The sequence below is a fragment of the Mus caroli genome, unplaced genomic scaffold (genome assembly GCF_978045245.1).
Source record: "Mus caroli unplaced genomic scaffold, Mus_caroli_1 scaffold_18, whole genome shotgun sequence".
NCBI lineage: Eukaryota > Metazoa > Chordata > Mammalia > Rodentia > Muridae > Mus > Mus caroli.
The window spans coordinates 80,855,927-80,928,015 of NW_028227273.1; the positions used below are offsets into that span (position 1 = coordinate 80,855,927).

Below are 72,089 nucleotides of genomic sequence, written 5' to 3' on the forward strand. Positions count from 1 at the left end.
TGACTCTGAAATGCTGCACAAGAGCTGCTCTGGGCAGAAAAACACCAGCACTGTGATATATCACCGTGAGGACTGACTCAAACTCTCCATAATTTGAATCCTAAAATTATACTGCTAATGTCTATACTGTAGAAACCCTTTATAATAAAGAGATTCTTGTGAGATGCAGTTAAAGTTCCACAAAATCACCAGTTTGCCTACACAGTGCTTATAGAAAAAGTATTTAAAATTCTGAACTTAGATTATATGTGTATGCTTTTAAAAAAATCATACACACAAAATCTAAAATTTTATTCCTTATTTTCAATGAAATAAAACACTAGCTCAGCAATTAAGAGCCCTGGTTGCTCTTCTAAAGGGTCCAAAGTTGATTCTCACAGAAATCGAGATCATCTATAACTCCAGTCTAAGGGGATCTGATGCCCTCTTCCAGCTGCAGAGGGCACCAGGAACAGTCATATATGTTGGCAATATGTTCAAACACATCAAATAAAACATTAGAAACTCTACTATATACAGTAGGAAAGAATAAATTAGCCTGTGATGTTTGGGTTATTGGTGTCAGCAAATAATAAAACATCCCAGAAAAAAATAGTCTTCTCAAAAAGACAAATGAATTTAACTTTTTTTTTTAACAAAGTAGATGCAAGTCTAAGGAGAAGTTGGGATTTAGAGTGGATTTTATAGCAGGCATATACACTGGTTATGAAAAACCAAGGTTCAAAGAGACAGGAAAACCAAGGTCTTCACTGAGAACTTCAATGAGGGGGCTACAGCAAATTTTGCACACCCCAGAGGAGCCAATGTCAAAACATAAGAATTTGGTGGTTAGGAAAAACTGGGGGAAACAGAACCACACAAGAGCAACAAAATCCAACAGCCCAGAGACCATCAAATGCTCAGAGAAGACAACTGTACTGGCTGCTTTTGTCAACATGACACAGGCTGGAGTTATGACAGAGAAAGGAGCTTCATGTGAGAAAATGCCTCCATGAGATCCAGCTGTAAGGCATTTGCTCAATTGGTGATCAAGCAGGGAGGGCCCATTGTGGGTGGTGCCATCCCTGGGCTGGTAGTCTTGGATTCTATAAGAGAGCAAGCTAAGCGAGGCAGGGAAAGCAAGCCAGTAAGGAACACCCTTCCATGGATTCTGCATCAGCTCCTGCTTCCTGACCTGCTTGAGTTCCAGTCCTGACTTCCATTGGTGATGAACAGCAACATGGAAGTGTAAGTGGAATAAACCCTTTTCTTGCAAACTTGCTTCTTGGTCATGATGTTTGTGCAGGAAGAGAAACACTGACCAAGGCAGCAATTTAGGAGCAAAACCAAATCTACATTTGCCCTTCTCCACAACTGAGCTCCTCCTGTTACCCAGCTGGAGAAGCACTGCACAATGGTTTAGCTAACAAGTTCAGTCACAGAGCTCAAATTCTAAGTGCAGGCTCACAAATATGGCAAGAGACATATTCTCTAAAACACATGGTTCTACATTCTCCTAGCTGGTGAAGTGGTTGTCAACCTTGACATCAGTCTCACTGTCCTGTAGTGCAGTGACAAGCTGCCTAATGCAGTGAAACTGAGTATCTGACAGCTGTCATCTAATCAAGGCCAGCAGAAAAGTTTGGCAGACTATGCACCAGACTGTATTTCTAAAAGGTGCTTTCAGGTCAAACAAGTACTGCAGGTTGAGATTTGTGTGTATGTAGCTTCACAAAGGCATACTAAGGATGCTATTGTTAGTAAATTGTCAGCCATGCAAAACAAAATCACGACAGCCTTTACTTTTTGACATCTGACTCTGCTAGAGACTATAGGATTTTTCAAAATAGTTTTCCAATATAGGTATTTCTTTCTACAATTCAATCCCAATTTTAAGATAAAGGTATAAAAGCCTTGAAAGCATTAGATTCTTAAGAAAGATGTTTTGAACTGTTTGCAGTCAGTCTTCTAGTACTCTAAGACCTGGGTTTAGAGCCTAGATCTGCACAGGACCAGCTATTCCTGTCTAAGGAAAAAGCTCTATGTGTAGCATCAGAGCTCATTAGAAAACAATGATCCCTCTAACAGTGCCAAAGGACATGTTAAATAAAGGAACAACAGCACACAGTAATTCCTCTTAACAGTTTTTTAAAAATTTGAATTCTAAGCTCAATTCCTAAAACAAGGGCCCCAAGAAGGGCAGAAAGACTAAGAGGTCCAACATACATCTGAATGCTTTCTCTGAGGACTAATACTCTAATTAGGCTGGAGGTACTTAAGACAGCTCTTGATTCAACCCTTCCTCACCTTGGAGAACCAAAGTGTTATGCCTGAGCAGGCACTTCCTGTATAAAGGTCAAGACAGCAGTGTAGCCTTGAGGGAGGCTTAACAGTGTTCTAAGTACAAGACAGAAGTGTAGCTGTGAGGGAGGCCTAACAGTGTTCTGACAATGTACAAAAGCCCCTGGAGTCTTTGGAAACATCTTTCCATGTTTATCACCCCATGGAGAAGCTCATTCCTGTGAAAATATATGTTTCCCAGGGAACACTGTGGCCCATTCATATGTGGTGAGAGGACACAGCTCAGACAAGCTTTTGAGGGACAAACAGGCCAAGGGAGTATCTATCTATCTGATGGCCCAGAATGTCATTAATACACAGGAAGTGCTTTTGATGAAACAGATAATGTGACAGGAAATGCAGTCCAGAAAGCAAACTCATGTTGGCTCACACATTGGGTCTGGATTTTTCCTTGATAATGGAAGATTTGTTATGAAGAAATATAAACAAGAGGCCTAAATATTTTATTTAATTTTAAGAGTTATATATTGAGCTTAATATCTTAGTCTCCAAATAAACACTATGGAAAACTTTGGTATTTTTGATATTAAGAAAACTCAAAATATTAGTGCCAAGTGGACATTTCTATATTTAAGAATGCTGTGTATACTTATGAAGTTACTGTGGCTGCACTAGCAGTTGTCCTCAGGATATTGTTAGGGCACTGGGACCACATCCCACATAGGAACAGCAAGCTTACTCACCTGGCCCAGGATTGCATCAGTTTGTCTCTCTAGGAGACCCCAAACAGAGGGGACAGAGAACCAGACTTTAGGGTGCTATCACAACCATGTTTGTCCTCTTGCCCAGACCATACAGATTTGGCAAAGTTAGAGCTCTGCCAGGCCCCTGCCATGTTTTGTCCACAGGGTCAGTGTGTGTCAGTGCAGCTTACACTATGTATTAACTGTGCTGCAGGTTGGTGCATATGGTGGGCTTTCCTTTAGCCTTTCCACCCAAACTATGATGTTCTTTTGGGGAGACTGTCATGGCTGTCTTCATTCTGGCAGGCACAGTCTGTGGATGAGTCTCTAAGCTATTGGAGAGGGGACCCCACTGAGGAATTAGTGACTTGGAGTCATTTGTAGACCCAGGGCCTATGCCACTTGTTTGGTAGCATGTAGTATCTGCTCAAAGTGTAAGCAGACACTCTCCATCCCTGTAGTCCCATCTTGGAGTGTGGGCAGACTCTCTCCATGCCAACAACTGTCTGGCTCTCACAAATGTCATTTTCATGCTTTACACCTGACATTTTTAATTTTACTTTTAAAAGCCAGTGATGCAAAGTTACTAATTACTCTGTATGCATCCCCTGGGCTCACACATGGCTGAGACTCTATGAGGCCTAAAATTTGAGCTAGAGCTCTGCAACTTGAGAGAAGACCATCTAAAAAGAGACCTCAGCTCTCAGATGGGGAAGCCAGGGATGGGCCTTGCATGGGAATTGGATCTTCAGTGAAATATGCTTATTGTCATTGCTTTAATGTGTGTGCGTGTGCATGTGCACGTGCGCGTGCACGTCTGTGTGTGTGTGTGTGTGTGTGTTTGTGTGTGTGTGCTCAGCAACACTTCAGACATAACCAGGTTTCTTTTCTACCTGAGTAGGCTGTTTGTTCTCCAAGTTTGGTGGTGGGCCTGGATGGGGCCTTAGCACAGCTTTTCCCCAGATCCCGTGAATCTAAGCTGATAGGGGAGGCAGTTGTCTGGTGGGGATACTCCTCCTGGATCAGGAGCTTGCCTGGGCCCACTCCTGAAAGAGTAGCTGAATTGTTGGTCACAGGACAGGGAGGACAAGGTTGAACTTGTCACCTCAGGAGACATGGTGAGGTCCAGGATCTGCACATATATTGCAGAGCCATACATAAGCCCTGTCTATGTCCCAGCTCTATGTCCCAGTCAGGTTAAGGCTCCATTCCCATTCTTCCAACTGTGTAGGGATGGAGGCCATAGGGTTAACACAGGTCATGAGTGGCTTGCAAAAATAAGCATGGTGCCAGGCCCACAGGACAAAAGATGTGTTTATAGTACTAATCCTCTTTAGGAAGCAGGTGTTCCAAGCTGGGCATAAGTGACAAGAAGTCTCATATCCCAGAGAAACGGTGGCTACCCCCAGACTCCTCTCTGTAGAACTATGAGTAGCTGGTACAGCTAAATGAGCCTAGACAATAAAGAGGGCAATCTATTTCACCTGTCTCAGAGTCCAGCCTGTGTGCATTTCCAACAAGTATGCCAGGGCCATTTAGGCCAGCTTCATTGTGACAGGCCAGAAAGAGGTCCAGTAGATCTATCTGCAGTGGGTATTGTGTATAGCTGAAGAGACCACAATGACAGGAAACAGTTTTGGCATCATAACTCCAATTCTGGTTCTCAGATGGTCTGGGTTGTACCTTAGCTTTACCAAGATGACACAGAACCCCGGATACACATCCTCCAAACCTGTGGAGAAAGCAGTGACCTGGCTGCCTATCATTAGCTGAGGGTTTGAATTTCCCTGTATCCTATCACTCAGGATGATTTCAATAGGATGCGAACCAGCAGCATTGAGCCTGAGACAAAAGGGGAATCTGGAGTGGGACGACCTGAATGAGAGATGGTAGGACAACCAGAACTTTCAGGAAGTCTCCCACATGATCATGAATACCTTCCCTGGCAGGGACAATAGGAGCTAGTAAAGGATCAGGACCAGGGATTCAGCTTAGGACCCCAAGTACCCTCATGGATGGAACCAGGATACAGCTTGACATCACCAGATGCTGACACCTGTGTCTGACCAGTGGTACTGGCTTAACAACACATCAGTGGGATGCAGGAGAAGGGGTAAGAGGAAGGTAAGACTAGAGACAGGGTGGATCCCTGCTCCTTAATTGTCTCTTTCCCTGATGGGCCCTGACCATGGTCAAGATGAAGCCCCCAGGGACTGGATCTGTGAAAAGATTCATGTGTTAATTTAGCCTTCCTTCATCAGACACTGAACACAGGGCAGGTAAGGTAGAGCTTGGGTCTCTGCCATTGTGCCTTATGTCCAGAGCATAGTCAGAGTGCCCAGAGCAACAAAGCACGCTAGATTATGACTGTGTCTCCCAGCTCTGCTCCCAATGTGTGGCACAGCTGTGTTCCTCCACATCACCAGGAAAGCAAGCAGCATTCAAGTGGTGATCTGTGAACAGAGTGGTGCATGTTCCTGTGACTGGAGGATGATCCTTGGCTAGGTGGCAGAAGCTTAGATAGCTAGCAACCGGCCCCAATGGGCTCTAAATCAGACAGGGCCTAACCCCTAAATAGCAAGCCTATCAATGAGTCTGCATGCATGGATGTGCAGGGTAATGGCACTTTACAATGCACCCTGGCTAGAGCCAGGCCAGCCTGCTCCTTGCTTTCATTGCTGTGTCTTTCCTAAACTTCAGAGTTAGGTCATAGGAAAAGGAATTGAGGTATTGAGAAAAGGAGACAGTTTGGGAAATTGAGAGGAGCAGTTTTCTGAGAGGAGTCCCAGCTGCTGGCTTTGGGGAACATTTGGTATGAATCTCTGGAAAATGCTTCTGGCACCCTAACCTGTTCCAGAGAGAGGAGGTATGTGTTCTAGGAATTAATGCAAGTCTGTGTCCTGTGTGTGGATGAAGGGATGTATGTGACATGGGATCTCTACCCCTTCCTGGTGTCTGCAGGAGGCAGAGTCAAAATAGCAGATGGTAGATATGGAGAGATAAACAACCAATAAGTCAGTCGGTAAGTGATAATAAGCAGCTGGATCATAGACAGATAACAGATGAGAGCCCCATTGGTTCTGTAGTTTCTACATTATTGTTCTTACACAGCTAATAGGCTGATCAATAAGTGGATCTGATCCAACCTCACACATCAAAACATTATAGTTTCAATAGGCAATCAACAGATAAAAAATATAGAAATGTTAGACACTTTGTGCTCTCTCACTGAGGTCTTCTGCATCAGTGTGCCATCACACCCACAACACTCACACACAGCACTCATACCCACCACACCTACCACACCCACACACACATTCCTCACACCCACAACACTCACACACAGCCCTCACACCACAGCCCTCACACCCACAGGATAGGTGCTTAATAGACAAATTTCACTGAGAGGAGAGGTGGATTGTAGGTATGTCACTCTGGAACTGTCCACACCTCCCTGACCAGGATGACCAGTATGCCCTAGGCCCTAAACTTCCAATCCCAAGCTGAGTGGCCTTAAATTTGCACACCTCTCCTGCCCTCCCAGCCCCTTCCCATAACTCTCCATGGCCTTTCCCAAGACACAGCTGTATCAGAGGAGTCATGTTGCCTTCAGTGGCCCCTAGGCTTGATCCTCTTGGAAAAGATGTAGAGGTTTAGCTGGTGAGCAGCTGGCCCCCTGCCCACTGACATTCACATGCTACAAAAGGGGTGTCTTCTTTCTCCTATCTTAGTGTTACTGCCTTAGGCCCTGTTCACAGCCCCCCACCCTGCCCACAGGCTGGGACTTGAAGCCCAGATGCCTAAAGGACAAAGGTCCCTGCCTCAGGGAATTACATTGGAACAAAGTCTGTTTAGCAGGCCTTCAGTACTCTGAAACCTTGACTTCTGGGTACCGCTTAGAGGCCTGAACCATTGGCCAACCCTACCCTGAGTGTCTGCTGATGACTCCAGAAGAAAACAATGGGATGCAACTAGATCCAGCTGCATAGGACACTAGTTCCATAGGTATAGACAAACTAGTAGGTCAGGACAGAGACTTTGAGCCAAGGCCAAGAATGTTGCAGAGAGCCACATGGAGGGTGAGCAGGTGAGGATCAAAGAAGAGCCAATAGCCCACAGCCTTGTACCTGGTAGCTAGAATCTGCTTCTGTATGCTGGTTGGGGCTTTGTGCAGACAAATGATTCAGGGGACTTGGTCACATGTCCCTGAAAGTCAGCTTCTCCACATAGCACTTGAGGCTCCAAGATTAGTGCTCATCTTCAACCTGATTTTGAGCCTTGAACCCTTCATAGATGGTCCCAGGGTAGTGCTCTTTTTGCAAGAAAGAATTAATAGGACAAATGCTATCTTTCAGAAGATAAATGAAGGCAAGATTAAACACCACCAAGCCCCAGCCTCTAAAATGTGGGTAAATAGGAACCAGACTCAGAGTGACCATGTCTTCTGTTTCATGTTTCTGGCGATCAAATGCTGGACCATACCTGTGCTGAGCAAGTAGTGTCACTGAGCTACTTGCCAAGCCTGACAGCACCCTTATGATGGTCAGCAGCTCATAATCAATGGCTTAATTTATTGCTCATTTCTGTGCTGCCTTTTGACCCTAGTTTCCTCCTGGTGTGGCCAATATAGTTTCTTTCTAGAAAGTTTTAAAGTTTCCTTTTCCCTAAATCTTGTTGATTTGGAGGCTGGTACTTTTGTGTCCTGACCCTATATGGCCCCAATACCATATGTTCTGGCTTAGGGGCAGTTGACACATTGCCATCATGACTTGAGGTCTACACTCGTCTATCCATTCCAGAGTGGACTGATCCAAGGTGCCAAGTTCCAGCAAGCTTGCTGCCCTCAGTGAGCCAGAACACATCCAGCTGATGACCATCTCTCATATCCCTGAACTAAAGACATCTCCATCACAGGTCCAGAGATGGATCCTATCTGTGGCGGTCCCATAGAGCCACTGATCTCCAGACATGTGATGCTATAAAGTGAAAGCGAAGATCTTAATGACACCTGGCAAAAGTCTTAGTCAGCATGTTTTCAAAAGTACAACCATGACAATGTACTATTGGAACCCCAAAGCTTCATCTCCATTGGTGCTCTGTTGTCCTGACTGTTCCCAGCCTCATGGCTTTGGTGTGGACAGCTCTATGAAACCTCAGGTCAGAGACATTCATAAGGCAAAGGAACTCCCATCAGAAGTGTAAAGTGGAGCAGTGTTCTGGCTTCCACTGACTAATGGGAGCGGGGGAGTCATCGCTTCTCTGTAGTCACTCTTCTCCGATGTCCATGTCACAAAAACAGCCACCATTGCCTGCATACCCCATCCAGAGTTCCACATCCCCCTTACCCAGTGGGTACCAGGACCTAACAGTAGGCTTTGGGGCTCCAGTCCCTGTGAATTCTGCAGAAATACTCCATGGCTGTAGCTGGACAATTGTGCTCCCAGGTGGTGTCTCTTTACTGGACACCTAACTGTACCTTCAGCCTGATTCTATCATAGGACCAGCAGGCCAGTCTGTATGAGAGACCTATTAACAGAGTTCAAGCCTCTGTTCAGGGAACAGAGAGACTGTGAGTGGTGGCTTTCTCTCACCTGTCTCATCGACAAATATAGTAAGGAGACTCTGGGATTCTGCCTGTGCCCATCTTATGCCCACACCGTGCCCCCATTGCACCCTCTTGAGAAGAGGCTTGAGGGGAGCCTGATCTCTAATATTCCTCTCCATTCCCTAAGGATCATGACCACAGTCTGCAGCTCTCCAAAGTCTCACGGCCAGAGAAACTTGGCATAGTTCCCATGCCTCTCCACAGGCCCAGAGGAAGGACAGAAATAGGAATTTTTGGAGGACCCACATGACTTCTCAGGGTCAGCCAGTGGTCTTGGTTCCTTCTTGTCTGTGAAGACACAGGACACAGGTCCTGACCTCCATGCAGCCTTAGCTGATGCACACACACTAAACTTGAGCTGAGCTGGCGTCTGCTGCTCTGGAAAGTATTGAAAACCACAATTCTAGGCAATTCCTGGATCTAGTGGGGGACAACTGAGCACAAGACCCCTGCCTGCTCCCTGAAGACCAGAGGCACCAGGTGGGTTCTTACTGCTCTATTCCCAAAGAAAATGAAGAGCAGCTGTAACAGCCAGCCATGCTCTGGTGGGAAGGGCAGAAAGGCATATCCAGGCCAAGAGAAGAATGTACAATGGCTTCTTGGGCCTATCTGTTCCTCACAGGCATACTTAGCTATGCTACACAGCACTTACCCAGCTCTGTCTGGAGTACTTTGGTCCCACAGGAGCTCTGTGGTGGTGAAGACACTGACAAAGCCAAGGACCTAGATTCTTGCCAAACACCTGTCCACACTTGACACCTGCTGCGTGTCAGCACTATGTGCAGCCATGGAAAACTGGGGACATGGATGACTTTATTCCTTGGGATCACCTGTGAAACCCAGGGCCAGGTGACATGCTTGAGGTCAGACAAGGATAAGGAGGAGCAGAGTGACCTTACCTGAGATTGTGGGATAGGGGTCCCAGTGAAGGGAGGGACTAGCCCTGGCTCACACTCTTCAGGAACATATGTGGTAAGGGTAGGCATGCTGGACACATGGTAACCTTCCAACATACTAATCAGTGTATGTCTACATTTGTGTACGATTGTGGTGTGTATGTGTGTGTGTGTGTGTGTGTGTGATTGTGTGTGTGTGTGTGTACATGGTGTCTGTATATGCAACTGCATGTTTTCCTGTGTGGGTAGGACATATCCTGACTCCAGTGCTGACACATGCAGGGCCACCACAATTGGTACAGACCATATTTAACACCAGGGTTTTTTTTTTCAAAGGTTTTCTAATGGAATATATTATGCCTCTCAGTCAGGTCAGGTTCACATCATGTTGTACCAATGAGGAACACTGATCTTTTGGGATTACAGGTGGAGCCAGGCATGAGGGGTATGGTGCCTTTCCCTTCCTACAGTTCCCAGTCTCTTCTGTATCACACTGTCCAGGGAACAGAACCCTCAACTCAACCAGCGCCCCCGTGTGTTTCCTTGCACTAGCTGAAATCCTGACTGACTATCCCAAATTCACCAGTTCTGACTGAGTTGAGTATAACACAGAAGGCCGAGATGTGCTTCCACACACAGCCAGCCAGTCTTGAGCTCCACTCTGACAAATGTTAAAGGGTGTCCAGATGTGGCCATCCTACCAATGGGTGCAAGTTTGTCACAACTACCAAGAAACTGTGACAAGCAGTGGCATACAAGCCTCCTCTTGTCCAAGTAAACTGACATCAAGTACTTCTTTGTATCTTAGGCAGTAAGGAATCCTGAGGGCTCCCTGGAAAGATAACCGATCCTATACCTTCCCAGAGCTCATGATCTGTTCTTGCTTAATGGACCCTGGACCTTATTGACTAAGGTGAGGAGAGGAGACCCCCAAACAGCCCTATCCTCTGTACCAGCAACACTGTCCTGCCAGGTGGAGGCAAACTCCACAGACAGAGGAGTGGGGTAAGTTCTTTCGCATTGCATACAATGGGGTCTTGTTTGCATAGCCAGTGGCAGTGTCTCCTGTGGAACTGAGCAATGCTGCTAGGGAGACCGCTGTGTTGTTTACAGGACTTATAAGCTAGACATGGGAAGAGGAACTAGAGACTTGTGATTTGGAGATCCTGCAGTAGCCTGCTCTGGGTCTGTGGAGCCTAGGCTAGCTTTGCAATCATAGGGCTCCCTATAATGCCCAAGACCCACTGTGACACATTCTCTTGAAAATAAGACAGGAGTCCAAGTGGCTTCAGGGCTAACATTAACTCTTGTTTCTCTCAGATACTTTTGCTCCTGAGAATCCCAGGAGCTGGGAGCCCGGAACAGGAAGAATTGCACCTTCCCCATGCCCAGACTAGTGTCAGAGCTGGTTCTTCATCTCCTACCAGTGGGCAGACAAAACAGAATGATATGGTGGGAAGATGGGTTGAGGGCCAAGAACTGCCTTGCCCAGACATGGGCAAAGGCTGGTGGTGCTGGAATGCTAGCAAGCCATCTTCAAGGCTAGATGGCACAGACTGGACGGTTGTACAGATCTTCCCTACACCACAATGACCTGCAGGGGTGGGTCTTCACCTGGCCAGTACAGGAGAGGAAGATTAGGAACTTCATTCCATTGAGAGGAGTTAACTTCTTGAAAACCAGCAGCTCCACCAGTGTGCAGCCTCAGGGGTTGCTGTGTGAGCTAGTCATGAGCTGTCTGGATGACTAGGCAGACATACTGGTCACCTATATGGTTATCCTCTGCCTCCCCAACATGCAGAGGGATATAAGAGTGTGCTGGTAGTCCTCCTGCATATGTGCTTTCAGTGCTCCTACAGCCACAGAAGCCAGCTCTACCCAGACAGTTCAAATTCTTGCATAGGCTATCTATGCTGGGTCTGATAGTCCATCCTGTTGGTTTGCCCTGTCTTAGCTCTCACAACACACTTTCCTGAAGGTGACCTCATGCTGTTTCCTGAGACCATCCCAGCATTCATCAGCTCTATATCCCACCCTACCTTAAAATCCCTAATAATCCCTGATACTTTAGGGTTTTTTCCAGGCTGGTCCGTGGGCCCTCCTGTAGCTCTGAAACATCCTAGATGTTCTAGGCAGCCTCCATGCCTTGGTATATGACCTCTTTGGGTCCCCACTGGAACCAAGGGATGCTGGCCAGATAAGAATTCTCTCCCCATTGTCATCTATTTGCACTTATATCTTTCAAAAATGGCTCTGGATGTGATCACCATACACTACCCTGGAAACATCTGAGAATTTAAGGAGGGCCACCTTTCACTTAAACATCTCCACTGACTGTCCGGGTTCCATCAGCTGACAGTTGTTCCACATTGATGGGCAAACTTATGCTTTTCAGCCATAAGAGAATTAGCCATGACAGGCTTTAGGTTCTGCTCTGAAGACCCTACACATACCACAGATAGTAGAGTCACCCACATTGTACTCTACCTGGGTTTCACAGGGCCTCTTGTGTAGTCTCTCTGGTGCCCTATGGTGGTAGTAACACAAGTTTCATAGGTCCTGAGGTGTCTGGTAGCAGCCCTTTATAATAAGAGTTAAAGAAAGGTGGAAATAATATTCTGCCGATTTGTATGTCCACCACTGGAGGGTGCAACACTGCTATGCACCTGGTGAGCCACTCAACAAGTCCACTCACTAAGTTCTGAGCCTGAAGCAGAGAAGCACTGCTAAACCCAGTGTTCCCAAGAACCTGGCTGTCCCTGCAGGACTGCCCGTAAAGGATTCTCCAGGACCCTGAGGACCCAATTTGGAAATCTTAGGAGGGCAGGGTGGGAGCCAAAAGGACTGAATGGAAACCTTACCTGGGATGTGACCTCTGGCCCGTCATTCTGATTAGCATGACCCACAGTTCTGTGAAGGTCTCTGTGTGGCTGCTAAAAAAGGGGGAGGACAATATAGAGGATGAAGAAGAGATGAGTAAGCAGGGCCAAGATAGCATCACTGCCCATACACACTGCTGTGGGCCCATCCTGTCCTGGGCCCTCTCCTCCATAACTCTGAATTAGAAACAAATACCCCTCCTCATAGGACTGTCTGAGATGAGACAAGCTGGAGATCTAAACTGTCAGCCAGAAAGACAGGAGCTGTCTGTGACATACACCAGTTTGCAGGGTCCCAGATGAGCCTATCTTCCTAGTGAGGCCATTTCCTCCCCAGAGACAAGGTGAGGAAAGGCAGAGTTTGCCTGCTCTTGAAAGCTGAGCTCTCCCTTCTTCTGCAGACACAGAAATGGTGCCTTCTCTGTGCCCATCTGTAGTGAGTCCTGGGAGCAACCAGTGGCCACACTCATGTGATTTCATACTCTGGCAGATATTCTATACTGTGCACCATAGAGTCTGGATTCAACTTCAGTGGCCAAGGCCAGCTGATTTTGTCTGGACAAGACCCTGAGAAGGAGGCCACCCACAGTGTTAGTGACACACTTCTTACCCCTGAGTGGCCTTCAGTGTAGCCCTGAGTTGTGGTTCCAGACTGAGCCTAGGGATTCAGATTAGCACTGGCCAGGTCAGGCGATTTGCTACCTAGTCCTATAGCTCACCTACACTGCAGTTCCATGTGTCCTGGCTGGTGCAGCTGCTCCAGGAATCACTAGATGTCCTCCCACAGAACCTTGAGGTCCCTGTGGGCTCAATCACAGACATCTCACATTATCCCTGCTGGGAGTTAGTCTTGATGCCTGCTTGTATGGGAGTTGCCATGGCTTTTGGACAGAATGGGAGGCAGTGGAGGAGATTCTATGTGCTCCTCTTATTGTCCTCATTACCCAGGGAGTTCTTGCTGCTTGCCTCCAAGTCCAGGTTTAGCTCTAGCAGGTCACTGTATAGGATTCCTGATAGCTCTTCTTCTCTTTGTGAAAAGCCACACAAGATCTAGTGTTGGAGGAACATGAAGTACCCCTGCATCCCGGGAGCCAGTGGTGATCAGTGTCCTGCCACCCTTGAGATACACAGGAGTCTAGGCGCATAGAGGAAAGCTGCATCCTTGGAGAATGAGCTCTGCATTCCCATGACAGCTAGGTAACCATGAATAGACTCACTCCCCAACAGGCTCCTAGCATCCCCTTGTGATGATTCATTTGGCTCTGAACTTTGTTTCTTAGCTACAGAGCCATCCTCAGCAGCCCTGGTGGTCTGTCATGCAGGACAGGAGCAGGTAAAAACAGAGCCTATCATTTGCTTCTGAAGTTGTATGGTCCTGGAATATGCATCTGGCATCCTTGAGGGCCTGCCATGTAACATAGACAGAGAGTTCTTCTTGCTCATGGCTCACTCCCACCCCCTTTCTCTCTCCCTCTCTTTCCCTCTCTGTCCATCTGTCCTTTTGTCTCTCTGTCTCTATGTCTTTCACACACACACACAAACACATTCATGAACACACAATGCACACTGGTAGTGCACCCACACATACAAGTACTATGTGCACAAAGACACATGCACACACATGCATGCATAGCCACGGGCATGCACACATGTGCCCACACCCACATATGCACACACACACACACACACACACATGTATGTACAAACATACATGCACAGAGGCACACTCTCCTGCCAGTGCACTGTGGCTTCAATGTTCACCAAGTCAAGTCCTCTCTCAGTGGAGACTTTGAAAATTGGAGAGAGCTGGGCATAGTGGCACAGACCTGTATCCCAGGACTCAGGAGGCAGAGGAATGCAGATTTCTGAGTTTGAGGCCAGCCTGGTCTACAAAGTGAGGTCCAGAACAGCCAGGGCTAAAAAGAGAAACCTTGTCTTGAACCCCCCCCCCAAAAAAAAGGAAAGAAAGAAAAGAAAAGAAAAGAAAAGAAAAGAAAAGAAAAGAAGCCCTTGCATCCTCACAATCTCTGGGGTAGCTTGGGCATGGAGTCTGCTGACACCCACAAGCTACCCACAAGACCCACCATGGGATCTTTAGAACTCTGGTGAGTGGAACACAGCTGCTGCTCCAATCCAACCGCACGGGACCTGAGACTGCATTAATTAGGGAAGCAGAAAACCCGGTCTGATCAGAGGCACAAGCCCCTTCCGGTCCCTGTCAGCACCGGGTATCTTGGGCATGGAGTCTGTGGACACCTGCAAGGTATACACGTTATCTTAAGACCTCTGTGAGTGGATCACAACTTCTACCAGGAGGCATTTTCGAACACCAGATATCTAGGCACATTCCCTGCAGGAGGAGAGCTTACCTGCAGAGAGTACTATGAACACTGAAATTCAGGAGAGAGCTAGTCTCCCATATCTGCTGATAGAGGCTAACATAAACACCTGAGGAACAAGATCTAACCAGAGACAACTACAACAACAAACTCCAGAGATTACCAGATGGCGAAAGGCAAACGTAAGTATCTTACTAACAGAAACCAAGACCACTCACCATCATCAGAATGCAGTACTCCCACCCAAACCAGTCCTGAGCACCCCAACACACCCGAAAAGCTAGACCCGGATTTAAAAGCATATCTCATGATGATGGTAGAGGACATCAAGAAGGACTTTAATAACACACTTAAAGAAATGCAGGACAATGCTGCTAAACAGGTAGAAGACCTTAAAGAGGAAGCACAAAAATCCCTTAAGGAATTGCAAGAAAATGCGACCAAACAGGTCATGGAATTGAATAAAACCATCCAAGACCTAAAAAGGGAAGTAGATACAATAAAGAAAACCCAAAGTGAGGCAATGCTGGAGATAGAAAACCTAGGAAAGAAATCTGGAACCATAGATGCAAGCTTCAGCAACAGAATACAAGAGATGGAAGAGAGAATCTCAGGTGCAGAAGATTCCATAGAAAACATCGGCACAACAATCAAAGAAAATAAAAAATGCAAAAAGATCCTAACTCAAAACATCCAGGAAACCCAGGACAAAATGAGAAGACCAAACCTATAGATAATAGGAGTAGATGAGAATGAAGATTTTCAACTTAAAGGGCCAGCAAATATCTTCAACAAAATTATAGAAGAAAACTTCCCAAACCTAAAGAAAGAGATGCCCATGATCATACAAGAAGCCTACAGAACTCCAAATAGACTGGACCAGAAAAGAAATTCCTCACGACACATAATAATCAGAACAACAAATGCACTAAATACAAATAGAATATTAAAAGCAGTAAGGGAAAAATGTCAAGTAACATATAAATGCAGGCCTATCGGAATTACACCAGACTTTTCACCAGAGACTATGAAATCCAGAAGATCCTGGACAGATGTTATACAGACCCAAAGAGAACACAAATGCAAGCCCAGGTTACTATACCCAGCCAAACTCTCAATTACCATAGATGGAGAAACCAAAGTTTTCCACGACAAAAACAAATTCACACATTATCTTTCCATGAATCCAGCCCTTCAAAGGATAATAACAGAAAAAAACCAATACAAGGACGGAAACCACGCCCTAGAAAAAGTAAGAAAGTAATCCTTCCATATTTATAAGGAAACACTTTTTTAGCGTTTCTAAACAGAATCTACTTGGTTTGAGATCCAGTGGTTGGAACACTGTCTAGACTCTTTCTACAAGGTGCTGATTGAAGGATTCTCTGTGGAAGCTTTCGGTCAGCTTAATCTGTCCAATTCTGTAATGAGCACAGCACCTATTTTGAATTGCTATTTGGAGGGCCAGTGCTTATTTAACTGGATTTCGTAACCCAGTAGATTTTGGCTTGAGGTCTGATTTCCTTATTTGAAATTAAGAATCCTAATGTTGAGAATTGCATAGGTTTGTGTGGAACAAAGCCTAGAACAACTGTAGGTAAACTAGTGATCTAGTCTAATTACAGGTGGGGAAGTTTGGTGCCATAATTTCTCTTTGTTGGTGTTGGACTTTTAATCAGCTGAAATGTATTTCTGTACCACAATGTAAGCTTCATAAAAGTTTGCTTAATTGACTAGTAAAATAATAATAATAATAATAATAATAATAATAATAATAATAATAATTAGTAAGAATAACAATAATATTGGTAAACCAATACCTAGGAGTTAAAAAGTGCTAATTGCTAAACATATTTAGTTCATTATGAAAATCTCTGTCATATTTTGATGAAATTTTCTTAATTTCTAGGTTTTAAACAATAATACCAGTTGTAGTTATAAGTTTAGGATGTGTTTTGTCAAATCACAAAATAATTTTTATCCTTTTTGAAAGATGGTGGTCTACCTGGGATTTCCCCCCTAATTTTACCTTTGTTTATTGCTAGGATACAGAAAGGCTTTATTTCTGCTGACAGAGCTTGTATTCATTGGTCTTGTTTCACTCACTATTTGTTGCAAAGGTTTTAGCATATTCTTTAGGGTCCTTTCTACTTATAATATGGTTCCAACTTCAAGTAGACTACATTGTTCAATTTTCTTCCCAAAAAACTGGGCTATACCACTAGAACAATGCTGTACAGCAGCGCAGGAAAGACCTGGGTTGCAAGCATGTCCAAAGTCTGGTACAATTAGAATGGGGCTCTGTGAGAAAGTTCTGTCTGTCCTCTTTGCTCTGACTCTAGAAGTCTCTTTCCAGTGCCTTTTTTGGTTACGGTGTAACCTGATTCATATGGTGAAGTATTAAGTTCAGGTCTCTCAGCAGGTGACACTTGAAGACAGTGACCTCAAGGTGATCAATTCAAGGAAGACTTAAGTGTGGGTTCTCTTTTAATGTCATTGGTATCCTTCTGAAGGGAACCCTGGAGACATAAGACACGTAAAGATGTACTACAGAGCAGGTAGATCAATGGAATAGAATTGAAGATCCAGAAATGAATCCACAGACCTAAGGTCACTTGATCTTTGACAAAGGAGCTAAAATCATCCAGTGGAACAAAAGACTGCATTTTTAACAAATGGTGCTCATTCAACTGTTGGTCAGCATGTAGAAAAATGCAAATCGACCCATTCTTATTTCCTTCTAAAGTCCAAGTGGACCTCCACATAAAACCAGATACACTGAAACTTATAGAGGACAAAGTGGGGAAGAACCTGGAACACATGGACACAGGGGAGAAATTCCTGATGAGAACACCGACGGCTTATGCTATAGAATCAAGAATCGACAAATGGGACCTCATAAAATTGCAGAGTGTCTGCAAATGACACTCTCAATAGGATAAAAAGGCAACCAATATATTGGGAAAAGATCTTTACCAACCCTACATCTGATAGAGGGCTAATATCCAATATATACAGAGAACTCAAGAAGTTAGACTGCAGAGAACCAAATAGCCCTATTAAAATTGGGTACATAGCTAAACAAAGACTTTTCAACTGATGAAAATTGAATGGCTAAGAAGCATCTAAAGAAATGTTCAATGCCACAGCAGCTGCCAGCTCTGAGGCAGGGAGGTGGCAGCAGCTGCAGCCACTGCCTGGGAATTCTGCAGACCAGCAAACCCCCCCCCCCCCGGGAGCCGACCTGGCCTAGGCCCTCACTGCTGGCCCGCGCTGGCCCGGTTCCACGCCTGATTCTGGCAGGTGAGCTGTAAGGCAGTGACTGAGTATGGATCATTTGAGAGAGGCAACTCAGGGGAAAGAACATTCAGAAATGTCTAACAATGGGAGTGATCCGAAGGGTCCACCCACCAAGATTGCCCGCCTGGAGCAGAACCAGAGCCCACTAGGAAGAGGAAGGCTTGGAAGCACAGGTGGAAAGATGCAGGGAGTGCCTTTAAAACACTCGGGCCATCTCATGAAAACCAACCTTATGAAAGGAACCAGGTTCCCAGTTTTCTGCATGCTGCAACATTATGAAAACACCATTGAGTATGATTGCAAGGAGGAGCACACAGAATTTGTGTTGGTGAGAAAGGATATGCTTTTCAACCAGCTGATAGAGATGGCCTTGCTGTCTGTCTCTAGGCTACTCACACAGCTCTGCTGCCCAAGCCAAAGGGCACATCCAGGCTGGGAAGTGGAATCCAGTTCCAGTGTCGTATGTGACAGATACCCCTGATACCACGGTGGCAGACATGCTTCAAGATGTGTATCATGTGGTCACCGTCAAAATCCAGGTACACAGTTGCCCTAAACTAGAAGACTTGCCTCCTGAACAATGGTCACACACCAAAGTAGAGAATGCTCTAAAGGACTTATTGAAAGCTATGAACCAGAGTGCGTTTGCCAAGGAGTGCCCCCTTTCACAGAGCATGATCTCCATGGTGAACAGCACGTACTATGCAAATGTCTCAGCAGAAATTGTCAAGCCTTTGGAAGGTGGGACAAACATTTCAAGAAGACAAAGGATATGATGGCTGAGATGGATCTATCCCAGGAAGGTGCCAACCACGTCAATTTTGGCCAGCAGCCTGTCCCGGGAAACACAGCTGAGCAGCCTCCTTCCTCTGCGCAGCTCTCCCACGGCAGTCAGTCCTCTGTCTGGACCCCTCTTTCGAATCTGTACCCGGGGCTTGTGTCAACACCAATCAGTCCTCAGGTGGTCAACCAACAGCTGGTGATGGCTCAGTTGCTGCACCAGCCGTGTGCAGTGAACAGACTCTTAGCCCAGCAGTCAGTCCTTAAACCAACAATAATTGAACCACCCTCCCCCTGTCAGTAGGTCTATGAACAAGCCTTTGGAGCAGCAAGTTTCCAGGAACACGGAGGTCTCTTCTGAAATCTACCCGTGGTGCAGGATGAACTGAAACGAGCCGGAGTCTCACAGGCAGTATTTGCACGCATGGTTTTTATCCGAACTCAGGGATTGCTTTCAGAAATCCTCCGAAAGGAAGAGGACCCCAAGACTGCATCCCAGTCTCTGCTGGTAAACCTTCGGACTATGCAGAATTTCTTACAGTTGCTGGAAGCCGAAAGAGACCAGATATACCAGGATGAGAGGGAAAGGAGCTTGAAAGCAGCCTCAGCCATGGGTCCTGCCCAGCTGCTGAGCACACCACCCACCCGCCTTTCCCAGGTGAAAACAGCTACCCTTGCCACTGAGAGAAATGGGAAGCCAGAGAACAAGCACTGTTTGCAAAGGTTGCCACCACAAAAAGCCAGAGATGGCTGTGTGAGCTGTTGCGCTGAAGAGAAGACCCTTCTCCAGAAAACAGGACCCTGTGAGAGAACCTGTAAATGATCCGAAGATTCCTCAGTCTGCCCCAGCCTTAACGCAAAGTCATCTATGAGCAGGAGAGTAATGCTGTGTATCACCATGGCAACAGACCTCCCCACATCATCCATGTTCCAGCAGAACAGATTCAGCAGCAGCAACAGCAGCAGCAGCAGCAGCAGCAGCAGCAGCAGCAGCCACCTCATCCACAGCCACAGCCATAGCCACAGCCACGGCCACGGCCACAGCCACGGCCACAGCCACAGCCCCGGGCAGGCCCCAGGCTCCCCCAACAGCAGCCCACCATGGCCTCCTCTGTTGAGGCCGATGAGGAAAACCGGCAGAAGACCAGGCCACGAACCAAAATTTCCGTGGAAGCCCTGGGGATCCTTCAGAGTTTCATCCAAGATGTGGGCCTGTACCCAGATGAAGAGGCCATCCAGACTGTCTGCACAGCTGGACCTCCCGAAGTACACCATCATCAAGTTCTTTCAGAACCAGCAGTACTACCTTAAGCACCACAGCAAGCTGAAGGACCACTCTGGCTTGGAGGTGGATGTGGCCGAGTACAAAGATGAGGAGTTGCTTAAGGATTTGGAAGAGAGCGTCCAGGATAAAAAAACGCCAACACCCTTTTCTCAGTGTAACTAGAGGAAGAGCTGTCGGTGGAAGGGAGCACAGACATTAATGTCGACTTGAAAGACTGAGAGAACAGTATTATTTTCAGCCGCACCACTGGTATTTCCTAACAACATGAGAAGTCCACCTTGTGTTCACTCAGACAAACCTTCATTGTTTATGGTTTGGCCAATGAATCTTCAGAAAATTGCACAAACAGGAAGGAAGTTGGAAGGACAGGACAGCAGGCACTCAAGGTTTTACTGTGTTTTACAAAACTGCTTGGCAGCCCTAGGTGAAGCATCAAGGATTGTTTTGTAGACTTTGTGTTCAAGGACTGCACCCAGGGGTTGTACCCTGTCAGCATGATACTAGAAATTGGTTTTCCTTTTGATTATTATTATTCTGGAGCCTCAAATAAGCATTATAAGTTCTGTGATTGTGATTGCCTTTTCTTTAATGATTCTTCTGTAACACTGCACACTAGTCTTGGAAACTGGCCCTTATTTTAAAGAGAAAAAGGAAGAGAGAGAGAGAGAGAGAGAGAGAGAGAGAGAGAGAGAGAGAGAGTTTGTTACTCAATTATATGTTAAAAAAAAGAAGTATAGACTGTCGAATGCAGCTTAAAGATGACATATGCCAACAAATGCCTTGTAATGTATGGCACTGGCATAATTAAAATTTGTTTTTTATTTTGGAAATAAAAGTTCACTGTAATTTTTTTTCATCCTCATTGTTACATGATTTTTTTTTTAAGGAAAAGAAAATGTGAAACACAATTTAGTCCTTGTTATTTATTTGTAGCTCCTGCAGCATCATGTCATAATTAAGTCTTTTGGAGAGTTCTGTTAAATGTAATGTTGCTTTCCCATCCTGATTTCCTTTCTATTTATAACTGTATTTTGCTGGGCAGTAAAACAAAGTGTCTTAAAAGTTTTAAATAGAGAAAATGTGCTTTACACAGTTGCCTATACAAAGTGTATGTTATCCAAGCAATTCACTCTAGAAGCTTCGGTCTCATTGTTTTATGCAATTTTTACTATCACGCAAATAAGCGTAGGTAAATAAAACTAATAGATCACCTTAGAAAATTATGCAATTAATGTGAAAATAATTGATGTTTGCAATGTGTCTTCCTTTGGGTTACAATCAATTTTAAAGCGACATCTGTATAAAGTTTCTGTATAAAGGTGTCTTTATTTTTTATGAGTTTATGGCTATGAAAACACCAGCTATTTTGTTACAGCTGCTGTTTTTATAAGTGTATCACAGTTTTCTTTATGCAGAAATGTGCTGATTAGGAGTGGTCATTGACTGTAACCACATGATTAAAGTTGTTTGTATGGATAAAAAAAAAAAAGAAATGTTCACCATTCTTAGTCATCAGGGAAATTCAAATCAAAACAGCCCTGAGATTCCACTTCATACCAGTCAGAATGGCTAAAATCAAAAACTCAGGTAACAGCAGATGCTGGTGAGGAAGAGGAGAAAGAGAAACGTTCCTCCATTGCTAGTGGGATTGCAAGCTGGTACAACCACTCTGGAAATCAGTCTGGTGTTTCCTCAGAAACCTGGACATAGTATTACCTGAGAATCCAGCTATACCCAAAAGATGCTCCAACATGTAATAAGGACACATGTTCCACTATGTTCATAGCAGCCCAATTTATAAAGTCAGGAGCCAGAAAGAACTCAGATGTCCTTCAACTTAGGAATGGATACGGAAAATAAAGTACTACTCAGTTATTAAAAATGATGAACCCCATAGGAAGAACAACAATATGAACCAACCAGATCACCCCCCGCCCTCAGAACTCCCAGGGACTAAGCCATTAACAAAGGAGTACATATAGCTCCAGCTGCATATGTAGCAGAGGATGGCCTTGTCAGGTATCAATGAGAGGAGAGGTCCTTGGTCCTATGAAGGCTTGATAGATGCCCCAGTGTAGGGAATCCAAGGAGGGGAGGTAGGATTAGGTGGGTAGTTCCGATGATCAGCTTCAGTTGGGCCCTGCTCAATCTTCGGGACGACTCAGGGTTCTGGGCAAGTGGGCAAAGAGTTGTCGAGAAATGACAAACAAATTTGGGACACAAGAGAGTTTGCTGTATCTGAATGTAATTTGTCCAATCCAGCATCAAACCTTTTATACAGAAGAAACTAGGGAAGTTAGGTGACACATCAGCAAGGTACAATGAGATTACCGGATGCTTAATGACTCTAACACAAAACAGAGGACTGCAAACACAAAGACTGGCAGGAACTGGGAAATAAAACAACTGAGAAGAAGTCAGCTCTATCTAAGGACAGCCACATACTTAGAAGCCAGGTGTGAGGTTTTTATACTCCCAAGGCAAGGGCTTTCAAGCCCAAGTAATGTTTCTTATTAGGGAGTTCTGCTCTAACTAACCTTCTCATGAATAATGCAATACTCTAAAACCACTGCCCGATCTATTTCCTAAACCATTGTAAATTTCTGTATATGGGAACAACTTGGTTTTTATCCTAAGTGGTAGTGTAGGGGGACTTTCTACTAATAAGTAATGTAGTCTACCATACATAACTATAATAAGAATTCTAAACTTACTTTGCTAAGCTTGCCCTGAGATTTCTAACTCTATGTAGTAGATAGTAATTCCTGATTTCTTTCACTATCTCGCTTACAATACTAGAGGCAAGTCTGAATGTCATTGAATAGGCAACATTCTTTTTTTTTTTTTTTGGTTTGATTTGTTTTTTCAAGACACAGTTTCTCTGTATAACCCTGGCTGTCCTGAAAATCGATTTGTAGACCAGGCTGGCCTTGAATTCAGAAATCCACCTGCCTCTGCATCCCACCGCCCGGCTAATAGGCAACATTCTTACTAAATTCCAAGCCCAGGGTTGGCTCAAGGACTACCTAGGACATTGGTGAAGGCCAGGAAGCAAAGTTCAATTTCGCTTAGGTATTTGGCAAGTCACTGCCAAATAAAACAATACTGAAAGAAAGCACACAGATCCATTTGCAAGGACCAGTTTGGAACATTCATTATATGGGACGCCATGGTTCCAGTAGAATAAGTTTCAATGAACTTTTTGCCTCAGGACTGGGTCCAGGTTTCTAGTCCTGTCCTGCCAGTCACCATTGGGGTGGATGTAGCAGGGTAGGTCGAGGAACACCCTCATAGAAGCAGGGGAAAGGAGGGTGTGATAACAGTGTTTCCAGGAGGTAGGGAACCTGGAAAGGGGTTAACAATTTAAATGTAAATGAAGAAAATATACAAAAATTAAAAAAAAAAAAAGATGACTTCTGTAGTGTCCCCATAACTGTTTCAGTAATCTTCAGGTGTTGGCCATTAGCCTGTGTGGCCTAAGCTCACATTCCCTAAGCCTCTATGTTGCTTCCAGTTTACCACAACGCCCTGGCTGGTCACATATCAGTTTCCAGAGAGACCTCTGTCTTCTAACCCACGATCTCAACAGATCCTTCTTATCACTGCAGTCCAAGCATGTACACTCAAACTTTTGGTGGTGGTTGGGGGGGGCGTGGCTGGTTTTAGATCATGTAATGTTCAGAATCTCTGCTAGCAGCCACTGCCATTCATGGTATTTATATTTTTGTTCACTTTATTGATCTATTTGTTCTGCTGTGTGCTCTAAGAAGACAACAACAAGGATTATGTAAATACTTGCTATTAACAGCTATACTAAATATGCTCCATATGCAGTATGCAGATGTTCAGCAGAGCTGAGAGAGGTGCCAAGTCAGGAGACCCTGATATGTGGAAGGAGCAGATGAGAGGTCAGAGATACACCAAGCAGAAGGGGGAGGAAGGAGCCATAAGGGCAGTTGAGAGAAAACAGGTCAACTGCCCTAAGATCCTAAAAACAAAGCAGACCGATTTGGTCTCCATCCTATGGAAGCTCAAGCTAAGACAAAACACAGTGCCAACAAGCCAACCCCAGATCTCCTAGGTTCTCACATCCCTCAGGGCAGAGAGGGGTGGTTTCAAACTCCTTTGGCTCTTGTCACCCTCATCAGCATTTGATGCTGAAGCTGCCATAACCTGTTCTGAAAAGCCCTTGAGTCGCCTAAGGTTCCCTGGCATTTCCTTTCCTTCTCCCAATGACTGAAGGGCATGGCTAAGTCCTGGAAGACATCTTTCACAGGCTCATACGCATGTGCTATGCCTACCAACAGCTGCTTTTGCTAGGCTAGCTCACTGGCTCACAGAACTGTAGACTTTGCTCCTGCCTTCTCAAGAAAAACGGCGTCCCCTTAGTGCTTGTAGAACACAAATCATCTTACTGTGGCCTTGAATTCTCAGCTCACCTGGAGGATTCTCTTTCCCTATCCCAGGCAGGATCCTGCCTCCTGAGCCTCCCCATGATGGAGACCCTTCCCCTTTCCCTCTACCACCTCAAGAGAGCCCACTGTACCAATAATGTCTTATAAGGTCATTCAATCAACCCCCCACAACACCTGTGTTCATTTCCCACACCATTAATGGTTATAGGCGACCATGGGCTTTTTCTGACTTTCTGTTCCACAAGCTGCCCTGTATGCGATTTCCTGGTATCACAGGGTGAGTGGGGGCAGTACCAGCTGTATACAGCTTAAACAGTTATGGCAATCTGAAGACTGTCATTTAGTTCCAATTTCTGTGAATAAAAAGGTAAAAATACTTCGTATAGGAACATAATCACATGAAACTTTAGGAGTATTTCTTCTGCCAACTCACACTTTGCTGTATTGTATCATAAATTTATAGGTATATGTGTGTCTGAAATCACTCCATTACATAAGACTGCACAGAGGAAATCATAGGTATAGTTTGGCATAAAATGAAGTGGTACAGAGACCAGAGGACACAAGAGGCCAGAGCCATAATATCCCTAATAGGGAGATTATGCATAGGAAGAGATGGTCCTGGGTCAGCACCAATTCTTAGTTTCTAAGGGATGTCTGTACAGAGCTAAAAACCAAAGCAAATTAAAATATAGAAACAGAAACACTAATCCCAATATATACATTTTACATTTCCAAAAAGTTTCCCACATGATCCTTTGACACTCAAACATGCCTTCCCACCCTTAAAGTTCCTTGCCATTTTTACAGGACACTGCTGAGCGTCCTACCTTACCAAGGCACAGTACTCAGAGTCATTCCCTGTTCATTGAAACTTTATATACTTTAACTAGCGACTCCCCAACTCCTCCTTCCATTTCGCCCACACCCTGAGATTTGGACGTTGCTTTGTCTCCTTGTTAAAGCACAGTAGGCATGAGGGTGAGGGCACACACCAGCCCACTGACCAGTTCCAGCTGGTCAGTGTACCTTGTGCCATGACAATAAAACACACGTTTATTCCAGCTATCTTGAGTGGGTTCATATTCTTGACCGTGTATGACCAGGAGACTGTTTAGGCAATGAGCTTATTCGTGAGTATGTTCAGGGAGTCCAGGGACCAGGATGGGGTGGTGAAAGGAGACATGGTCCCAGTGCTCCTTTGGGATGCTGAAGGCATAAAAGGTAGACATGTAGATAGAGGTGACCAAGCTCTCACAAGGGACTCTTGTGAAAATGCCACCCTAGTCTTTAGCTGGTTGGGTCATCAAAGAACACTTTCCCACAGACAGAAAAACAACCAAGGGACAAAGGAAGTAATGATTCAGCAGTTTAATGAAGGAGTGACCGCTGGAAATGGGGAAGAGGAATGCCCGCATCACAAATATAAACCTTGTCAGCACTTTGAAAACAATAGCAAATACACTTAAATAGATACAAAGTTTATTAAAAATAGGCTGCAACTGAAAAACTGTAGAAATGAAAAACAATAGATAACAGTTTGGGTGTTTCCCCACAGTAATGCACACTATTCAACGTCCTCTTATACTATGTTTTCACATCTGACCTCACTGTCCAGGGTTGGCCAAGTCTACTTCACTACAGGTCTTACAAACACACATGCAGAGTTTTCAGGTGGTAGCTGGCTCTTCTGAGCATCTGCCTTCCCATGTACTAGCAACAGCAGGTGACTGCTCTTCTCTAGGATGTATGATTATGACACCCGATGGCTTCCAGTATGCTCCAGTCACAATGAAATTGCACTTCCTAGGCAAGATGAGTATGTAAATCCTTCATAAACTCTCAGGGCCATTCTATTCTCTTACAGAGGAAACAGCAAAGACACGCTTTCAAATAGGATACTGGATTAACATAAAAAATATTTACACTTGCATTTCAACAATTTATCTTACAGCTCTTATTAAAAGTGGTTTTTCAGGTTGCAAATACCTCTGTTCTATTTGAGAGTGTGCATATTTTCCTGATGTACAGGTTTGTAAGAGAATACTATGGTACAGAAAGATCATCTGGACCCACATTAGGGGTTTCTCCTATAGAAAGTGTGCTTGAACTCATAAAATCAGCTTTCACACAAAACAAGCAAACTGAGGTCTGCCTCACTCAACTCAGCTGAGGAATGACAGTGCAAAGTTTAGGAATTAAAATTAAATAAGTCTATTATGCTGAGAAAGCATGTGAGTCAGAGGAGGCATAGCAACACACTCCTTCCTTTCCTGACATTGGATCTACATCACTTTACTAAATGTATACGTTCTGAGACACCTAACTTTTACTGCCACCCATGAGCTCCCACTCTTCTCAGATGTCTCTGCTCATTCCTACATGAATGCTGTTTTACTAGAGAGCCCTAGATCCTTTTCAGCCTTTGAAATATTAGGTAACTTTCTAACATAACTGCTGTCTTTAATTTTCACCAGTGATTAGTCTAATGATGATTTGGTATTTATAAAAATAAAATCCCAAGCCGGGCGTGGTGGCGCACGCCTTTAATCCCAGCACTCGGGAGGCAGAGGCAGGCGGATTTCTGAGTTCGAGGCCAACCTGGTCTACAAAGTGAGTTCCAGGACAGCCAGGGCTATACAGAGAAACCCTGTCTCGAAAAACCAAAAATAAATAAATAAATAAATAAATAAATAAATAAATAAAAATAAATAAATAAAATCCCTAGGCTGAAATCCTCAATTTTTTGAGAAATTTCAAATTTGAATTATTAATTAGTAATTCAATCTCAAACATTTAAAAAGATCAGGAGGCTCACATTTGTCAAAAATGTGTTGTGCACCTTACATAAGAAACTCCATCTAGCCACCTCATACAAATGATAGAAGGTAAAGGAAGCATTTGCCCTGGGCTGAGAGGCCTGACTCCTACAGACAGGGTCCACTATGACACAGTAGTACTCAGACCTGCTCAGCTGTCACTGTCTGGTAACCAAATTGAGTTTAGAGGAAAAAAAAAAAAACAGAAAGATAATTTCTTGGCCTACTGCCCTTGGAATGACAATGAAAGAAGATAGGGTAGAAGAAATACCCCCTCATCTTTACAGCCCTTCATTCTGCCCTATGAGTCCAAGAGTCTCCCCAAAAGCTAACAGAAACAGGTAACTTCATGTGAATCAGATCACAAAGAACTAGATAGGATTTTTCTTGGTAAAGTAAAACACAGTTTCTTGGAATTGAAACATCTCTAATTTGCAACCATTTCAGGTACAGAAAATAAACATCACTTAGAAGTAGCACTGTTCCTTCCTCTTCAGGCTCGCCCCCCACAAAGGCCCTGCCAAGGGCAGACCTACTTGAGTAAAGGTGTCCTCTCTTCTCACTTTGTGTTTAGTTCATTCTTGAGCTCTGTTAATTTAAGAGAAGCTTTCACTTTGTCAGACACATCTTGCTCTTGGGAAAAAAGGTGCTGATGCTCTTTAAATGTCAGATTTTCAGGGGCTCCAGAACTGCCAGGTAAGTCTGCATCTTGGCTGGACAAGAGGAAAACACAAAGATAATGCATCAAAATACAAGTGACCAGCATAAGTAAACTTTCATAAAAATTGTAACATTTCAGTGACACTTATTTATTGTTGCACATTACTGAAGTAATTTTATGTATTGAGGCTGAGAAAAACTATACCAACACTATGGTCTGAACAGAACTTTAAAAGCCAGTCGGAACTCATACAACTAAATGCAAGTTCAAAGAAAAGGGAGAGGACAACAACTTAGGCCCTTAACCATCTGGGCCAAACATTCATTATTAAAACTTAAAAAAAAATCAAGAGAGTAATAAACCATCAAATAATTCCATGTAGAAAGGGGCAAAATATTCTCTTGACAGTGACTTTCGAAAATGAATAAGGGAACCAGAGATTGCTCAGTGGTGATCCAGAGATCATATAAATACTGGGAAGACATGGCAGCCTGCACAGCCATAGAGAGACCCTCTTTCAATGAGTTGGTAGAGTAAAGTGAGGATAATTTCTATCAATCTAAGGCCTCTACATGCACGAACATACATGATGTGTTTGTATGTCTGATGGCACATCCCCACACTAAAAATGGAGAAAAAAATAACAAAGCCAGTGAGTTCAGTTTCAGTAAGCAGGCAAATCTTGCCAGGTAAGCAAGTTTAATTGTGAGGGCAGTTTAAAAGTAGAGAATTTCCACAAACCTTCCCGAGTCTTATACTGAGAGTCAGACAAGCACTGATAAATGCAATTCAATGTTACAAGATCATAGGACCTAAGGCAGTAACACTAAGGGAGGAAGAAGACACCCCTTTTGTAGGATGTGAACATCAGTGGGCATGGGGCCAGCTGCTCACCAGCTAAACCTCTACATCTTTTCCAAGAGGATCAAGCCTAGGGGCCTCTGAAGGCAATATGACTCCTCTGATACAGCTGTGTCTTGGGAAAGGCCCTGGAGAGTCATGGGAAGGGGCCAGGAAGGCAGGAGAGGTGTGCAAGTTAAGGCCACTCAGCCTGGGATTGGAAGTTTAGGGCCTAGGGCATGCTGGTCATCCTGTTCAGGGAGGTGTGGACAGTTGCAGAGTGGCACACCTACAATCCACCTCTTCTCTCAGTCTACTCTGGCTGTTGAGCACCTGCCCTGTGGGTAGGAGGGCTGTGTGTGAGTGTGGTGGGTGTGAGTGCTGTGTGTGTGTGTGGTAGGTTTGGTTGGTGTGAGGGCTGTGTGTGAGTGTGGTGGGTGTGAGTGCTGTGTGTGTGGGTGTGGTAGGTTTGGTTGGTGTGAGGGCTGTGTGTGAGTGTGGTGGGTGTGAGTGCTGTGTGTGTGTGTGTGGTAGGTTTGGTTGGTGTGAGTGCTGTGTGTGAGTGTTGTGGGTGTGATGGCACACTGATGAAGAAGACCTCAGTGAGAGAGCACAAAGTGTCTAACATTTCTATATTTTTTATCTGTTCATTGACTATTGAACCTATAATGTTTTGATGTGTGAGGTTGGATCAGATCCACTTATTGATCAGCCTATTAGCTGTGTAAGAACAATAATGTAGAAACTACAGAACCAATGAGCTGTCATCTGTTATCTGTCTATGATCCAGCTGCTTATAATCACTTACCGACTGACTTATTGGTTGTTTATCTCTCCATATCTACCATCTGCTATTTTGACTCTGCCGCCGGCAGACACCAGGGAGGGGTAGAGATCCCATGTCACATACATCCCTTCATCCACACACAGGACACAGACTTGCATTAATTCCTAGAACTCATACCTCCTCTCTCTGGAACAGGTTAGGGAACCAGAAGCATTTTCCAGAGATTCAAACCAAATGTTCCCCAAAGCCAGCAGCTGTGACCCCTCTCTGAAAACTGCTCCTCTCAATTTCCCAAACTGTCTCCTTTCCTCAATACCTCAATTCCCTTTTCCTGTGACCTAACTCTGAAGTTCAGGAAAGACACAGCAATGAAAGCAAGGAGCAGGCTGGCCTTGCTCTAGGCAGAGGGCATTGTAAAGTGCCATTACCCTGCACATCCATGCATGCAGACTCATTGATAGGCTTGCGTTTAGGGTTTAGGCCCTGTCTGCTTTAGAGCCCATTGGGGCCGGTTGCTAGTTATCTAAGCTTCTGCCACCTAGCCAAGGATCATCCTCCAGTCACAGGAACATGCACCACTCTGTAGGCAGCCAGGTCACTGCTGTCCCCATGGGTCTGGAGGATGTGTGTCTGGGCTTCTGTGCCAGCTTCGTAAAGCTAAGGTACAACCAAGACCATCTGAGAACCAGAATTGGAGTTATAATGCCAAAACTGTTTCCTGTCATTTTGGTCTCTTCAGCTACACACAATACCAACAGCAGATAGATCTATTGGACCTCTTCCAGGCCTGTCACATGAATCTGGCCTTAAAGGCCCTGGCATCCATGTTGAAAATGCACACAGGCTGGACTCTGAGACAGGTGAAATAGATTGCCTTCTTTATTGTCTAGGCTCACTTAGCTGTACCAGTTACTCATAGTTCTACAGAGAGGAATCTGAGGGCTGGCCACCCTTTCTCTGGGATATGAGGCATCTTGTCACTTATGCCCAGCTTTTAACACCTACTTCCTAAAGAGGATTAGTACTATAAACACATCTTTTGTCCTGTGGGCCTGGCACCATGCTGACTCTTGCAAGACACTCATGACCTGTGTTAACCCCATGGCCTCCATCCTCATTACAGCTGGAAGAATGGGAATGGAGCTTTAACCTGACTGGGATTTAGAGCTGGGAACAGACTGGGCTTATGTATGGCTCTGCAATATATGTGAAGATCCTGGACCCCACTATGTCTCCTGAGGTGACAAGTTCAGCCTTTTCCTCCCTGTCCTTGTGACCAACAATCCAGCTACTCTTCCAGGACTGGGCCCAGTCAAGCTCCTGATCCAGGAGGAGTCTCCCCACCAGGCAACTGCCTCCCCTATCAGATAAGATTCAACGGATCTAGGGAAAAGCTGTGTTAAAGCCCCATCCAGGCTCACCACCAACCTCAGAGAGCAAACAGCCTACATAAGGAGAAGAGAAACCTGGTTATGACTGAAGTGTTGCTGAGCACACACACACACAAAAGCACACACATTAAAGCAATGACAATAAGCATATTTCACTGAAGATCCAGTTCCCACACCAGGCCCATCCCTGGCTTCCCCATCTGAGAGCTGAGGTCTCTTTTTAGAAGGTCTTCTCTCAAGTTGTCGAGCTCTAGCTCAAATTTTGGGCCTCATAGATTCTCAGCCATGTGCTTCAGCCCAGGGGATGCATACAGGATAATTAGTAACTTTGCATCAGTGCCTTTTAAATGAATAATTAAAAATGCCAGGTTTAAAGCATGAAAATGACATTTGTGAGTGCCAGACAGCTGTTGGCATTGAGAGAGTCTGCCCACACTCCAGGATGGGACTACAGGGATGGAGAGTGTCTGCTTACACTTTGAGCAGATACTATATGCTACCAAACAAGTGGCAAAGGCCCTTGGTCTAAAAATGACACAAAGCCACTAATTCCTCAATGGGGTCCCCTCTTTAATAGCTTAGAGACTCATCCACAGTCTGTGCCTGCCAGAATGAAGACAGCCACGACAGTCTCCCCAAAAGAACTGCATAGTCTGACTGGAAAGGATAAAGGAAAGCCCACCATATGCACCAACCTGCAGCACCATTAATACATAGTGTTAGCTGCACTGACTCATACTGACCCTGTGGACAGAACATGGCAGGGGCCTGGCAGAGCTCTAGCTTTGCCAAATTTGTATGGTATGGCCAAGAGGACAAACACGGTTGTAATAGCTCCCTAAAGTCTAGTTCTCTGTCCCCTCTGCTTGGGGTCTCCTAGGGAGACAAACTGATGCAATCCTGGGCCAGGTGAGTAAGCTTGCTGTTCCTGTATGGGGTGTGGTCGCAGTGATCTAACAATGTCCTGAGGACAACTGCTAGTACAGCCACAGTGATTTCATAAGTATACACAGCATTCATAAATATAGAAATGTCCACATGGCACTAATATTTTGAGTTTTCTTATTAAAAAAAACATTAAAAATACCAAAGTTTTCCATAGTGTTTATTTGGAGACTAAGATATTAAGCTCAACATGTAACTATTAAAATTATATACAATATTTAGGCCTCTTATTTATATTTCATTTCTTCATAACAAATCTTCCATTATCAAGGAAAAATCCAGACCCAATGTGTGAGCCAACATGAGTTTGCTTTCTGGACTGCATTTCCTGTCACATTATCTGCATTTCTGCTTCTTCAAAAGCACTTCCTGTGTATTTAGGACATTCCGGGAGGTCAGATAGAGAGATACTCCCTTGTCCTTTTTGTCCCTTAATAGCTTGTCTGAGCTGTATCTCTCACCACATATGAATGTGTCACAGTGTTCCCTGGGCAACATACATTTTCACAGGAATGAGCATCCCCTTGGGGTGATACACATGGAAAGATGTTTCCAAAGACTCCAGGGGCTCTTGTACATCGTCAGAACACTGTTAGGCCTCCCTCAAGGCTACACTTCTGTCTTGTATTTAGTCAGAACACTGTTAGGCCTCCCTCAAGGCTACACTGCTGTCTTGACCTTTGTACAGGCAATGCTTGCTCGGGCATAACACTTTGGGTCTCCACAGTGAAGAAGGGTTGAAGATAATGTTGAGAACAGTGCAGAAGATGGAGACCTGGCTTGTAAAATTTCAGAGAGAAGATTAAAGACTTTTTTCAGGGCCATTGATGGTTTGATTATGAAGTTTCTGTGGTTCTTGTTAGCTGGGGCTGAAGAATAAGCTGTGATTAACAAGATACCACAACTTGTAAAGCAAAAACTTTGTGTTACTGGGACTATTGATGCTGATTAGCTGGAGCTAAGCAATTAGTGTTGATTAAGAGGAGACCAGCATCATTGAGGTGACCTCTTCTGGGAAGTGTTTTCTATGAGCACAGAGGCTGTGTTCCAGAGATACCCAAGATTGTACCTTTTGCTGCAGCTGGACTTGGTAATGTATAAGAATCATTCGGGTGGTACTGGTTTTGAAAGCATGAAAGTGTCATGAAAACAGCTGAGGCTTGGCACTGTGAGAGGTCACAGAAGGCCATTGGAGCAGGTATAGCCTCAGCTGTAATTGATGGCTCAGGAAGGAAGGTGTCATGCAAAGGATTTGAGGCTTGGCACCATGAAGAGAGCCTATGAGAGGCTATTGGTGAAGCCTAGTTGGAGTGGAACACCCCACTGCATTGGAGATGTCCGTAACATGGGATGATCACTAAGAACAACAGCGGAAGTGGAGTGGATCAACCTGAGCTTAGAGCTGGAGAAGTGATGTCAGCCCTTAGGAGGAGTACAAAACATCAACTGGAATCCCAGACAGTGAAACAAGTAGCTGTAACATTGAAATTGCCTTGGAGACACAAAGATGTTAAAGCTGCTAGAGCCATGGGATACATGCTGAGGAAAGCTGCTAACAGGGAGTGGAACAAGCCCAGGAGAAAGCAGTTTGTTGCAGTCAACAAAGATGAAAAGGATTGGAGATCTGAAGACCTATTTGACATCAGCCATGGAGATGCAGAGTTTGGAATTTGCCCAGCTGGTTCCCTGTCTTTCTCTGGGGATTACAGTTAAGTGATTAGATGAATCTCAGAAGAGACCTTGAACTTTGGACTTTTAACATTGTTGAGACTGCTATAGACTATGAAGTCTATATAAGTTGGACTAAACGTATTTTGCATTATGCTATGTTTAAGTATGCCCGCCCCCCATAGACTCATGTGTTTGAACAAGTCTATGGGGGCCAGGTAGTGGAATGTGATGGTATGTATATTAATGGAACAGGGAGTGGCACCACTTGGAAGTGTGACCTTGGAATAGGTGTGACCTGGTTGGAGTAGGTGTGTCAATGTGGGTGTGGGCATAAGATACTCACCCTAGTTCCCAGCCTTTGGATGAGGACATAGAACACTCAGCTCAGCTCTGCCTGTACAATGCCTGCCTGGTTACTGCCATGCTCCCACCTTGATGATAATGGACTGAACCTCTCTGAACCTGTAAGCCATCCCCACTTAAATGTTGTTTTCTACAAGTCTTGCCTTGGTCATGGTGTCTGTTCTCAGCAGTAAAACCCTAACTAAGACCAGTGCCAAATGACACTTGCCTACAGGAGAATAGACATGGTCCATGGGTCACACTGGTGAAACCTGGACAGCTGAGGTCAGGTCACAACCATAGTGTCTTTCTATACAGATGAAAACCGACACACCTTCCATACTAGTATTTCTCAGTTGTCTCAGCCCTTTGCTTAGCTGCTTTACATCTAGTGACTGATGAGAGTACACTGGATGATGCTTCTGATCACAGGGGATTCCAGAAACCAGAAATGCCTTAAGCTCCCCGTGGAGGTTTGAAAATGCTTGGCTCAGGGAATGTCACTATTTGGAGATGTAGCCTTGTTGTAGTATGTGTGGCCTTAATGGAGGAAGTGTGTCACTGTGGCTGTGACCTATAAGATCCTTGTGGTAGCTGCCTGAAAGCCAGTTTTCTCCTAACAGCCTTCAGATGAAGATGAAGAACTCTTAGCTCCTCCTGCACCATGTCTGCCTAGAACCTGCAAGCTCCCACTTTGATGATAATGAACTAATCCTCTGAACCTATAAGCCAGAACCAATTTAATGTCTTTATAAGAGTCGTTTGGTTTGTGGTATCCGTTCACAGCAGTAAAACCCGAACTAAGTCACTCCCTATCACAGATTAGATGGTTAGATGAGTGAGGTCTAGCCCATCAAGCTCTTTTTAGAGCATTAACACACTTCTAGTTCAAAGTTCCAAAGTCTTCCATGTTGCTCAAAACAAAACCCACATAAGCACAACCTGGTATGATCAAGTGTCACACTAAGAGTCCACTCCATTGCATCAACTTCTGCATTAGTTACCTTTGTATCTTTGGACAGAAATGCCATGAGCAGAGCAAACTATAAAACAATGAGGCTAGTGGAACTCATGGTCTAGAGGTCACCTGTAACCAGAGGTTAAGTTCAATATCTACAAGGCATGGTGGAAGGAGAAGGAAGCTGAGGGCTCACATCTAGACTCAATTTACAAAGCAGAGTGCACTGGGTGTGGTACAAATATCTAAAACCTCAAACCCCAGCCACAGTGACATTCTTCAGCAAGGCACGCCTCCTACATCTACCCAAACATAGTCACCTACTGAGAACTGAGTACTCAAATGTCCAAGACCATGGAGTAGAGCTTATTCAAAATGACATAGGAATTCAGAAATTCACATCAGTAGCAGAGAGAACCTTCAATGTGTGTCAATAGGTGTTGCTGAAAAGCCAGCAAGTTGCTCTCCATCGAATTTCAAATAAGATGTGGATTAGATAAAAAAGGTAAATAGGCATCTCCAGGGCAAGAAAGCTTTGAACGTCTTTATACCTACAAGGTAACTCCAGATGTGCTGGTCAAGAAAATCACAAGAGGACCCAACCCAAATTCAAACCCTTCAGGCTTCAGGGTAAAAATACCACAAGAACCAATAGGGACAAGGCATTAATCAAACACTCACTCAACAGATGAGATTACACCTAGTCATACCTCATAGACCTACTTGTTAAACAGCTTACATTCTGCAGTTACCTCTTCAACACAATCCTAAATGCTACAATCAAAACAAATAGTATCTTATTTTTTCAGCATGACTTGAAAACACTCAATACCTCTGAAGGTGGTGAGTAGAATCTGGCAGGACTTAGGGAAGTCAGCTAAGTGAGTACAAATAACAAAACAACACAACCCAACTTCTCAACAAGCTAGCAGCAACCTACCTGATGTCAGTGGAAAGATCCTGAGGGTTGATCAGAAGTCTGCAGACTTGAAGGACTGTTGCTCTAAAAGCTCACTTGAGGAATGAGAAGAGTAGCAACTGCAGAGTGATGTGTGGTGTGTGTGTGTGTGTGTGTGTGTGTGTGTGTGTGTGTGTGTTGTTTGGTTACTTTTTTGGAGACAGACTCTTACCATTAAAGTTCTGGCTGTCCTGAAGACCATGTACACCAAGGATTTGGAAGACACAGAAGGACTCTTTCTCCAAGTGTTGGGATATATGGTGTGTAAACCATCTACAAGTGTCTTTAAATCTCTAACTGTGAAGATTTTTAAAGTCTCCTTTAGCTTGCCTTAGTGATGTTGGTTCTTGAGGCAATACAGCAAGCACTGAGGACAGAAAAGAATATACTTTGAGGGTTGTCCAGATGGGTCAGAATGGAAAGGAACACACTGATGATGTGAGCTTAGTTCCAAAGAAACCGTGAATATTCAGAAACAAATATAGTCAAATTTTACCCTTTGTCATATTCAGTAAGGATATCAAATCATGGATTAAACTATTTTCAGTGTGGTTATCCTACACAATCCTAAGGCTGATTCCTGTGAACCAGTCTTGTGGAACAGACAGTAATAAACAGCACATCAAAAAGCCTTCAGAGCAGGAAAGCACTGGCTGCCCTTGCAAAGGATCTGGGTGAGTATCCCAGCACCCAAAAGTCAACACACAGACATCTCCAACTCCAGTTCTAGGGTACCTGACTCTCACGTGACCTTTCTGGTCATTGTGTACATACACACAGCGCACACACACATGTAGGAAAACCAATCATACACACAATTAAAAAACATACATCTAAAAAAAAATCCTTCAGAGCAGACAAACTGATTCATGCTACCCAAGTGGCCACACTGACACTTGTGACTTGAGACAGTGGCCACCTTTGCTCTTATGACTTGGGAGAGCACCTATATCAACTAACCCTCATGACAAGAGAGAGTGGACCTACTAATCCTTTTGACCTAAGAGAATGGCCACACCAAAACAGGTGTCCTGAGACTTTAAATTAAATTCAAAACTGCAAATATTAGCACTCAGTGGTTTTCTCAAAAATTCATTTTGTGGTGCCTTCAATAAATAAAAGCAAAATATAATCCCAACCTGACCCAACATAAATTCATTCCTGGAGACATTCTGACATGTACACCAACAGAGAAGTGATAGGGTTAGTACTGTAGCCTGGTACCAAACAATAAGCCTGCCCAATCTGAAGATATTCGTGGACAAGCCAACTTCTTTCTTCTGGAACATTCACAATTGAGCTAAGGCCATCTCATTCCACCTCTAAAGCTGCAGTCTGCCTCCTCCTCTCACAAGCACTCTTAATACATGATCACATGACAGCTGCCACACCTTGTGAAATGAGGTTGTTCTCAGGGTGGCTGAGAAAGTCCACTTTCTTCTGCAAGAACAAAATGACTGAAGCTGGCTTATGCATGAAGAGGTTAGTTTGGGTCAGTTTTGATATAGAAAGCTGGGGTGACCTCAATGGTCAGCCTTTGTCATCGTCCTATGTGACATCTTAGTTGGATTGTGTGCAGAAAAGAAAGATCCCATGGCAGGATGAGAAGTGAGAGTTATTTGGGAACAGTTTGGCTCTTTTCATGGAAACCAGTTTTTGCTAGACAGGATCCATCTGTATATGACCCAATCATCCTGCAGTAGGCACCACCTCTTTGTGTGTATGTGTGTTTGTGTAGATGGTGTGTGTTGTATGGTGTGGGGTGAATGTGTTTGCATCTGTGTATGTGTGTATGTGCTTGTGTGTGTGTGTGTTCCATGTGTGTAATTGTGTGTATGCCTGTGTGGTATGGGCTGACATGTATTGTTGGTACAAATGTATGTGTGTGTGCATCTCTGTTGTGTGAGTGTTGTGTGTGTTTATTTGCGTTCTCTGTGTATTTGCATATGTGTAGTATGGTGTGTGTGTTCCATATATGTATGCAGGTGTTTGCTTATGTATGCATAAGTGTGTCATGACTGTATGTTCATGTGTGTGCTTTCCTATGTGCTTGTATGTATGAATATGCCTGTGTATGTCATGAGAGTGTGTGCATGTATATGTGTTTGTGTGTATGTGTGTGCTTCTGTGTATCAGTATGAAGAGACAAAATGAAAAGATTAGATACTTTTTTCATTGCTGTCTCCCTTATGACCTCAAGTCAGGTCACTCGCTGAAACACAATTCTGTCATCTCAGCTAGGCTGAGAATCTTGTAAGCTACAGGAATATGCTGATTTACCACTGTCCCTCAGTGTAGGATTACGGGCACACACAGTCACACTTGGGTGGTCCTAAGAGTTCAAACGTAAGTTTACAGCACAAGGTCCTTGGGGGATGTTCATAATCAAACCACAACAGTGACAGATCTTACGACCCTCAAGCATGCTATCTTGAAGGAGGATCCTTCCTTGTTAAAAGCACTGGAGAATAGCAGACACAAGGACACTTGACATCCCTTTCCTCCTGAGATCTAGGAAGGAAGCCACACATAAGGCTAGTCTTCTCATTGAAGAGAGGTCAGTTTTGGGTTCTGTTTCTCCAAGTCTGCAGATGTCGCCAATACCCTACCCAGTCATGTCTGACAAAGCCACATGGAAACCAATGTGTAATGGAATCCTAGTCTATTGCATCTTTCTCCTTCACTCTATCTTTTTTTATAGAATGGACATTTGCTAGAGAAATCATATCCTTTGTGTAATGACACATCCCACACTGTTTAGATGTGGCTGATTGTTTCTTCCTCAGCATTCTTGCCTGGAGATATAACTGTATGCAGGTCCTCTGGTAGCAATAGGACATGAGCTGTGACAGCTCTACCTCTCTGTATGGCACACATTCTCAAAGATGACACTGTCAGCCCCAGCTACATCCACAGAGGAATTCATCTCTTTTCCTGTATAGGATGGCACAGTAAGTGTCCACCCCGCTGGGTGTGGTGGCCCATGCCTTTAATCCCAGCACTCCTGAGTCAGAGGCAAGTGGATTTCTGAGTTCGAGGACAGCCCGGTCTAAAAAGTAAGTTCCAGGACAGCCAAGGCTATACAGAGAAACACTGTCGGCTATACAGAGAAACACTGTCTCCAGAAGAAAAAAAAAAGTATCCACCACATTGGATGGGACAAAAATCAAAGGAAACCCGCCATCCTTTACATCCTTTGCAAATGATGTAGCTGACTCAAAGCAAACACTCACATGTGGCTAGCTGGTCAATCAGTCTACAGGACAGAGCAAAACATTACTTCTGACAATCTCAGGTGTAGATTATCATTTTCTGGTTCCAGTTCAACTATCCTTTCTTCTTTAACCTACAACCAAAGATCCAAAAGGAAAAACCATCAATGCAGCACCTACCTGCACATACTGAAATACCATGAATGAACAGAGTGCAAGAAGGGATAGGAACCCTCTCAGCAAGGAGAAGGTCAACTGTCAACTGTCAACTGTCAGGTTGCTCAGTCTCCTTCACATACTACAGAGACAAACAAGCTGGCCTTAGCAAGGACTGGTGTGCTATACACCCACATCCCATGGCTCTAAGCCCCTGTCAGCATCAGCCCCAAGGACTACAAGGGGTGCAAGTCTTACAATCCAGACTCTTTATCCTTTGGTCAGTAAGATGTCAGTCAGCCTAGCTGGGAAGCAGAGAGTTTTTAGAGAGGTCCATAGAAACATGACAGCTCTAAAAAATCAAAACCAGACCCATACAAAGCCAAGTGTGTGTTTGTATGTGTGTGTGTGTTTTGTGTGTGTGCATGTATGTTTGCCTTGAGTGTGTATAGATGCTCATAAGACATCAGTAGTCTTGGAAGTTCAAGGAGAGAAAGGATTTTATATGAAGATGAGATAGTGGGGAATGGTTGGATGTAGGAAGGAAGATAGAGCATGGTGGGATTTTATGAGCCAAAGAAGTGAACTGTATATTTAACTCCCATAGACAACTGGGACAGGAACAGTGATCCTGCTGGTGGCTCAGGGTTCCAGCTGTGTATTCAGGGAATTCAGACCATTGTGCTGAAAATACAATGTCAAACTAAAGATTCAATATCCCGGTGGTGCTCCTGTCTCTTCAGACAAGAAATTAAGTCCCTCCTTCTAGGGATCCCATCATTCTCTCCTGCAGTAGATTCAGCCTTTCCTTTTTTTGGGTCTAGTCATTCCTGCAGGAGACTCAGACCCTCTTGAAGGGAATTCTGTCTCCAGATAGGGATGCAGTCCCTCCTTCTAGGGAATTAACTCTCCTAATATTCACACAGAGAATCTCTTATCACCTGGAGACAGCATTTTTCTGCACTTAAACTCTGACTGGTAATGGTAACCAAATATCTAGGAATTATAAAGTGTCAATTTCTAAATTCCTTCAGTTCAATTATGAAAATCTCTGTAGTATTTTGATAAAATTTACTTAATTCCTACATTTCAAACAATAACATCAACTCTAGTTATAAGTGCAGTATGAGTTTGAACAAATTTATTTCAAAGTATTTTTTATTTTGTTTTAGAGATTGTGGTCTACATGGAACTTTCTCCCTACTTTTACTTTTGTTTATTACTAGGAGACAAAAAATGCTTTCTTTTGAGGAACCCAGGGAGGGCACGAGGCACATGAGCCCTGGAGCTCAGGAGATGTGGGCAACCTGGCTTGGCCCTAGGTCACCGCAGGAGTCCCCGGCTGAGGCGGCCACTGTGGCAGGCGTTGAGGGCATGGTGGCTCCGGGTGGTGAGGGTCTCTCCACCCCAGGCCGCGCTCATGGACAGCCCCCCCCTCCGGCCTCTCCCCTCGAGCGCACAGTATCTGGCAGGCATCCTAGAACTTTACAGAGAAGATGCTCCGAGACACCCTGAAATCTTGGAATGACCACCAGTCAGACCTCTGTAGCAGCGACCAGGAGGAGGAGAGGAGATGGTCTTCGGTGAAAACAAGGACGAACTGGAAGAGATGATGGACCTAAGTGACCTGCCCACCTCACTTTTTGCTTGCAGTGTCCACGAAGCAGTGTTTGAGGTCCAAGAGCAAAAGGAGAGGTTTGAGGCCCTGTTTTCCCTCTACGATGACCAGGTCACATTCCAGTTGTTCAAGAGCTTTCGCAGAGTAAGGATCAACTTCAGCAAGCCCGAGGCTGCGGCAAGAGAGCGGATAGAGCTCCACGAGAGTGAGTTCCACGGCTGGAAGCTGAAGCTTTACTTCGCACAGGGGAGAAATACGAACTGCACGCGGGAACTGAGTCCACCCCCAGTGTGGTGGTGCACGTCTGTGAGAGCGAGAAACTGAAGAGGAAGAAGACACAAAAAACCCAAAACAGAAAATCACGCAGACGCGGCGCCCGGAAGCTCCCACGCGGCACTGAGTGGGCGGCTGGACTGTGCACTCTAAGCTGCTGTGGTACCTGCCGCACCTGCCCTTCCCACTACTACAGCAGCGCCTGTCTAGGAGCACAGCCCAGGGATGCTGCTGCATCCATCAGGCAGTTGGGCCAGCCTCCCCAGGCCAGAACGTGGGGTGAAATAGCAGATTCGGCCAGCTGTTTGAAATTCTGAACAGTATTCTCAATGGCACTTTAAGTGACAAGGTTAGCCCTGACCATGTGGCACCTGTCTCCTCTCCCAGAAATATTAGTTCCCTTGAACCTGTAGAGCATTGGGTACCACAGGCCAGAACTAGAGTCACCCAGTGCATGCCATTGTTACAGATTTAAAAATTAGTCTTACGATTTCAGTACTTTGGTGTGGGTATTTTTGTACAGGTGTGGCAGTGTCTTAACTAATATATCGAGCAAAGGCTGAGTGTTGTTGAATAGACATGACTTTTTGTTGTTGTGGTTGCATGAGAAGAAACCTGAGATCCAAAATCATTTGTAGAAGTCATTTCTCTCAAGTATTTTTTCACTAGTTTTGAGGATGAAAGGCCAAATGACTAAGATTGTTAGATCCAGATATCGTGGGCAGATGTGCTCTTGGCTCTCCTGTCTGTCTGTCTGTCTGTCCTGCCTCTCTTGGCAGTCAGTGACAGTGATGTACAGGACTCTGCTCCCAGCTCAGCCCTTCCCAGCCTAGGCTCTGCTGGAGGAACCCAGCCTTTGCTAGTGGGATGTGTCACCGGGAAGCTTGGCTGAGGACTACAGAGTTGGAGCCTGTGCAGCACCTCTTCAGTTATTCTCTTGACCCTCCTAATGCTGGCCTGCTACTGCTTGAGGTTTCCTGTGCTGTGCGTGTAATCATGGACGTTAGTCGGTCTTAACTTTAGAAGATAATGATAAGACTTTGTGAAGACCGCTTTAAATTGGGAGAGCCAGTTTGCTTTTGTTTTCTTCAAAGACAGGGTTTCACTTTGTAGCTCCTGGACCTCAAGTCCTCTGTGATCCTCCTGCCTCAGCTTCCCAAGTGCTGGAATTAGAGGGGTGAGCACCATGCATTTCAAAGTTTTCCATTCAATTATTTCAGCTGTTCAGAAAGAAAAATCACCTGTCCTTTCCCCCAAGGATTAGGGAGAGTAATTATTCTTTTGGGGGTGTTGAGTTTGGTTGTTTGTGTGTTTGTTTGTTTGTTTGGTTGGTTTTGAGATAAGGTTTCACATTGTAGCTCATGCTAGCCTGTGACTCATTATGTAGCCCAAGTGGCCTTGAGGCCCAGACCACTCTCTTTCCCTAGGCTCTCGAGTGTTCGCATTGCAGGCATGGGCTTGTTGTAGTCCATGCTTCCTCCTTTAACAAACATTTCCACCTTTGCTTGCAGTTGGACCTCAGGTAGAATTGCTTCTTACAATTGAAGATGTGTTGTTGGGGCCTCCATAGGTCACTCAGCATCACTGGTCCCTTGCAGGCTTTCCTGCCTTTGAGTGCTGGGCTACAGGTACATCAGCTGCTCCACTCATCTGACTGTTCTTACACAGCAAGTATTCAGAGCTGGCTGGCCTAAGTGAAGGGGCTGGGCATAGAACAGAGAGGAACATAGCTGCAACTGCAAAGAAAAGAACGTAGAGAAATGAAGCCATGAGAGCCGTGTACTTTGGATGACATGTTAGGGCTGAGTCCTTTTGTGGTAGGATTGATTTCATGAGCATGCATGCATGAACTCACAGGCAAACACATGCACACAGGTGCATTGTCTGTCATCAAAACAGGGTCTCATGTAGTCCAGGTTAACCTCAAACTTGCTGTGTCCCAAGGATGACCCTGAACTCCTGCTCCTCTTGCCTCTGTCTCATAAGTGTTAGGACTGAGGGTGTGTGCCACCATAGTGACAAGAACAGGAGAGTGTCCCTTGCCTTCAGGTCCTGTCAAATGCTGAATTCTGCATTTGCCATTGGGAACCCTCCGTGCAGATTCAGTTGCAGATTAGGATTCCACCCGCACTGGTTTTTAGATCCAAGTCATCTGTCAGATAAAGTGAGTTTTGTTTTGAGGTGACAGCTCAGTGTGGCCCAGGTTGGTCTCAAACACCAGGCCTCAGTGGGTCTTCCCACTTGACTGGATGCAGGCACACACCACTATAATCCTGAGACTTTGGAGGCGAATGCAGTAGATCAAGAGTTCAAGGTCATCCTTGGCTTACAGTGCTTTGCAGTGCTGAGCTCGGCAGTTTGCTTCATTTGATTGTAAGTTAAACCCTAGCTGCCAGCAAGTGTGTTCTCAACAGTTGGGGAGTTTGTGTGTTCCCCGTTATACAGTACCTGTTCTCTCTAATTTTCTAAGTGATCATAACCCAGTTTTAAAATTTGTCTTGGCTTTCATTTTCTGCCCATCAATTAAAGAACATTTTTTTTTTAAGTCCAGAAGTTCAAATCTGCGTACTTGATGTTACCTTGGCCACTGGCAGTTGTGTTGCCACCTTATCTGGGTTCCATGGATAGTCACATTCGTGATACCTGTTAGAATTTACATGTTAGAATGTAAACAGTAGTGAGAGCAGAGCCAGGCTCAAAGGATGCATGGAGTTAACGGTTCTCTATAGAAAGTGTCCCTCTCCCACGGCTTAGAGAATCAAGTTCTATTCCAGACTAATGGTGGGCCTGGGCTTTATATTTTTATGTAAACTATTTTTAGACTCGAGGATTTGGTTTTCAGAGGAAAGCTTTCCGCATAATTAAACATGGAAGTGTCCTGGATTCTTTGATGCCTTGGGTTCACACCTACTTGTTTGCCTTCTTTTCTATGGAGCCCGAGACCTCACCTATCAGGTGAACACCTTCTGCCTCCCTCTGCATTCCCTAATACATCTGTCTTCAAGGAAACCGTTGTCTGGGTGTGGTGGCCCTGGCCTGTAATCTCAGCCTGCAGGAGACTGAGGCAGGAGGATTGAGAGAACAAGGCTAGCCTGGGCTACATGAGTCAAACCGTCTCAGAGTAAGGTATTTCCTTTTTCTTGGTGTGACAGTACAGAGCAACTGGGAAAATATTTACTTCTAGCCAAGAAGTCTGTATTCTGGATTCATTCTACACAAACTTAAGTACACAAAGAGAGTACGATGTATGAACCTTGAGCAACCACATGACAAATGACTGTTAGTGTTTCAAACTCCCCTCAGAGTGTGATCTCCAGAAAAGCCATCCCTCTCAGAGTGCCACTGTTTCCCTCAGTCTTGAGTAGAGTGCATAGGCAGGATTACCGTGTATTCAGCACAGTGACATATGCTGTCCTCTCAGCGCTTGGGAGGCAGAAGTACCAGGGCTTGGCAAGCTTAAGGCCAGCCTGGGCCATGTACCAAGACCCTGTCTAAAAACAAGGGGATTCCTGGGTGTACAGGTATCCCAGTGACAGATAACAGCGACTGTGCATCTTTGTCCATGGCTGGGAACATGCCATATTCCCTGTGGTTTCTGGTCAAGGCTAGAAGTGATCCCAGGTATGGTCAGCATGCAGACACCACCTACTCAATCGGGTTAGCGCTTTCTCTTGGAAACCTGCAGTTCTTAAAGTGGGTCCTGAGACCCTTGCAGGTCCCACGTGGCCTGGCCGGATGTGCGTTTATGACACAAGGGGGATTTCACTGTAGTATGCTCCCTGCACGTGTGGAAACTGGTCAGTGAGCCTCGTCCGTGTGTCCTGTGATTTCAGTATCGTTGATCTGATGGGCCATAGTTCATTATCAGCTTCAACTGTCCTGTATCCTGAGGCTTTCGAACATTCCTTGTCCTGTAAGGAGGTGACAGAGGCAGACTGTGACCTGGAAGACACTTGTGGTTACCTGTAACAAACGTTGATATTGAAACTAATAAAGAGTTGTTGTTTTTTTAAGTACAAAAAATGCTTTCTTTCTGTTGACAGAGCACGTATTCATTGGACTTGTTTCACCCACTATTTGTTGCAAAGCTTTTAGCAGATTCTTTAGGGTATTTTCTACTTATAATATGGTTCCAACTACAAGTAGACTGCATTGTTCTTTCTTTCTGATGAGATGACATGGATTCAGTGTTCTTCTCCAACTGACTGGACTATACAATTAGAACAATGCTGCACAGCAGTGCCAGAAAGACCTGGACTGCAAGCATTTCCAAAGTCTGGTCCAATTAGAATGGAGCATGGTGAGAAAGTTCAACCAGGTTTCCTCTGAACCTAGAAGTCTTTCTTCAGTGCCTTAGATTGGCCATGGTATAACCCAATTCATATGGGGAAATAGTAACTCCTATTCTCTCAGCAGGTGACAGGTGAAGACAGTGCCTTTAAGGTGATCAATTCAAGGTAGCCTTAAGGTTGGGTTCTCTTGTAATGTCACTGGTGTCCTTCTGAAGGGAACCCTGGAGACACAGACACTTGAAGGATACACAGAGAGCCCACAGAACACCATGGAGAAGCAAAAATTTACAGAACAAGGAAAACGGAATACTACCTAGATTAAGGGAAACAATTGGGGGCTCCGATTATATGCTGTGGGATACGATCGTGGGCTAAATTTTAGAATTTGCCTAAAGATTGAGAGTCCTCCTCCCAGGCTGGTGGGCCCTAACCTAGTTCTGCCTAATCCTCCCCCAAAACCACTAGCTCCCCCACCTCTGCCAGTCCCATTACTTCCCACTCAAGTCCCTGTCTATAGTGGTGTAACCCCTTATCAGGAGACCACCACACCTCTTCTTTTGAGAACAGGAGATCGTATGCTCACTGTGCTAGACAGGGCCTTCAGTGCGCTAAACCACACCAACCCAAATGTGACCCACTCATGTTGGCTCTGTTTTGCCTCTAGTTCTCCCTATGAAAAAGGCATAGCCCAGGTACGGTCTTACAATCAGACCTCAGATCATTCAGCCTGTTCCTGGGGAGATAGACATAAGTTGACCCTCTCCGCAGTTTCTGGAGAGGGCCTCTGCCTAGATAAGGTCCCCCAGGGAACATAGATCCCTCCGTAACCAGACCATCTCCACACTGTCCATGGATAAAGATCTATACTTAGCTCCCCGCTCTGATACTGTATGGGCCTCTAATACTGGGCTCACTCCTTGTATTTCTACTTCTATCTTTAATGCCTCCAGAGATTTCTGTGTCTTAGTCCAGCTAGTGCCCCGGGTTATTTACCATGAGGACAGTTCTTTTCTTGATGAGTTTGACCACCAGACTCGGTACAGAAGAGAGCCGGTCACCATGACATTGGCGGTCCTATTAGGTATAGGGGCTGCTGCTGGGGTAGGTACAGGCTCAGCAGCCCTGATTCAGATGCCTCATTACTATGATGAGCTTAGGGCAGCTATGAATGCAGATTTAAGTGCATTAAAACAATCTATCTCCAAGCTTGAAGAATCTCTAACTTCTTTGTCTGAGGTAGTGCTACAAAATAAAAGAGGATTAGATCTGCTTTTTCTAAAAGAAGGAGGGCTCTGCTTGGCCTTAAAAAAAGAATGTTGTTTTTATGTGAGTCACTCCGGGATAATTAGAGACTCTATGTCCAAACTCAGGGAGAGGCTAGATAAGGGCAGGAAAGAGCAAGAAATTCAAAAAGGATGGTTTAAAAGTTGGTTCGACAAAGCTCCCTGGTTTGCCGCCCTTGTGTCTACATTGGCAGGTCCCCTAATAAACTTGTTACTTTTGCTCACTTTTGGACCTTGTATTCTTAATAAGTTAGTGACTTTTATAAAAGACAGGGTTAGTGCTGTACAGGTAATGGTGCTCCGACAACAGTACCAGACTTTGCTGAAAGAAGAAGAGGTCGCTCTAAGATTAGAGCTACTCACAAGAAGTGGGAAAATAAAGAATAAAAAAAATACTGACTGCCCTGAAAACATGGGCCCCGGCCCCCAGCCAGATGGCCTAATTCCCAGGAACTTTTGGGAAAAATAACCACAAAATGTTTCAATGTCCCAGGTGCCTTGAAGTAAATATCTGCCCCTAGAGTTCCCCTATTTCCTCTCCGATCCTCCCCCTAGGTTGTGTTTTTGCCTTTATAAGCCTGCTGGAAAATAGGGTCATCATCAGACTCCTCTACCCCTGCGTGGTGTATGTGTCTCGACCTCAACATGCTGGTTTGTGTGCCATTAAAACCTCGTGTGTTTGCAGCAAGCTTGACTGTTGTGGCTTTCTGGGCTCGCTACCCCTAAGACTTGAGTGAGGGTCTCCCTTTGGGGGTCCAACACTACACCTTCCCAGAGCTCATGATCTGTACCTGCTTAATGGCCCCTGGACCTTCTTGACTAAGGTGAGGAAAGGAGACCCCAAACAGCCCTATCCTCTTCACCAGCGACACTGTCCTGCCAGGTGGAGGCAGCATCCACAGCCTGAGAAGTGGGGTGAGTGTTCTTTCCCATTGCATCCAAAAGGGTCTTGTTTGCATAGCCAGTGCCAGTATCTCTTGTGAAACTGAGCCATACTGCTAGGGAGATGCCTGTGTTGTTTACAGTACTGCTAACCTAGACTTGGGAAGAGGAACTAGAGACTTGTGATTTGGAGATCCTGCAATAGCCTGCTCTGGCTCTGTGGAGCCTAGGTTGGCTTTGCAGTCATAGAGCTCCCTCTAATGTTCAAGTCCCACCATGAAACATCCTCTAGAAAATAAGACAGGAGTCCAAGCAACTTCAGGGTTAACATTGACTCTGGTTTCTCTCAGACACTTTTGCTCCTGAGAATCCCAGGAGCTGAAAGCCAGGGACAGGAAGAATTGGATGTTCCCCATGCCCAGACTAGTGTCAGAGCTAGTTCCCCATCTCCTACCAGTGGGCAGACAAAACAGAATGATATGGTGGGAAGATGGATTGAGGGCCAAGAACTCCCTTGCCCTGACATGGACAAAGGTTGGTGGTGCTGGAATACTAGCAAGCCACTTTCAAGGATGGCTGACACAGAGAGGACAGCTGTACAGATCTTCCCTACACCACAATGTCCTGCAGGGGTGGATCTTCACCTGGCCAGTACAGGGATAGGAAGCTTTGGAACTTCATTCCATTGAGAGGAGTTAACTTCTTGAAAACCAGCAGCTCCACCAGTGTGCAGCCTCAGGTGTCGCTGTGTGAGGTAGTCATGAGCTGTCTGGATGACTAGGCAGACATACTGGTCACCTATGCGGTTGTCCTCTGCCTCCCCAACCTGCAGAGAGATATAGGAGTGTGCTGGTAGCCCTCCTGCATATGTGCTTTCAGTACTCCTACAGCCACAGAATCCAGCTCTACCCAGACAGTTCTAATTCTTGCATAGGCTATCTATCCTGGGCCTGATAGGCCATCCTGTTGGTTTGGCCTGTCTTAGCTCTCACAACACACTTCCCTGAAGTTTACATTGTGCTGATTCCTTCAACCATCCCAGCATTCAACAGCTCCATATCACACCCTACCTTAGAATCGCTGATAATCCCTGATACTTTAAGGTTTTTTCCAGGCTGGGCCAAGGGCTATTGAGTACCTCTGAAACATCCTAGATATTCTAGGCAGCCTTCATGCCTTGGTATATGACCTCTTTGGGTCCCCACTGGAACTAAGGGATGCTGGCCAGATATGAATTCTCTCCCCATTGTCTTCTTTTTGCACATATATATTTCAGAAATGGCTCTAGATATGGTCACCATACACTACCCTGGAAGCATCTGAGAATTTAAGGAGGGCCACCTTTCACTTAAACTTCTCCACTGACTGTCTGGGTTCCATCAGCTGACAGTTGTTCCACATTGATGGGCAAACTTATGCTTTTCAGCCATGACAGACTTAGCCATTACAGGCTTTAGGCTCTGCTCTGAAGGCACTACACATACCACAGGTAGTAGAGTCACGAACATTGTCCTCTACCTAGGTTTCACAGGGCCTCTAGTGTATTCTCTCTGGTGCCCTATAGTGGTGGGAACTCAAGTTTCATAGGTCCTGAGGTGTCTGGTATCAGCCCTTTATAATAAGAGGTAAAGAACAGTGGAAATAATATCCTGCCATTTTGCAGGTCCACCACTGGAGGGTGCAATGCTGCTATGCACCTAGTGAGCCACTCAAGTCCACTCACTAAGGCTCTGAGCCTGAAGCAGAGAAGCACTGCTAAACCCAGTGTTCCCAAGAACCTGGCTGTCCCTCCAGGACTGCCTGTAAAGGATTCTCCAGGACGCTGAGGACCCAATTTGGAAATCTTAGGTGGGCAGGGTGGGAGCCAAAAGGACTAAATGGAATCCTTAGCTGGGATGTGACCTCTGGCCCCTCATTGAGATTAGCATGACCCACAGATCTGCAAAGGTCTCTGGGTGGCTTCTTTAAAACGGGGGAGGAGAATATAGAGGATGAAGTGGAGACAAGTAAGCAGGGCCAAGACAGCATCACTGCCCATACACACTGCTGTGGGCCCATCCTATCCTGGGCCCTCTCCTGCCATAACTCTGAAGTAGGAAACAAATACCCCTCCTCATAGGACTGTCTGAGATGAGGACAGCTGGGGATCTGAACTGTCAGCCAGAAAGACATGAGCTGTCTGTGACATACACCAGTGTGCAGGGTCCCAGATGAGCCTATCTCCCTAGTGAGGACATTTCCTCCACAGAGACAAGGTTAGGAGAGGCAGAGTTTGCCTGCTCTTGAAAGCTGAGCTCTCCCTACCCCTGCAGACCCAGAAATGGTGCCTTCTCTGTGCCCATCTATAGTGAGTCCAGGGAGCACCCAGTGGCCACACTCATGTGATTTCATACTCTGGCAGATATACTATACTGTCACCCACAGAGTCTGGATTCAACTTCAGTGGCCAAGGCCAGCTGATTTTGTCTGGAAAAGACTCTGAGAAGGAGGCCACCCACAGTGTTAGTGACACACTTCTTATCCCTGAGTGGCCTTCAGTGTAGCCCTGAGTGGTCGTTCCAGACTGAGCCTAGGGATTCAGATTAGCACTGGCCAGGTCAGGTGATTTGCTACCTAGTCCGATAGCTCACCTCCACTCTAGTTCCATGTGTCCTGGATGCTGCAGCTGCTCCAGGAACCACTAGATGTCCTCCCACAGAACCTTGAGGTCCCTGTGGGCTCAATCACAGACTTCTCACATTATCTCTGCTGGGTGTTAAGCTTTATGTCTGTTGTGTGGGAGCTGCCAAGGCTTTTGGAGCAGAATGACAGGCAGTGGAGGAGATGCTGTGTGCTGTTCTTATTATCCTCATTACACAAGGAGTTCCTGCTGCTTGCTTCCAGGTCCAGGTTTAGCTCCAGCAGGTCACTGTATAGGATTCCTGATAGCTCTTCTTCTCTGTGTGAAAAGCAGCACAAGAGCTAGTGTTGGAGGAACATGAAGTACCCCTGCCCTGCATTCTGGGAGCCAGTGGTGATCAGTGCCCTGCCACTCTTGACATACATCGGGGCCTAGGCGCACAGAGGAACGCTACATCCTTGGAGAATGAGCTCTGCATTCCCATGACAGCTAGGCAACCATGAATAGACTGCAGGCTCCTAGCATCTCCTTGTGATGTCTCTTCAGGCTGTGACTCGCTTAGCTACAGAGCCATCCTCAGCAGCCCTGGTGGTCTGTCATGCAGGACAGGAGCAGATAAAAACAGAGCCCGTCAGTTGCTTCCGAGGTTGTATGGTCCTGGAATATGTACCTGGCATCCTTGAGGGCCTGCATGTAACATAGGCAGAGAGCTCTTCTTGATCATGGCTCACTCCCCCTCCTTTCTCTCTCCCTCTATTTTTCTCTCTGTCCCTCTGTCCGTCTGTCTCTGTGTCTTTCACACACACACACAAACACACACACACTCACTCATGCAGACCCACAGACATCTGTGCACACATATCCATGAAGACACATAAAAATATGTCTATACAGACCCATAGATACATGCACACACAAACATGCAGATACACACAAACACATATCCACGCAGACACTCTGCTATACACACATATGCACACATTCGACCATGAAACACACATACACACACACACACACACACTTACCCATGCAGACCCATAGACATCTGTGCACATATATCTATGCAGACACATATAAACATGTCTATACAGACACATAGATACATGCACAAACAAATGTCCATGCAGACACTCTACTATACAAACATATACACACATACAAGCATGAAACACACACAGAGACTCACACACAGATACACACACACACACACACATATACACTAGTATCAGTAGCACCAGTACAATAGGGCAGACTCAGGGCAGAGCTGTGTCCACCTTTTCTCTGAGTCAGTATAGTTTGTCCACATGTTTTTGGGTGTCACATCTTAACCATATAAGTACTTGTCATGATGTGTCTGTAACCATGAACTGGCAATCACTGAGCTTCCGGATAAGGGTGGGCATGTGTGCAGAGCACTGATGGGTCTCCTTTCAACAAGGATCCGCAAACCAGGAGGAAGAGGACCAGTTCTGTGTAGTGTCACATTCCTGACCTATTGTGGTTATCTTCCTGCTGCTGTTTAGAATAGGCCTAGGCTGTGCTGAAACCTGGTCCCATGTTCGCAGGTGCTCATAGAAGTGCACACTTGGATAAAGCACTACAGTGGAGGTGAGCCATAGGACCAGTTCTGTGGGTCATGCTAATCCGGATGAAGGGCCAGACAGAGGTCACATCCCAGGTAAGGACTCCATAGACCACTTGTGTCTACTTGCACCCTGCCCATGTAAGATTTCTAAATTGGATCCTCAGGGTCCTGGAGAATCCTGTACAAGCAGCCCTGGAGGTACAGCCAGGTTTGGGAACACTGGGTTTAACAGTGGTTCTCTGCTTCAGGCTCAGAGCTTTAGTGAGAGGGCTTGCTGAGTGTGGTTCACAAGGTTGAGAACAGTGTGGAGCCCTCCAGTGTTAGAAATACAGAATTGCAGGACATTATTTCCACCTTTCTTTACCTCTACCTTGTTCTAATGGGCTGTTACCAGATGCCCTGGAGACCTAAGAAACTTGAGTGCCCACCACCATAGAGACCCAGAGAGACTGAACCCATGGCCCTGCAAAACCTAGAGAGAGGACAGCATGGGCTCTGTGTTACTGGACTGGCTCTAGACTGGCATGAAGGCTGACTGACCAGGAAGGTTTCATGGTGCTGGATTCACAGAGAGTTAGGAACAGATAGAGACTGGGAGGAGAGAGTTTGAGAGTCAGTCACAGCAGAGTCCAGGCCCAGAGTGATGCCAGCCCATTTAATAAAGCTGCATATGCCCTCCAAAAGGGCTCTCAGCTCCAGGCAGTACTCTGAAGAACTGACCAAATAACAAGTCTAGTATGTGACTCTCCACCTGTGGTAAGTGTAGGGTCCTGAGACCAGAACTTAGTCTGTCATGGCTGAAAAGCATAAGTTTGCCCATCAACGTGGAGCAAATGTCAGATGATGGAACCCAGGCAGTCAGTGGAGAGGTTTGCTTAAGTTCAAAGTGGCCCTCCTTAAATTCTCACATGCTTCCAGGGTTATGTATGTTGACCACATCCAGGGCCATTCCTCAAAGAGGGAAGTACAAAAAGACAATAATGGGGAGAGAATCCTGGTCTGACTGGAATCCCTTAGGCCAGTGTGGAACCAAAAAGGTCATATACCAAGACATGGAGGATGCCTAGATCATCTAGTATCTTTCTGAGTCACTCAAGAGCCCACAGCCCAGCCTGGGAGAACACAATTGTATCAGGGATCATCAGGGATCCTAGGGAGGGTGGGATATGGAGATGATGCATGCTGGGGTGGTTGGAGGAAACAGCATGAGGTAACACAGAGGGAAGTGTGTTCTGACAGCTAAGACTGGGCATACCACCAGGAAGGCCTATCAGGCACACGACAGGTCTCCTATGTCAGACTTAGAAAGGTCTGAATAGAGCTGGAAGTCCTGGGATTGTAGAAACAACAAAAGTTCAGGATGAAAACTAACACCACACTGTTGTATCTCTGCAGAATGGGGAGGCAGAGAATGACCACATGGGTGATCAGTATGCCCTCAGCCTGTATGGACAATGTGTGTCTGCCAGTCATACAGACAGCTCCTGACTAGCTCACACAACGAGACCTGAGGTTGGACACTGGTAGAGCTGCTGGTTCCTCCAGAGAGTAACTCCGCTCCATGGAATGAAGTTCCTAAGCTTCCTCTCTCTGTACTGGCCAGGTGAAGACCCACCCCTGCAAGACATTGTGGTGTAGGCAAGAGCTGTACAGCTGTCCCGTCTATGCCAGCCAGCATTGAAGGTGGCTTACTAGCATTCAAGCACCACCAGCCTTTAGCCATGTCTGGACAAGGCAGTTTTGACCCTCAATCCTTCTGCCCACCATATCAGTCTCCTTGGCCTACCCACTGGTAGGAGATGGGGAACAATCTCTGAGATTAGCCTGGGGCATGGGTCAGGTCCTATTCTTTTTGTCTCTGGCTCTAAGCTCCTAGGATTCTCAGGAGCAAAAGTATCTGAGAGAAACAAGTGTCAATGTAAGCCCTGAATCCACTTTGACTTCTGTCTGACCTTCTACAGAAGGTGTCATTGTGGGACTTGGGCATTAGAGGTAGCTCTATGACTGCAAAGCCAGTCTAGGCTCCACAGACCCAAAGCAGGCTACTGCAGGATCTCTAAATCACAAGTCTCTAGTTCCTCTTCCCATGTCTAACTTAGAATTACTGTAAACAACACAAAGATCTCCCTAGCAACATGGCTCAGTTGCACAGGAGATGCTGTCACTTGCTATGCAAACAAGACCCCATTGGATGCAATGGGAGAGAACACTTAGCCTTCTCCTCAGTCTGTGGAGGCTGCCTCTACCTGGAAGGGCAGTGTTGCTGGTGCAGTGGTATAGGCCCACTTGGGGTCTCCTATCCTTGTCTTAGTCAAGGAGGTCCAGGAACCATTAAGCAGGTGCAGTTCATGGACTCAGGGAAGGAATAGGGTTGGTTACCTACCCATGGGGCCCTCAGGATTCCTTTATTGCCCAAGGTCCAAAGAAGTACTTCTTGATGTCACTTTACTTGGACAAGAGGAGGCTTGTATGTCACTACTGATCACAGTAATTGTGATCAAACCACGGACCCATTGGTGTGTGGGCCACATCTTGACATCCTTCTCACATTTGTGAGAGTGGAGCAGAAGATTGCCTGGATGGGTTGGGCACATTCTCCTCATATAGGCCATGATAGCCATGATAGCCTCCCCACAAAAAACTTTACAATGTGTCTGGAAAGACAAGAGCAAAGTCCACCATGTGTACCAGTCTACAGCACAGTTAATACATGGTGTAAGCTCTAGTGACCTACAAAGACACTGAGGACAGAACACAGCAGGGGACTGACAAAGCTGTAACTTTGCCAGAGGTGGTATGGCTTAGGCAAAAGAACAAGCATGGCTGTAGTAGTTCCTGAAAGCCTGGCTCTCTGTCACTGCTATTTTGGGGTTTCTTAGGAAATCAAATTGATGGAATCCTGGAACAGGTGAGTGAGCTAGGTGTTCCTATATGGCATGTGGTCACAGTGCTCAGACAAGGCCCCAAGGACATCTGGTAGGACAGCCAGACTCCTGTTGATGATAGAGGTCTCCTTCACTGCCAATCCAGTGACCCTAGACAGAGCTGGAAAGTATGGAAACCAGCCAAAGGTGAGCATGCCATTGGGACAGGAACCAGGCAGGCAGAGATGCCTCTTAGAAGGGACCCTGTGACTCTGCACAGTTTCTGGAAAAGCACCATGGCCTGATAGTTATTGAGTCCCCTGGTTGGTTAATAAATTCCTTTTAACTGTGGGTAGACACTCTGCTAGACACAGACCACAATCATGAAGGCCCATCAGAGGGTAAGAAAAATCTAACATGGCCTTCCATGCCAGTTTACAATCTGCCTCCACTGTGTTGGCTTTGCTGATGCTGGCATTCATGGAAGAGCAGATCTAGTCCAAACTCAGCTGCCCACTCGCTGCTGGCCAATCTATGAGTCCAAGGCCAGAGCTGTCCAACATGGACTGCAGAGTCCACTAGAATATTTTGCAGACATGAAGCACAGGGTGGCATGATCCACTAATTACCAGAACCTGCTTTCTCATGTAGGGAAGCTCGGCTGCACTTTAGGCCTGGGGTCAGGAGAGTAGAAAACAGAGGGTCACAAAGGTCTCCCAAGCCTCACACGTAGCTGAAAATCTATATACTCTTGGGACACCACTTCTCATTTTACTCAAAAATACAGAGAGATTAGGGTAACAGTCCTTGCCCCTTTGGGGGAAAACAAAATATGTTACATGGAAGAGGGTTGAGGCAGTGTCTGATCAGTACCCACCAAGCAAAATGATGCTGCTGAAAAGTACTTGTGCTGGTGTAAACTAAAAACTCACACAACATTTGTCTGCCCTATTTCAAGCAAACCTGATATTCTTGTTCAATAAGTTCTCAGAAACTCTGTATGGGCTCTTCTGCTCAAGGTAGCAATTTGTCCACCTTGCTATGTGTTTTCCCCAAGTGAACCTCTTAGAAACACTTTTCAAAACTTAACCAATGTACCCTCATTGTGCAAACAAAGCAAAACTCCCATGTGAAAGAAAGAAAGAAAGAAAGAAAGAAAGAAAGAAAGAAAGAAAGAAAGAAAGAAAGAAAAAAAGAAAGGAAGGAAGAAAGGAAGAAAGGAAGAAAGGAAGAAAGGAAGAAAGGAAGAAAGGAAGAAGAAAGGAAGAAAGGAAGAAAGGAAGAAAGGAAGAAAGGAAGAAAGGAAGAACGAACCACAATAGACCAGTAGTTTCAATAAATAAAGAACAGGCTTCTGCACATAGTCTGGGAATCCCTTAGTATACAACTGGGACTCTCTACGCACCATGAAGCAGTCATTCCCCAAGCCCTGACTACAGTGAGCACGTCTTGGAACAGACTGTTGCTAGTTAATAAACTATGGTGCCTTTACCAGTTTCTTCCCTTGCCGAAGTGTCACCATGGCAAGACAGATTATAACTCTCTATACTGCCTTTTCATGAGCTTGAGAACTAGCCTGCATTGGGACCTGCTCTGTCCAGGGTTCTGCACTTCTGCAGAAGGATATGGAGTCCCAGGGTAGCAGCTGTCCAGCATAGCATGTGAGGCCATGAACTGCCTGTGTTTAAGTCCGGGAGTGACTCTCATATGGTCGAGTACTGTATGACTTAGGTGGCTAACATCTAACCTCCTTCCCTGTATGTCACTGGCATTTCCAATTTGGGGATTGGCTTCATGGATGTGTTATATACTGGACAACTGGCAACCAGAGCTTGTGTTTCATTTAGGATGCATCTGTGTCCTATCTGTGTCCTATCAAAGTCAGAAAGTCCACCATCTTTTCTGACTTCCTTCCCTCCCTCTCCCCATCCAAAGCCTGGTATCACAAGGGCCTCCTTGATGTGGGCTCTAGACCATCAATGCTCACTGCATTGCTCACTTTGGTCCTCCAGGAATGGTCTACTATACAGGGAACTGTCCTGGCACAGGTGTGAGCTTACCTTCCTTACTGCCGGCAGAGAAAGCTGGGGTCACAGTAGCATTGATATTCAAGTGAGACCTGCAGAGTTCTTGGGCACCAGGGTGGGGTGTTGTACTCTGAGCTGCATGCCTCTATGAATGAGCCCCACAAACTCCATGGCACTGGTGACAGGCCTGGCAAAGGACAGCACCAGTCAGAAGAATCCCAGGTTGATCTGGCAAAAGGCAACTGCTCTGTGCTCAAGGGAACCTAAATGTACTCAGCTGACAGACAGCTCTCATATTATCCAAGGATGCTCAAGGAAGTAGGCTGGGGATGGTCAGAAAGTTAAGTGGTTAAGAGCCTGGCTGCTCGTCCAGAGGTCCTGAGTTCAATTCCAACCACCACATCATGGCAAACAATCTCTAATCTGATCTGATGGCCTCTTCTGGGACACAGGTATACATGCAGGTAGCGCACTCATATACATTAAATAAATGAATGAATAAATAAATAAAGCATTTAAAAATAAATAAATCGGGCTGGTGAGATGGCTCAGTGGGTAAGAGCACCCGACTGCTCTTCCGAAGGTCCAGAGTTCAGATCCCAGCAACCACATGGTGGCTCATAACCATCCACAATGAGATCTGGCGCCCTCTTCTGGAGTGTCTGAAGACAGCTACAGTGTACTTATATATAATAAATAAATAAATCTAAAAAGAAAGGAAGGATAAATGATGGAAGGAAGGAAGACTGACAGGGAACGAAGGAAGGAAGAAAGAAAGGGAGGAAAGAAAGACAAGAAATGAAAAGAAAAGAAAACCAAGAGAGAAAGAAACAAAGAAACAAAGAGAGGAGAGAGGGAGGGAGGAAATAAGGAAGGGAGGAGGGAAGCTTGCTAGGCCTAGAGAAATAGGCTTGAAAAGTAGATACTCAAGAAGCACATGGGGTGTAGTTCAAGGCTAGTCTGGTCTACAGAATGAGTTCAAGGCCAGCTTAGACAACTGAGTGATACCCACTATCTAAAGTTGAGGAGGATCTAGGCTTGTAGCTCAATATAGAGCACTCATATAGGAATCAGTCAGCTAGCCACTGGTGACTTGCTCACTCTGAAATGCACAATGGTGTTAGAATCCACTACTCTATTTGCTATATCCTTAAGGATTCCGTTTTTAAGATATGTTGGGCAGCAGATCACATCTATGAAACAAAACTTAAGCTACACTCTCATTGCTGTCAGAGTGTCAGGTGGATGATGAATGCTTGCCTTAGCAGAGCTACATGTTAACCAGAGCCCATCAGCAAAAAGCTGATTCCTAGTACTTCCTGCATTACAGTTAAAGGTGTGCCTTCCTGTAGGCTTTTCCAGCTCTGTACATAGCCTGGAAACCTTCCCTCTATGGACTCTTGAGTGGGCAGCCGGCCTGTATTCTCAGAATTGAGCAAGTCAGGTCTAGTCTGGCAGGTCTGGTGCCTCTTGCATCCCATGGTTAATAATACTGGCACAGCTGCACTCATCTTGAAGAATGACCATACTGACATTTAACGAATAAGTTGGTTCTCATTTTCCCCTAATGATCCATTATGGCTTCCTATAAAATACTGATATGTACACTTGTTCTTGACCGAGTGTGTGTATGTGTTTGAGTGTTGGGGATGGGCGTCTCTAAGACCCTTCCTCAAACCTGGATGATACCCATTGGCATTCATGTAGACTTTTAAAACTTATACAGTTATTTACATTTTTTAAAGGTTTTAAAATTTTTTTCCACACTTCCCAGGGTGTGTGTGTGTGTGTGTGTGTGTGTGTGTGTGTGTGTAATTACATATAAATCGCAGGGTTAGTACCTGCAACCATAGAGCTCACCCAACCTCATTTTTGTTCATTTTTTAAACAGCTTGATTAAGATATCTTTGATATATAAACCCTATACATGTTGGGAGTGAGCATCTTGATGTTCTGATAGACATGTATATTGTGAGATACAGCATTCCAGCTGGCTAAGTTCACTGTTGCTTCTGCATATTGGCCTTGATATACACTGCACCTATGGGCCATACATTAAGCAAACTTCATAAACTCCTTCATAGATAGGTTGATAGCATTGACTCCATCCCAGGCACAGTTGGAGTGGGCTGATGTAAGGTTGAGTTCCAGCCTGCAGGACACAGGTCCCCAGGAGCACTTCACCTCAAGGACAGCATGAGTACCTCTGAATGTCCCTCCTGGGTTGTCACCTTCTGGCACTTAAACCAAGAGATCACTGTAGAATTGTATTTGGACAAAAGGTCAAAGTTTTTGTTGTTAGAGATTTCTACTATGGAAACAACCTTTGGGCTTCCTCAAGTGTTTTCTGAAATGAGCCTTGGAGAAACACTAGATATAAGGCATGAAGGAAATCCAGAGCTCCTCACAGAAAGCACTATAAGAATAGCATTCAACTCAAGAAGCTGGACTCCAGAAAAACCAAATAACCCAATTTAAAAATGGAATACAGAGCTAAACAAAGAATTCTCAACTGAGGAATGCCAAAGGGCTGAGAAGCACCTTGAAAAAATGTTCAACTTTCTTAAGCATCAGGGAAATGCAAATCAAAACAACCCTGAGATTCCACCTTATACCAGTCAGAAAGGCTAAGATCAAAAATTCAGGGGACAGCAGATGCTGCCAAGGATATGGGGAAAGAGGAACACTCCTCCACTGCTGGTGGGATTGCAAGCTGGTACAACCACTCTGAAAATCAGTCTGGAGGTTAAACAGAAAATTGGACATAGTACTTCCAGAAGATCCAGCAATACCTCTCCTGGGCATATATACAGAACACGTTCCAAATTGTAATAAGGACACATGTTCCACTATGCTCACCGCAGCCTTATTTATAATGGCCAGAAGCTGGAAAGAACCCAGACGTCCCTCAATAAAGGAATGGATACAGAAATTGTGGTAGGTTACACAATGGAATACTACTCAGCTATTGAAAACAATGAATTTATGAAATTCTTAGGCCAATGGATGGATCTGGAGGAGATCATCCTGAGTAAGGTAACCAAATCACAATAGAACAAGCATGTTATATATTCACTGAAAAGTGAATATTAGCCCAGAAACTTAGATTACCCAAGATACAATTTGCAAAACACCAGAAAATCAAGAAGAGGGAAGACCAACAGGTGGATACTTCTCTCCTTCTTAGACTGGGGGACAAAATACCCATGGAAGGAGTTACAGAGACAAAGTTTGGACCTGAACAGAAGGAAGGACCTGCCAGAGAGTGCCCTACCTGGAGATCCATTCCATAAACAACCACCAAACACAGACACTATTGTATATGTCAACAAGATATTGCTGAGACAGGACCCTGATATAGCTGTCTCCAGTGAGGCTATGCCAGTGCCTGGCAAATACAGAAATGGATGCTCACAGTCATCTATTTGATGGAACACAGGGCCCCCAATGAAGGAGCTAGAGAAAGTACCCAAGGAGCTGAAGGTGTCTGTAACCCTATGGGAGCAACAACAATATGAACTAATCAGTACCCCCAGAGCTCCTGTCTCTAGCTGCATATGTGGAAGAGGATGGCCTAGGCGGCCATCAATGGGAGAAGAGGCCATAATCTTGCGAAGATTATATGACCCAGTACAGGCAAATAACAGGGCCAGGAAGTGGGAGTGGGTGGGTTGGGAAGCCGGGCGGGGGGTGGGGGTTGCAGGGTATAAGGGACTTTCAGAGAGGAAACTAGAAAAGAGGATAGCAATTAAAATGTAAATGAAGATGATATCTAATAAAAAATGTAAAAAGGATAGCATTCAAGGGCAGATGGTTGCAGTCCTGGGAAAAACAAGGTACATGAACTAAGAAATAGGGTGGCCCCATTGGCAGCAGGGCCACTGCAGAAAGAAATCTGGTATCCTGTAGATGAAAGCTGTCTTGAGAATAAGGCTACCTCATAGGAGCTGTGTGTCATCTGCTACCATATTAACAGGTGCCATTGGTATTCTGCACTCAGTATATGAGGTTATAAAGAATATAGCATAAACCCAGAAGCCTACAGCTGCTCTTTGTAGCCAGCAGGCAAGTCGGCTTCTTACCAGTTCTCCCAACCCAGGCTCTTTCATTTGAAAGTCAATTTGGTGAGGAGAAGACTGGGGCCAGAGCTCCTTTCTTACACCCATTCCATCCACTTGGGCTACTAGCCTGTGCCTCACAAAGTCTGCCTAAGAACACCTCAGGCTCACAGACAGTAACTTCATGCCTTAGAGAGAAAACAACAAAACCTAACATGGCAAAAGTAGCTAGCAACACTTGCCTTTCTTCTTCCCTCCCCTATGTCTCCCAGCTCCCACTCCAGACTTTCACCCTGCCCACCTAAGATTTCCAAATTGGATCCTCAGGGTCCTGGAGAATCCTGTACAAGCAGCCCTGGAGGTACAGCCAGGTTTGGGAACACTGGGTTTAACAGTGGTTCTCTGCTTCAGGCTCAGAGCTTTAGTGAGAGGGCTTGCTGAGTGTGGTTCACAAGGCTGAGAACAGTGTGGAACCCTCCGGTGTTGGAAATGCAGAACTGCAGGATATTATTTCCACCTTTCTTTACCTCTACATTGTTCTAATGGACTGCTACCAGATGCCCTGGAGACCAAAGAAACTTGAGTTCCCACCACCATAGAGCACCAGAGAGACTAAACCCATGGCCCTGCAAAACCTAGAGAGAGGACAGTATGGGCTCTGTGTTCCTGGCCTGGCTCAGATTGTCTTGTGACTAATAAATTGTTTTCATTAAAAGAACTTTCTTAAAATATTTTTAACTTTTTTGGGGTTGGGGGTCCTATTTACACAGTTCACAGAGGCTATCAAGGAAATGACTATTAATACAAACTAAATGTTTCCCCATCAGTAGTGACACTCAGAGCTTCTATCTCCATGGGACAGAAGTAACAGAGAAAAATAACTTCTCTCAAAACACACAGCAACATACAGTCCCTGAGGTAGGGAAGATCCCAGACCTGGACTCAGGGTAGCAGCCTCCTCACCCAGCAGGTCCTCAGACTAAGACAAAAGATGCAGAGAGATCCTAGAATTACACCTTAAGTTGTTCTTTTGTAGAATGTCAAAATCAGCTATCATTTTAAAATTCAACAATGGAAAGTATCTCAGTTAAAATACACATGTAGAAATCACTAGAATGTGTGTTGTGTTATATTATTAATTTTTTGTGTTTTTTTCAAGCCATCTACACTCTTTACCATCAGTCAGAATTTAGTGATTTTAGTGGATAAGCTAATTGACATGGCTAATGGGAGCTGAATGCCTTCCATGGTAGTGTTACCTCCCACGGAACTCATATGCAATTCTCACCATAATTGTAACAACTTCGTAAAAATGACCTGAACCTTGGAAAACCAGACCACTATCCTACCCCATACTCCTTCCTCGGGGACATGTTGCTCAAGAATTTGAGGGAGTCAGATCTGAAGGCAAGGGAGTCTGAAGATAGACTGGAAGAGAGGTAGGCAGGCCAGATGGGGATAATGTTTTTAGTCCAATAATAATTTGGAAGATGTAGCCCTCTTCTGTCTTTTGCATCCTAGATACACATAACTTCTAGCCCCCCTTTACCCTAGCCAATCATTTGTGTTCAGGCTAACTTGGTAAAAACTAGCTGCCTTTAGAGAACCATAACCTTTTCTTCAGCACCTCTCTTTACTAGCTCCTCCTCCTGATGGCATCCAGTTTTCTCTTATCTTTCTCTATCCTCTGCTTTTGGTTGTGAATCTTGTCCAACTATTGTGGGCACCAGTGTTCCTCATCCTGCAACTAGAAATAAAAGGAATTTATTTTTCACCCAGTTAACCCCACCAACACAGACACAAAAAACATCCTGAGACAAGCAGACACAGACACACAGACACAGATAGTCCAGTAGAAAACATCAGGCTAAATCACTGTTGTAGGGTGGTAAAGTTCATGTATTAATTAGCTCTTACCATTTCCATGTCAGTCACCTAAAAGCTTTGTCTACACAGTCCCAATGTTATTCTTCCAATAATCATGACTCAAAGAAACAAGTTATTTCATACATTCATGCATTAATAGAGAAAGATTCTTTTGCTAAAATAATTTTGTTAGCCACTTCCTACAAATCACCAATAGGTTCCACTTTAACAATTATGTAATATGATAACCACCCAAAATGATAAGAAATTCCACTTTCTCCCCGGATGTGGGTGGGACTTGCACATCTGCCTATCCTGAGTCTAGTCTCAGTTGGGAGCTGTTATAAACAGCCTACTTTTACTTGGGAGTGTTTTAAAAGACTGAGGCTCCTCCTCTTTCAGCAATTTTGTTTCCTCCATATGTCAATGGACTCAGGGAGTCTCTTTCTAGCTGGACATGACCTAAGACTTACAGTTTAGAGTTGGGACTCATTATGGCTCATTTCTGAATATCACACATGGGGACCACTGCTAACTCCCCTACACAGGACACACTGCTGTATGTGACAGCTGGTTTAAAAGTTTATATGAGAGCAGAAAGCTGGCCTGAGAGGAGCCACAGGCCTCTTCCTGTCTGACCAGCACCGGGGTGGCTGGGGCGCAGGGTCGGCTGACACCCGCCAGCAACCCACGACACCCACCACAGGATCTTAAGACTTCTAGTGAGTGGAACACAGCTTCTGCTCCAGTAGAGTTGCGCGCGGGACCTGAGACTGCATTGGTTAGGGAAGCAGAAAACCGGCCTGAGTAAAGTCACAAGCCTCTTCCGATATGACCAGCACAGGGGTACCTAGGGCGCAGGGTCGGCTGACACCCGCCAGCTACCCAAAACACCCGCCACAGGATCTTGAGACTTCTGGTGAGTGGAACACAGCTTCTGCTCCAGTCCAATCACACGGGACCTGAGACTACTTTGGTTGGGGAGGCAGAAAACCGGTCTGAGTAGGGCCACAAGCCTCTTCCGATCTGACCAGCACCAAGGTAGCTAGGGCGCAGGGTCAGCTGACACCCGCCAGCTACCCACGACACCCACCACAGGATCTTAAGACTTCTCGTGAAGAGAACACAGCGTCTGCTCCAATCTTTAAACAGAGACAACGATAACAACTAACCCCAGAGATTACCAGATGGCGAAAGGTAAACGTAATAATCTTACTAACAGAAACCAAGACCACTCACCATCATCAGAACCCAGCACTCCCACTTCACCCAGTTCAGGGCACCCCAACACACCAGAGAAGCTAGACCCGGATCTAAAAGCATATCTCATGATGATGGTAGAGGACATCAAGAAGGACTTTAATAACACAATGAAAGAAATACAGGAGAACACTGCTAAACAGGTAGAAGACATTAAAGAGGAAGCACAAAAATCCATTAAAGAATTGCAGGAAAACCAGACCAAACAGGTGATGGAATTGAATAAAACCATCCAAGAACTAAAAAGGGAAGTAGAGACAATGAAGAAAACCCAAATTTAGGCAACACTGGAGATAGAAACCCTAGGAAAGAAATCTGGAACCATAGATTTGAGCATCAGAAACAGAATACAAGAGATGGAAGGGATAATCTCAGGTGCAGAAGACTCCATAGAGAACATAGGCACGACAATCAAAGAAAATACAATCCAAAAAGATCCTAACTCAAAACATCCAGGAAATCCAGGACAAAATGAGAAGACCAAACCTACGGATAATAGGAGTAGATGAGAATGAAGATTTTCAACTCAAAGGACCAGCAAATATCTTCAACAAAATTATAGAAGAAAACTTCCCAAACCTAAAGAAAGAGATGCCCATGAACATACAAGAAGCTTACAGAACTCCAAATAGACTGGACCAGAAAAGAAATTCCTTCTGACACATAATAATCAGAACAACAAATGCACTAAATAAAGATAGAATACTAAAAGCAGTAAGGGAAAAAGGTCAAGTAACATATAAAGGCAAGCCTATCAGAATTACACCAGATTTTTCACCAGAGACTATGAAAGCCAGAAGGGCCTGGACAGATGTTATACAGAAACTAAGAGAACACAATTTCCAGCCCAGGCTACTATACCCAGCCAAACTCTCAATTACCATAGATGGAGAAACCAAAGTATTCCACGCTAAAACCAAATTCACACATTATCTTTCCACGAATCCAGCTCTTCAAAGGATAATAACAGAAACAACCAATACAAGGACAGAAACCACGTCCTAGAAAAAGCAAGAAGGTAATCCCTCAACAAACCTAAAAGAAGACAGCCACAAAAACAGAACACCAACTCTAACAACAAAAATAAAAGGAAGCAACAATTACTTCTCCCTAATATCTCTTAATATCAATGGACTCAACTCCCCAATAAAAAGACATAGACTAACAGGCTGGCTACAGAAACAGGACCCAACATTTTGCTGCTTACAGGAAACTCATCTCAGAGAAAAAGACACTACCTCAGAATGAAAGGCTGGAAAACAATTTTCAAGCAAATGGTAGGAAGAAACAAGATGGAGTAGCCATTCTAATATCTGATAAGATTGACTTCCAACCCAAAGTCATCAAAAAAGACAAGGAAGGGCACTTCATTCTCATCAAAGGTAAAATCCTCCAAGAGGAACTATCAATTCTGAATATCTATGCTCCAAATACAAGGGCAGCAACATTCATTTAAGATACTTTAGTAAAGCTCAAAGCACACATTGCACATCACACAATAATAGTGGGAGACTTCAACACACCACTTTCACCAATGGACAGATCATGGAAGCAGAAACTAAACAGGGACACAGTGAAACTAACAGAGGTTATGATACAAATGGATCTGACAGATATCTACAAAACATTTTATCCTAAAACAAAAGGATATACATTCTTCTCAGCACCTCACAGTACCTTCTCCAAAATTGACCACATAATTGGTCAAAAATCAAGCCTCAACATATACAAAAATATTGAAATTGTCCCATGCATCCTATCAGATCACCATGGACTAAGACTGATCTTCAATAACAAAATAAATAATAGAAAGCCAACACACACGTGGAAACTAAACAACACTCTTCTCAATGATAACTTCGTCAAGGAAGGAATAAAGAAATTAATTAGGGACTTTCTGGAGTTTAATGAAAATGAAGCCACGACATACCCAAACTTATGGGACACATTGAAAGCATTTCTAAGAGGAAAACTCATAGCTCTGAGTGCCTCCAAAAAGAAACTAGAAAGAGCACACATTAGCAGCTTGACAACACACCTAAAAGCTCTAGAACAAAAGGAAGCAAATTCACCCAAGAGGAGTAGATGGCAGGAAATAATCAAACTCAGGGGTGAAATCAACCAAGTGGAAACAAGAAGAACAATTCAAAGAATCAACCAATCGAGGAGCTGGTTCTTTGAGAAAATCAACAAGATAGATAAACCCTTAGCCAGACACACTAGACGGCACAGGGAAAGCATAGTAATTAACAAAATCAGAAATGAAAAGGGAGACATAAAAACAGACCCTGAAGAAATCCAAAACACCATCAGATCCTTCTACAAAAGGCTATACTCAACAAAACTGGAGAACCTGGATGAAATGGAGAAGTTTCTAGACAGATACCAGGTACCAAAGTTAAATCAAGATCAGGTTAATGTTCTAAAGAGTCCCATATCCCCTAAAGTAATAGAAGCAGTCATTAATAGTCTCCCAACCAAAAAAAGCCCAGGCCCAGATGAGTTTAGTGCAGAGTTCTATCAAACCTTCAAAGAAGATCTAATCCCAGTTCTTCACAAACTATTCCACAAAATAGAATCAGAAGGTACTCTACCCAACTCATTCTATGAAGCCACAATTACTCTGATACCTAAACCACATAAAGACCCAACAAGGATAGAGAACTTCAGAAAAATTTCCCTATTGAATATTGATGCAAAAATCCTCAATAAAGTTCTCGCTAACCGAATTCAAGAACACATCAAAACAATCATCCATCCTAACCAAGTAGGTTTCATCCCAGGGATGCAAGGATGGTTCAATATACGAAAATCCATCGATGTAATCCATTATATAAACAAACTCAAAGACAAAAACCACATGATCATCTCGTTAGATGCTGAAAAAGCATTTGACAAAATCCAACACCCATTCATGATAAAAGTCTTGGAAAGATCAGGAATTCAAGGCCCATACCTAACCATGATAAAAGCAATATACAGCAAACCAGTAGCCAACATCAAAGTAAATGGTGAGAAGCTGGAAGCAATCCCACTAAAATCAGGGACTAGACAAGGCTGCCTACTCTCTCCCTACCTATTCAACATTGTACTTGAAGTCCTAGCCAGAGCAATTAGACAACAAAAGGAGATCAAGGGGAAACAAATCAGAAAAGAAGAAATCAAAATATCACTTTTTGCAGATGATATGATAGTATACATAAGTGACCCTAAAAATTCCACCAGAGAACTCCTAAGCCTGATAAATAGCTTCGGTGAAGTAGCTGGATCTAAAATTAACTCAAGCAAGTCAATGGCCTTTCTGTACACAAAGGATAAACAGGCAGAGAAGTAAATTAGGGAAACAACACCCTTCTCAATAGTCACAAACAATATAAAATACCTTGGCGTGACTCTAACTAAGGAAGTGAAAGATCTGTATGACAAGAACTTCAAGTCCCTGAAGAAAGAAATTAAAGAAGATCTCAGAAGATGGAAAGACCTCCCATGCTCATGGATTGACAGGATCAACATTGTAAAAATGGCTATCTTGCCAAAAGCAATCTACAGATTCAATGCAATCCCCATCAAAATTCCAACTCAATTCTTCAACGAATTAGAAAGGGCAATCTGCAAATTCATCTGGAACAACAAAAAACCTAGGATAGCAAAAACTCTTCTCAAGGATAAAAGAACCTCTGGTGGAATCACCATGCCTGACCTAAAGCTGGACTACAGAGCAATTGTGATAAAAACTGCATGGTACTGGTATAACGACAGACAAGTAGACCAATGGAACAGAATTGAAGACCCTGAGATCAACCCACATACCTATGGTCACTTGATCTTTGACAAGGGAGCAAAAACCATCCAGTGGAAAAAAGACAGCATTTTCAACAAATGGTGCTGGCACAACTGGCGGTTATCATGTAGAAGAATGCGAATTGATCCATTCCTATCTCCTTGTACTAGGGTCAAATCTAAGTGGATTAAAGAACTCCACATAAAACCAGAGACACTGAAACTTATAGAGGAGAATGTAGGGAAAAGCCTCGAAGATATGGGTACAGGGGAAAAATTCCTGAATAGAACAGCAAAGGCTTGTGCTGTAAGATTGAGAATCGATAAATGGGACCTCATAAAGTTGCAAAGCTTCTGCAAGGCAAAAGACACTGTCAATAAGACAAAAAGACCACCAACAGATTGGGAAAGGATCTTTACCTATCCTAAATCAGATAGGGGACTAATATCCAATATATATAAAGAACTCAAGAAGGTGGACTCCAGAAAATCAAATAACCCCGTTAAAAAATGGGGCTCAGAACTGAACAAAGAATTCTCACCTGAGGAATACCAAATGGCAGAGAAGCACCTGAAAAAATGTTCAACATCCTTAATCATCAGGGAAATGCAACTCAAAACAACCCTGAGATTCCACCTCACACCAGTCAGAATGGCTAAGATCAAAAATTCAGGTGACAGCAGATGCTGGCGAGGATGTGGAGAAAGAGGAACACTCCTCCATTGTTGGTGGGATTGCAAGCTTGTACAACCACTCTGGAAATCAGTCTGGCGGTTCCTCAGAAAATTGGACATAGTACTACAGGAGGATCCAGCAATACCTCTCCTGGGCATATATCCAGAAGATGTCCCAACCGGTAAAAAGGACACATGCTCCACTATGTTCATAGCAGCCCTATTTATAATAGCCAGAAGCTGGAAAGAACCCAGATGTCCCTCAACAGAGGAATGGATACAGAAATTATGGTACATTTACACAATGGAGTACTACTCAGCTATTAAAAAGAATGAATTTATGAAATTCCTAGCCAAATGGATGGACCTGGAGGGCATCATCTTGAGTGAAGTAACACAATCACAAAAGAACTCACACAATATGTATTCACTGATAAGTGGATATTAGCCCAAAACTTAGGATACCCAAGATATAAGATACAATTTGCTAAACGCATGAAACTCAAGAAGAATGAAGGCCAAAGTGTGGACACTGTGCCCCTTCTTAGAATTGGGAACAAAACACCCAGGGAAGGAGTTACAGAGACAAAGTTCGTAGCTGTGATGAAAGGATGGACCATTTAGAGACTGCCCTATCCAGGGATCCATCCCATAATCAGCTTCTAAACGCTGACACCATTGCATACACTAGCAAGATTTTGCTGAAAGGACCCAAATATAGCTGTCTCTTGTGAGACGATGCCGGGGCCTAGCAAACACAGGAGTGGATTCTCACAGTCAGCTATTGGATGTATCACAGGGCTTCCAATGGAGAAGCTAGAGAAAGTACCCAAGGAGCTAAAGGGATCTGCAACCCTATTGTTGGAACAACATGATGTACTAACCAGAACCCCGGAGCTCTTGTCTCTAGCTGCATATGTATCGAAAGATGGCCTAGTCGGCCATCACTGGAAAGAGAGGCCCATTGGACTTGCAAACTTTATATGCCCCAATATAGGGGAATGCCAGGGCCAAAAGAATGGGAATGGGTGGGTTGGGAAGTGGGGGGCGCTATGGGGGACTTTTGGGATAGCATTGGAAATGTAATTGAGGAAAATATGTAATAAAAATATTAAAAATTAAAAAAAAGATACAATTTGTTAAACGCATGAAACTCAAGAAGAACGAAGACCAAAGTGTGGACACTGTGCCCCTTCTTGGAATTGGGAACAAAACACCCATGGAAAGAGTTACAGAGATAAAGTTTGGAGCTGTGATGAAAGGATGGACCATCTAAAGACTGCCATATCCAGGGATCCATCCCATAATCAGCTTCCAAACGCTGACACCATTGCATACACTAGCAAGATTTTGCTGAAAGAACCCAGATACAGCTGTCTCTTGTGAGACAATGCTGGGGAATAGCAAACACAGAAGTGGATGCTCACAGTCAGCTATTGGATGTATCACAGGGCCCCCAATGGAGAAGCTAGAGAAAGTACCCAAGGAGCTAAAGGGAACTGCAACCCCATAGGTGGAACATTATTATGAACTAACCAGTACCCCAGAGCTCTTGTCTCTAGCTGCATTTGTATCAAAAGATGGCCTAGTCGGCCATCACTGGAAAGAGAGGCCCATTGGACTTGCCAACTTTATATGCCCCAATACAGGGGAATGCCATGGCCAAAAAGTGGGAGTGGGTGAGTAGGGGACTGGGGGGGGTGTATTGGGAACTTTTTGGATAGCATCGAAAATGTAATTGAGGAAAATACCTAATAAAAAAATTTTTTTAAAAAAAGGTTATATGAGGTCCCAAATCCATCAGTTGATGCTTGTCTATTTCTGATTTTTAAGTTCTACCTTTCTGAAACAACAAAAGATCCAACACCTTCCCTTTCCAGTGCCTAACATACCAGCCACCTTCAACTGCCAGTGACGTGCTTCTCCTTGTTTGTTGTGACTCCTTGAACCTTCTGACCATATTCCTCAGCATCATGAGTTCTAGAGTAGGATAAAGACTCCCCTTTATCTATGCTGGCCTGCACCCATGTCTTTGGTTTTGTCACAGACTGTGGTCACTCTGAAATGCTGCACAAGAGCTGCTCTGGGCAGAAAAACACCAGCACTGTGATATATCACCGAGAGGACTGACTTAAACTCTCCATAATTTGAATCCTAAAATTGTACTGCTAATGTCTATACTGTAGAAACCCTTTATAATAAAGAGATTCTTGTGAGATGCAGTTCAAGTTCCACAAAATCACCAGTTTGCCTACACAGTGTTTATAGAAAAAGTATTTAAAATTCTGAACTTAGATTATATGTGTATGCTTTTAAAAAAAATCATACACACAAAATCTAAAATTTTATTCCTTATTTTCAATGAAATAAAACACTAGCTCAGCAATTAAGAGCCCTGGTTGCTCTTCTAAAGGGTCCAAAGTTGATTCTCACAGAAATCGAGATCATCGATAACTCCAGTCCAAGGGGATCTGATGCCCTCTTCCAGCTGCAGAGGGCACCAGGAACAGTCATATATGTTGGCAATATGTTCAAACACATCAAATAAAACATTAGAAACTCTACTATATACAGTAGGAAAGAATAAATTAGCCTGTGATGTTTGGGTTATTGGTGTCAGCAAATAATAAAACATCCCAGAAAAAAATAGTCTTCTCAAAAAGACAAATGAATTTAACTTTTTTTTTAACAAAGTAGGTGCAAGTCTAAAGAGAAGTTGGGATTTAGAGTGGATTTTATAGCAGGCATATACACTGGTTATGAAAAACCAAGGTTCAAAGAGACAGGAAAACCAAGGTCTTCACTGAGAACTTCAATGAGGGGGCCACAGCAAATTTTGCACACCCCAGAGGAGCCAATGTCAAAACATAAGAATTTGGTGGTTAGGAAAAACTGGGGGAAACAGAACCACACAATAGCAACAAAATCCAACAGCCCAGAGACCATCAAATGCTCAGAGAAGGCAACTGTACTGGCTGCTTTTGTCAACATGACACAGGCTGGAGTTATGACAGAGAAAGGAGCTTCAGGTGAGAAAATGCCTCCATGAGATCCAGCTGTAAGGCATTTTCTCAATTGGTGATCAAGCAGGGAGGGCCCATTGTGGGTGGTGCCATCCCTGGGCTGGTAGTCTTGGATTCTATAAGAGAGCAAGCTAAGCGAGGCAGGGAAAGCAAGCCAGTAAGGAACACCTTTCCATGGACTCTGCATCAGCTCCTGCTTCCTGACTTGCTTGAGTTCCAGTCCTGACTTCCATTGCTGATGAACAGCAACATGGAAGTGTAAGTGGAATAAACCCTTTTCTTGCAAACTTGCTTCTTGGTCATGATGTTTGTGCAGGAAGAGAAACACTGACCAAGGCAGCAATTTAGGAGCAAAACCAAATCTACATTTGCCCTTCTCCACAACTGAGCTCCTCCTGTTACCCAGCAGGAGAAGCACTGCACAATGGTTTAGCTAACAAGTTCAGTCACAGAGCTCAAATTCTAAGTGCAGGCTCACAAATATGGCAAGAGACACATTCTCTAAAACACATGGTCCTACATTCTCCTAGCTGGTGAAATGGTTGTCAACCTTGACATCAGTCTCACTGTTCTGTAGTGCAGTGACAAGCTGCCTAATGCAGTGAAACTGGGTATCTGACAGCTGTCATCTAATCAAGGCCAGCAGAAAAGCCTGGCAGACTCTGCACCAGACTGTATTTCTAAAAGGTGCTTTCAGGTCAAACAAGTACTGCAGGTTGAG

At 44.7% G+C, this 72,089-nt stretch overlaps 2 long non-coding RNA genes and 2 pseudogenes across 3 annotated transcripts; 2 read left to right on the forward strand and 2 right to left on the reverse strand.

The window, feature by feature from the left end:
* Positions 1-18,070: 18,070 nt before the first annotated feature.
* On the forward strand, positions 18,071-20,731 carry LOC147000545 (DNA-binding protein SATB1 pseudogene; annotated as a pseudogene).
* Positions 20,732-25,920: 5,189 nt separating this feature from the next.
* LOC147000546 (uncharacterized) lies at positions 25,921-39,355 on the reverse strand. 2 transcript variants are annotated; one of them, XR_015045853.1, is made up of 3 exons: positions 39,287-39,355; positions 27,878-28,054; positions 25,921-26,328 (listed from the first exon to the last, which is right to left on the reverse strand). It is a non-coding gene; the product is annotated as an uncharacterized LOC147000546 (long non-coding RNA). The 2 variants fall into 2 exon arrangements; XR_015045854.1 differs by having other exon boundaries at positions 25,921-26,382.
* Positions 39,356-40,758: 1,403 nt separating this feature from the next.
* LOC147000547 (calcipressin-3 pseudogene) lies at positions 40,759-41,306 on the forward strand (annotated as a pseudogene).
* A 1,404-nt stretch (positions 41,307-42,710) lies between these two features.
* LOC147000548 (uncharacterized) lies at positions 42,711-56,947 on the reverse strand. Its single transcript, XR_015045939.1, has 3 exons — positions 56,740-56,947; positions 44,799-45,064; positions 42,711-42,889 (listed from the first exon to the last, which is right to left on the reverse strand). It is a non-coding gene; the product is annotated as an uncharacterized LOC147000548 (long non-coding RNA).
* Between the last annotated feature and the right edge of the window lie 15,142 nt (positions 56,948-72,089).